The sequence below is a fragment of the Nyctereutes procyonoides genome, unplaced genomic scaffold, assembly GCF_905146905.1.
Source record: "Nyctereutes procyonoides isolate TBG_1078 unplaced genomic scaffold, NYPRO_anot_genome, whole genome shotgun sequence".
Lineage (NCBI taxonomy): Eukaryota > Metazoa > Chordata > Mammalia > Carnivora > Canidae > Nyctereutes > Nyctereutes procyonoides.
Window position 1 is genome coordinate 32,044,882 of NW_026575024.1, and position 72,089 is coordinate 32,116,970.

A 72,089-nucleotide genomic window follows, 5' to 3' on the forward strand; every position below is an offset into this window, starting at 1 on the left:
ATGCACTCTTTATACTCAAGAGAAATGAGCATATATATCCACCAAAAGAAAGTTTATAACAACTTCATTCATAAAAGCCTCAAACTGAAAATAACCTGAAAGGCTAAAATAGCAAAATGAGTATATAAATTATGGTATATCATAGTATAGTCACACAATTGGCTACTACACAGTCACAAAGCAACAACAACAACCCAGATGAATCTCATGGACACTGTGTTGAATAACAGAAGCCAGGCACGAGAGTACATATTATATGGCTCAATGTATGTAAAGTTCAAGAACAGGCAAAACCAATCAATGGTCAGAATAGTGGCTATTTTTGGAGAGCTTACCAAGTAAGTATATGGCCCAGTAAATGTGAGAGCTGGAGGTATGACAAGACATGGTGTGCTGAGGAGATGGACAGTTCAATATGGCGGGAGGCTAGTAGGTGTGTGGTGGAGGAGTGTAGGGAGACATTGGAAACATTATTTGGGATCATTTTGTAAAAGGTCCTGTGGTGGTCATTAGAGCCGTTTGCCACATATTCAGCTTTTCTCCCTCTGGTCACTCAGTAAGATTGTATTTTCTGGCCCCTTATGATCGAATGTTCCACATTTTGTTCTGACCAATGAGTTGTAACAGGAAGCCATGTGCATCACTTCCAGACAATGCATTTAATTGCTGATGTCAGATCCTCCAGGGCTCTCTCTTCCCCCTCTGGCATTGGCAGTATTTTGGAAGGTGGGTGCTATCAGCCTGGGTCCCTGGGAGTGCCAGAACTCCCCTGATGTTGCTGTGCCTATATTGGCGAATAGAAATAAGTAAGTAAGTGAATAAGATAATTGCAGATTGCAGTTAAGAATTAGAAAGGAAATAACAGGCTGATGTGATATATAAAGGAATTGGGGAAGAGAGCAGGGCTGGTCTTGGGGAAGGATTGCTTCATTTGCATGGAGGCCTAGGGATGAGATGGAGTTGGCATGCAAAGGGCCATGGAAATAATGTTCCAGGGAATAGCATGGGCAAAGATTTGAACCCAGGAAAGAGCCGGCTGTATATGAATCACAGAAAGCACATCTTTGTGGTTGGAGGATAGTGGGAGAGGGGAGAGGTGGGCAGGGACGTGATTATGCAACGAGGTTGTGTTAAAGGTCCCTCTATTTGCTTTGTAGGCAAGAGCAAAGCTAGAGAGCTACTACATTAGGGGGGTGTTGAAAGTGTTCACGGGGGAGGAAATGATGCTAATTCAAGAGTGATGACAGTGAAAATGGAGATAATTGTTCACATTTGAAATATGTTGTCAAAGTGGAATCCACAAGATTTGTTAATGGATTGGAAATGAGGTGTGGTTGGCTGAATAAGGGGCCCCCAGTGATACACATATCTCAATTCCTGGAACCTGTATATGTTACTATATTTGGCGAAAGGAATTTGCATATGAGATTAAGTAAGGATCTTGTGATGGGGAGATTATCCTGGATAATCTGGGTAAACCCCGAGTGGAATCACAGGTATCTTTATAAGATGGAGGCAGAAGGAGAGTTACTACAGAGAAGAAGGTCATGTGGAGACTGAAGATGCTATTCTACTGGCTTTGAAGATGGAGGAAGAGGTCTAGAATGCAAGGAATGCAGCCGCGGAAGCTGGAAAGGCAAGGAAATGGATGGTCCCCAATCCTTCCTGAGGGAGTATGGCCTTCCTGGCACTTTGTATTTGACTCAAGGAAACTGATTTCAGAATTCTCACCTCCAGAACTCAGAATAAATGCGTATGTCATCAATATTTTTATTGTGGTACAATATACATAACAACATGTATTATTTTAAGCACTCCCTAGGTGTACCATTCAGTGGCATTAAATACATTTGTAATGTTGTACAACCATCACTGTTATCTATGCTTGAAACATTTTCTTCAGCACAACAAAAACTCTACCCATTAAATAATAACTTCCCTCCCCCTCCCCAACTCCTGGTAACCTTGTTTCTATTTTCTGTCTCTATATTTGTCTATTCTAGATTCTTCCTATCAGTGGAATTGCATGATATTTATCCTATGTTGGGCTTATTTCACTAGGCATGATGTTTAATGCCAATGTCCATCATACATCAAAATTTCATTCCTCTTTATGGCTGAATAATATTGTATGTTGTTTTAAGCCGCCAAATTTGTGGTGATTTGTTATAGCAGCCATAGGAAACTAATACATGAGGGAATAGAGAAAAGGTATCAAGGACAATCCCTAGGCTCTTGGATCTGAAGGCTATTTACTGGGAAAAGAGAAGTCTAAAAGAGCAACAGATTTAGGGGAGGAAAATTACAGACTCTGTCTTGGTCATATTAAGTTTGAGATGTCTGTTAGACCTACAAAGAGATGCTGAGGGAGATAACTGGACATCCAACTGTGTCATTGTGGGAAGAGGTCAGAGCCAGAGAGTGACATTTGGGAGGCATTATCATACAGATGGTACTTAAAGCCAGCAGACTGACTGAGGCTACCTAGGACAACGGTGTAGAGAGGGAAGACAAGAGGAACAAGCCAACATTTGAAGGTAGAGCAGAGCGAAGAGGAATCAGCCTCGTAGGCTGGGAAGGAGCAGCTAGGGAGGTGGGAATAAAATTTGGAATCATGGAAGTTGAGAGAGAACAATGTTTCATTAAGGAGGGCAAGGGCACGGCCAGCCAAGTTTTAACAGACTGAGTAATGGTGGACATTTATGACCTGGGCAAGAGTAGAGTTTAGGGAGGGGAGGGACAGAAGCCAAAGAGGAATGAGTTAAGGGCATGAGAAAATATGTATTAGCCTTCTTAACTATTTGGAGAGCTTTTGCTGTGAGCAGGAGCAGAAAAATGGGGCAAGTAGAGTTCAAACCTTTTATAAGGTGGGAAATATTGTTGTAGTTGTCTATGGCTACCCAATAAGTATCCCCAAAACTTAGTGCCTTAAAGCAATGGTTATTCCATGATTTTTGAGGGTCAGGAATGTGTCATAGAGTGGCTGGATGATTCTTTTGTTCCATATAGCACTGACTGGAGTCACTGGTAGTATTTAGCTGTTAAATGGGCTGGTTTTGAGGCTTCAAGATGGTTTGACTCATGGGTCTGGCACCTGGGTAGGGCTGACTAGAGGGCTGGGCTCTGCTGAGACCGTCAACTGGAGTGCCTAATTGTGGCCTCCCTAATATGGTGGTCTCAGGGCTCCAAAAGGGAGTATCCTGTGAACAAAACAGAAGCTACATGGCCTTTGTGACCTACAGTTAGAAGTCACATAGCATTATTTTTGCTGTCCTCTATTGGTCAATCCAGCCACAAGCCTACTCAGGTTTAAGGGATGGGGACATAAATCCCATCTCTTGATGGTAAGACATCCAGAGAATTTGTAGCTATGTTTAAAAACCCGCATAGACAGAGAACATGTTTACAGTCTGGACAGGAATGTACCAGGAGATGGGGAGAGGTGAATGATGCCAAAGAGAGGAGAAAAACTGCAGGAATCAAATCCTTTGGAGGTCATGAAGGGATACTACTCAGAAGGCTAGGGATTGGGCATTTTTCCACCTAGGGCAGAAGGGAAGAATGACATCATGAGAAGATGAAGTTCTTCCCATCTGGTGACATCACTGTGCTCAGTAACGTACAGGTCATTATGCTACAAATCATCAGCTGATGGTAGGTGTTGAGGCAGGTTGAGAAGAAAAGAAGGTATAAAAATAGTAATTTCAGAGACTTGGAATATTGAGTATTTTTTTGAAAGGCAAATTTTAACAGTGATTGGCTTTTTGTCATCACCAAAAACAGTATAGATTTTAAGTACATGATTATAAATCCTTAATATTAGTAACAAAATTGCCTTTTTGATTATTATTAATTATGCCAAGTGTTTATGGAATCTATTTGAGATCATCTAAATTCTAGGAAGTTGCTGACCAATTCTGTTAGATGGGAGCCACATAATATTATATTTCCATTTTGTTGCTGGAGGAACTAGCATTAATTTCATAAAGTAAGTCTGGGAAAGAACCCAAGATTATAACTCTGAGATCATTTCCTTTTTTAGGAGAGCTGAGAACATGGAAAATACTTGTTTATTTTACTTGAAGGGATATTTGAATCATCAACTCCTGAGAATGACTTAAAAAAAATTATCTGGCAAGGGTTGGTCTTGAGCAAAGTTAGGTAGTAGATCATGTCCTTTTGCAAATGATGCTTTCAGGTGTTGAAATCTTTGTAATTCTTGTTCTGGAATTGCTTTCAGAATAAGTTTTTTCACACACACAAAACAATCACCAGGGCTACTTTTGTTTGTTAAGTTGTTCATCAAAATATTTTATTAGTCACAATCTCATAGCTCACTTTATTTAGTCTTGGGTAGTTCCAAAAATTGAACCCCTTATGAAAGTACTGAAGATCTGTCAACAGTAAGGACATCCCAAATAAGGCAAACTAGGCTTTGCTGAGAATTTCCAAAGGGGAGTTCTGAGGATGTTTAGAACAGCACCATTGCAAAGGTCCACACACATACTTCATAGAATTACACTGTGTCAGGAGAGATGGAGATCTTAGGGTCACTTAAACCAAACTTACTTTCTATGCCCACTGATATCCCCTCTCTCCAGTATCCTTTATATTTATTTACTGGTTGGATTTCCATCCACTGTAGGTCAGGCTTGACTCTCTTCTCTGTTACTCTACAAATTCACTTCTTTACTCTTCACCACAATCCGGAATATATTCAGCGGCAGGTTACAGAAAACTCTAATAGTGGCTTAAATGCATCTGTTTATTCTTCTATAACAAAGAATCCAGAATTAGGCAGCTATTGGTAAACAAACTTCTTCTGTTTTTAGGCTCTCCCATCTTTAGTGTATTTCCTTTATGCTCAAGCTTGTTGCCTTCTGGTTGCAAGATGACTGCTGTACCTCCAGACTTCGTATCCAGACATTCAAGGCAGGTAGAATGGGGAAGGTGAAGGTGAAGCCAGCTGCATCTCCCTTCTCTCAGGGTAGAAAAAGCTTCCCCAGAAATCTCTACAACATTCTCTCCCTTAGACCTCATTGGTTAGAACTGGTCACATAGCCATCTCTATCTGCACAGGAAACTGAGAAGTTTGGGATTTGTCATATTTGGTGTAGACCATTAAGATCTGTCACTGGGAAAAACAAAACAAAACAAAACAAAAACCCAAAAAAATCCATCACTGGGGCTGGACATATTGGCTCAGCCCAAATCAGGTATGTTAGTAGGAAAGAAGAAATTGTTTTGGTAGGTAAATAATAGCATTGGCCACAACTGCAGTGTGCTGATTTTACTTCTGAAATGGCTCTCAGTTCTTCCTACCTCACTTTCTACTGGCTTAGCTCTGGTCCTCAGAGTCTTTTAATTTGGCTCTTGGAGGCAAGCTCTGAACTGACCCATCAACTTCCAGCCCATTCTCCATCAGCTGCCAGACTAACACTTCTAAAATTCAAGTCTGATCATGGCACCCCCAGGATAAGAACTTTCACTGGCTCTCTCTCTCTACTAATGGCCCTTCTTTCAAGCTTGACTTTATTCCTGTCCTTCTCCCCACTCTTACGCATCCTTCAAGACCAAGTCTAAATGTCTCTTTTTCTGGGAAATCCTTCCTTCATTGCTCTTGACTAACAAAAACTACTACTCTCTCCTTTTTGTTCTCATAAATCTTTTTAACATATCAAGAATAATGCCTGTTATATAATATTACAGAATTATTTGCTCAGATGTCTGTCTCTTGCTGGATTATATTACCCTTAGCAGCTAGTGTAATACCTAGCACATAGTAAGTATGTGCTAGGCAGAAGGAGCTACTTGTTTCCTAATATCTCCTTATGGCAGAAGGAGCTACCTGTTTCCTAATATCTCTTCTCACCCTCTTTATCAGTAAAGGAACTCTAATTTTTAGTTGAGCCAATGGTAACTTTGAATAAGGACCGAATATTTCAATCTCCCTTATAGTTATTTGAAGCCATGTGACATAATGCCTAGAGCCAAAGCAGCCATATTGGATCATGAGATGACTTTGTGAATAGAAGCTGTGCTTAGTGGATAGAAAAGATAAAAGAGTGTGGGTCTTGACGTGGTATATAATGCTTTATTGGCCTAGGCCTGCTTCTGGAGTTTCAGGTGGAAGAGAGAAAAACCTCTGTTGTTTGAGCCACTATTATTTTCAATTTTCCATCATTAGTAGCTAAGCTATTTTAACTGGTAGAAATATATGTACATGTATAAGTTACATAATATAATATGTAAATAGTACATAAATATACAATAAATGTAATAAATTATATCAACTATATGGCTTATATAATACAAAAAATATATATGTGTGTGATTGTGTGTATATGTGTGTTTAACTGAATTGGTTGAAACACTGTTGGCTGGAACCTAGCATGGCTTGACAACTGTAGGTCCATAGGCTACATTAGGTTCTCGGATATATTAGATATGCATTCATATATTTTAAGATCTGTGAATATAGGAAGGGCGTACCTTCCAAACCCCTGTGGCCTCATATCTGACTGAACGTGCCTGTGCACACTACCTATCCCAAGTGCATTAGCATTTTGCAGCCCCTTGTCCTAAAATGAACTTTGCTTAGCTTATAAGGAATGGATTATTCAACAGCTTCTTGCCGAGTATTTGGCTGCCCATTTGCTCTTCTGATGTCTACCTGATTCAAAGAACCATTTATAAAGGGAGGAAAAGGTCAGAATAAAAACATTTCACTCAGCCTCTAAAAACAGAGTTCAGTCCCTGAGGGAAAGTTGCCTCTCTCTGATGGAATTGGCACTAATCACTTACATGCAATGGCAGGACCAAGGCCAATCATTTGTGGGGTTGGGGGTGGATGGGGTTGTCTCCGGTCATGGGTTGGTGTTTCCTCTGCTGGGAAGAAGGCAGAACTCTCCCACCCTCCTGAATGCCACCTCTGACCCAGATGTGCAGTCAGATGTCATATTGGGCAAGTGGGCCATCCCACATCTTGGGATCCGAAGGTTATTTAGTAGAAATTTTCACTATTTTGACATTCGAAATCTGGTATAATGTAAATGAAGGAAAAAAAATGTCTATGGAGTTTTGTAGGCCTTACCCAAATACGTTGGGGGTGGGGGTGGAAATCACCTCGGGGGAGTTATCAGAAATAAAGACAATCTAGGGCTCTTTTTTTTAAACAATTTTATTTATTTATTCATGAGAGACACAGAGAGAGAGGCAGAGACATGTGCAGAGGGAGAAGCAGGCTCCCTGTGGGGAACCTGATGCGGGACTCCATCCCAGGACCCTGGGATCATGACCTGAGCCGAATGCAGATGCTCAATCTCTGAGGCACCCAGGTGTCTCAATCTAGGGCTCTCGACCCAAGGGGCCTTGCCACTCACATGGGATTATCAAGAGCAGTGGTAAAGAGCATAGCTTAGGTCAGAAGTTCTGGGTTCAAATCCTTGCTTCCCACACTCTACCTCGGTGACCTTGACAAGTTGCTTGACCTCTCTGTGCACAATAGATCTGCTGTGTGCTAGAGCTGGCTCATCCCTGTCAGAGGGCTGGGTGTTTGGATATCTTCCCAATTGTGTTCACTGATGCCATGCTGGCTATGGTGGGAGTTTTTAGACCAGGGAAACTGGCTAATCCAGTCTCCGCCTGCTAACCCTTATACCCACAGAGTATGAAACATTTGCCAGCAACCACATCACATTTCCTAATTTGTACGGTGAGGCTGATAACACCTATCTCTCCCAGAGGCTGAATTGAAAGGACTTATGGGAAGCACAAGTGATAGCCCTAATACATGTTGGCATTCTAAGCTCTATTATTTTTGAGGATATTCTTTGGTCAGGGGCAGAAGCAAGATTTGACTTAATCTGGGACACCTGAGTGGCTCAGCAGTTGAACGTCTGTCTGCCTTTGGCTCAGGGCATAATCCAGGGGTTCCAGGATTGGGCCTCGCATCAGGCTCCCTGCATGGGGCCTGCTTCTCCCTCTCTGTGTGTGTCTCTCTCATGAATGAATAAATCAAATCTTAAAAAAAAAATTTAACTTGCTCTAACATTGGTTGGCACTACCATTTAACCTCCTGGTATCTGTTTTGCCCCTGGGGCTTATTTGACTGTCATGACAGACTGTCAACCTGCTCTGAAATTTGAGTTACAGAACTATGTGTTCGGACTTAGAAAATGGGCCAGTTTGACAGAGTGATGCCAGAGTTTTGGAAGAAAAGCATGGCATGATGCACAGGAGTGGGGGATGCACCTCAACCTGACTGTGGGGGAAAATGGATCACAACCAAAGAATGCTGGAGTGCAATGGGCTCTAGGAAACCATGCAATCCAAACCCTTGTTTTACATACAGGAGACCTACAACTCTCAGATGGAGGCTTGGGTTTTCCTCTGCTATTGTTCCAGTCCCCCCTCCTTTTTTAAAGATTTTATTTATTTGAGAGAGAGAGCATGAGCACAAGTAGGGGGTGCAGAGGGAGAGGGAGAAGTAGACTCCATGATGAGCAGGGAGCCTGATGCAGGGCTCGATCCCAGGACCCTGAGATCATGACCTGAGCTGAAGGCAGATGCTTAACCAACTGAGCCACCCAGGCACACCTGCAGTTTCCTTTTTGACCAGGCTGATGCAATCACTGTCTTCAAGAGGTATCTGCATCCCCCTGTTCACTGCAGCGTTATTCACAATAGCCAAGATATGGAAACAACCTATTGATGGGTACATGGATAGAGATAAAATATATGGGCAGCCCCGATGGCACAGCGGTTTAGCGCTGCCTGCAGCCCGGGGTTTGATCCTGGAGACCCGGGATCGAGTCCCACGTCGGGTTCCCTGCATGGAGCCTGCTTCTCCCTCTGCCTGTGTCTCTGCCTCTCTCTCTCTCTCTCTCTCTCTGTCTCAATAAATAAAATCTTAAAAAAAGGATAAAAATATATATGTGTATGTATATAGTGGAATATTATTCAGCCATAAAGACGGGAATCCTGCCATTTGCAACAACATGGATGGACCTTGAGGGCATTATGCTAAGTGAAATAAGTCAGGCAGAAAAAGACAAATACTGTATATTTTCACTTATATGTGGAATCTAAAAGAAACAAACTGGGGCACCTGGGTGGCTCAGTGGTTGAGGATCTGTCTTTGGCTCAAGGTGTGATCCTGGGGTTCTGGGTTTGAGTCCCACATTGGGCTCCCCATGGAGAACCTGCTTCTCCCTCTGCCTATGTCGCTGCCTCTCTCTCTGTGTCTCTCATGAATAAATAAAATCTTAAAAAAAGAAAAGAAACAAACCCCTAGAAATAGATTGATGGTTGCCAGATATTGGGGATGGAGGATGAAGGAAATAGGTGAAAGTGGGGGGAAAAAAGAGAAAGAAAATGTTTTAAAAGAGGAGGCATGATATTCCACATCAGAAGTTTTAAGCGGCCTTTGGGCAGAATAATCATGCTTTGCATTCAGCCAGCACTTAAATAGCTCCTTTTTTTTTCTCAGTAAATATCTCATGAATTAATTTCCATGAATATAGAATGACTTAATTGATGTCATATTAAGATACAAAAACAAAAGCCAGTATACGAGATGGTATAAAGGCTGGAAAGACAAAGCCCGAAATGCCAAAAATGTGTGTCTTTCGATAGTGTTAGTCAGACAAAGCTGGCTTTGAATTCTGGTTTTGCTTACTGGTGGTGTGACCTAGAGCAAGTGCTTCACCAGCTATCTGATTCTGTTTCCTGCTTTGTGAAATGAGAAGGCAAGCCATTCCTGTCCTCCAATGGGTTGATATGAGACTTGTATGAAGGCACATCTATAAACTGCACATCACTGCCTGTTATGGACCATCTACCACTAAATCAAAGAACTGTCCTGGACATTCATCCATCAGATCAGAGGCCCTCTGATGCTCCTCCACCTCTGGATATTTCTTTGTTCTCTGGTGCTTTTTCCAAAAGGTACTGGGAAAAAAGAGCTCATGATGTCAGGAATCTAGGGATACCTTCAATGGGAAAGGAATTAGAGTGAATGGTTAAGTGAGGTTTCTAGGTCAATCTCACTGGAAAGAATGAGCTCAAATCTTGGAATTGTGAGGAAAAGTATGCATTAAGCCTGAAAGTTACATTCCTTTTTCATGGGGGAGAAAATATTCACCTTTTTTCAGAGACAGCAGAATGGAGAGGACACCACCAGACCATACTCAAATCTATATAAAGCATTTAATTAAAAAAGTCCTATAAAATAATAATAAATGCAGATTTCCCCATCTAGTGTAGTTAAGAAAGCATAGGAGGCTGAAAGACACACATTAATTTAAAATTTCATCATAGGAAGTCACATGACCTTTTGCACACAATATAAAAAAAGTCCTCAAGTTGCTCGTTGGAATAGCAGCGTTTAAGGTTTTTCTTGACACACTTGTTTATTCCTTTGGGATGTGGCAGTGTAGTCATGGGAGAAATGTTCCCCGGAAAGTTTGGTTTAAAACTCCTTTGAATGTTTTCATGGCAACGTCAGACAACCATGAAAAGCTAAGAGGGTCACACTGGAGGTCTAACTTTGGTAAATGATACAGAGCTGTACTTGGTAGGAGATAGGTAAAATGTGACATCAAGGAGCATTATTTTGTTGTAGGGTCTGACATACTCGTAAAGACCTGACTTAGGTTCTAAAAATCATGGAGCCCAAGACTACACAGAAATGACCAACACCAAGTTGAACAGTATGCTCAGCACTAGTTTCCATACAAAACATTTCAAACTAAGTTCTTTATGATGTGGACCAGATTTTCCAAGGGATTGAGTTGCCTCCAAGCTTTAAACGAGGCCTTGGAAGCTCACCTTGGTGCCTGGGGAGTTTTCACGAACATTTAACTCAAAGGAGAGTCTGAAAGAGGAATAACAGCTTCCAGCTCAGGGCCTGGAGTTCCCTAGACAAGGCTGTCCTAATGTGGCTCCTGGAGCTGTGAAGATCTCTCTTCTCAAATGTCTTTGTTGGAAAATATAGCAACAGATGATGAATAGGGGCATCTGAGCTCTGGCCAGGCCCCCCAGAGCTTTTGTACCCTAAAGGATTTCAAAATGGAGATGGAGCCTCTGCTTTACCCTGGCAACCCAAGTCCTTTCTGTGACAGCAGAACGTTTATAAAAACATAATTAAATGCCATCTGATATTTCCCTCTACCCCCCATATCGCTTCTTTCCTTCTCAAATCCCACTCCTCCCAAAGCTGACAAACTAAAGCAGAAAATGACAGGTGAGATGGCAATTAACTGGCTCATGCTCATGTCTTGAGGTAGAGATGACAGAGCAAAAAAAAGCAGAGAAAACAGAAGTCTATTACTGGCTCCTGATTTGCAAAATGTAGACAGAAGTCAGTAGGGGAAACTGTTAGCCCTTGCACTTGGTGGTCTTTGAGAATGAGCTTGTTCTTCTCTTCCTGACCAGCTGGGATAGAGACCCCATGGTAAGCCTGGAGGTGTGGGGAGGATGGTTTTTATATACAGAGAGAACTGGACCCATCTTCTGGAGCCCCAGCTCAGAAGACAAGCAGCTGAGATATGCAGCTGGGTGAGGAATGGATTTCCCTGTACCTCTGTCACCTGTGTCATCAAGAAAGACTTTAAAGGTGGGTGACAGATCCCCAGGAATGGACTAGGACTTACAGTGGCAGAAGTGACCCAAGGGGACAAATGTCCAAGACCAGATGGGTCAGTAGTCACTTCTGCAGAAGTCACTGTGAGCTGATGACATTGAAAGCCACTGCTCTGACCCTTTGTCACCAGCTAGTACCAGTAACTCCATCTTTCCCCTCCCTACCCCCAGGGAAAGAGTATATGTGTATGTGGAGACTCCCTCTGCATGTTCACAAGATGGGAGCTAAAAGTGGTTCTGTTAGGAAAGACAAATTACTTTTTATACCTGAGTTGTAGAATAAGATATATCCTTGGTTACATGTGCTTTTGACCTTTCTGTCTTTTGCTGATTTAGCAACGAAGCAGAAAAACACACTGGTAACTTCTAGCCATATCCTTGTGGGTTCTGAAGTCATAGAACTATAGCCACATGCTGGGCCATGGTGTAATCTTTGAGTACTAGCCTGTCTCCTACCCACATGTTTTACAGAAAACGCAACTGAGGCCCCTTCCATCACTGGTAGGACAGGGTAAAGAGAGGAAGAGGATATGCTAGGCAGTCTGTTTTGAAATGAGATGAGGATCTTCATCTGAGTGACCAGTGGTGAGCATATGTTGTCCATCAGTCTGCAGCCTACACACTGTGTGAGCCAAGGATGCCATCTGTCCAGGGAGGACCACATTTGGCTCACCCTCTGCGTGTGGGCAGGTCTGCTTTGCTTCATTCCTGTCCACCAGTTAGCTTGTGGAACAGGTCCTCGTCGAGTGTCTCATTCTGGTCCTTAGACCGAGTGGACAAGAAAATGTAGCCACCGATGTATTCGTGCACGATTTTGCAATCTGCACTCAGGCAGGTGAACGCAATGGAGACATTCTGGTCAAATTCAATTGCCACCTGCAAGAGGAAGGCACAGGTAAACTCACACTCTGGCAAGGAAAATGGGGAAAAAACTGCCCTGTTATGGCCCCAGAGCTGAGGACTGCGTAGGTAGCTTACAGATGATCTCCCTCTGCTGCCCCCTGCCCAACAAAATCCACAAGAAACCCAACCCAATCACCATTTCCATTAAACGCTTACAGAAAACAAGTCTTTGCTCCCTGCGCCCTCTTGTGGTGTAAACTTTGCTGCACACCTAGCAAAACATTCTAACTCCCAACACAGAGATACTTTTGGCTGCTCTTGTTTAGATGTAGGAACTTCCTAAGCATTTCCTCTCTCAAGGGGCAGGGTGCTTCACAGACTTTTTCATGGAGAATAAAAGGTTTAGTCATAAACTCTAAACACTAGAAGAAACAGATTCCAGGGGTTCTCAACCTTGGTTGCCCATTGGAATCACCTGTGGTCCTTTAAAAATTGCTGCCAAGGCTCCCACCTCCCGAGATTGGGATTTTACTAGTCTAGTGTGTGGCCAGTGCAGTGGTGTGTGACAGCTCCCCAAGTGGTCCTAATACGCAACAAGGTTTTAAGGCCACTGCCATAGAGGTCACCTGATCTCAAGCTTCTATTCTATAGATGAGTGCCCACATGGTTAACAGCCCTGCCGAGAGGAATCCATGGTTCTTTAAAAAAAAGGTAAGTCTCTTACCATCCCTCTAGGGTAGATGGCTTTCTACTGGAAAAATGAGAAAAAAAAGGAGGCAAGGTTCTATACCAGCAACATTGGAATGTTTTAAATCAGCTGGATGCTAAGGTGCCCCTGACTTGATCTAGAATTTCCCATGCTATAGCCTTGGCTTGAACTTAGCTCCTAGGGTTCAACTGATGGGAGGCAGAGGTTTTGGGGGTTCCTTAACTAAGGAGGCAAGGCTTTTCTCAGTCATCCCTGCTCATATCACTTGCTTCTCTTACCAGTTTTTCCCTTTGGGGACTGGAATGTTCTCCAGGTGGGCAGTTGAGCTGTTGAGTCCTCAACTAGTTAGACCTCTTGGCAGCCAGTCAGATGAAGCTTTTTTTGATTCATTTTGGATGACAGTCCCATCTCACGTAATTTCTGCTAAGTAATTACTAGCCTATGTCTTACATAATCCCATGGTGAGTTGAAGGAAACTAATCAAACTGCTCAGCAATTTTAGAGTATGTAGAGTCTATATGGAGACTAAGCCAACTTGTGGTGTTAATTCAAAACCATTTGGCCTATACCTGTTAGTAAATTGTCCAGAACTGCATGTGATTATTTTAGCAGACAATTACCACATGCTTGTGGTTTCTGAGTTCTAAGTACACGAACAGAGTAATCTACAATTCTGATGGAACACACATTTATAGCCTCAACACTGAAGATGCCAAAAACTTTCACTGTACCTGCCGGATTTCCCAGTTTACGTTCCACTGTTTCATATTTGTGAATCTCCAAGTTGTAATTGGAATCCCAGTGGTTGCATCAATTCTAATCAACCTATTATATGAAACTCCCAGAATATCATCTTTCTTACTTCCTTTAAATCTACAAAAAAATTAATATGAATTAAAAGAAGCAACTGCTTCCTATAATATGATTTTCATTCATACACTATTTTTAAAAAAGATTCATTCATTCATTCATTCATTCATTCATTCATGAGAGATAGAAAGAGAGAGAGGCAGAGATATAGGCGGATGGAGAAGGAGGCTCCAGCAGGGAGTCAGATGCAGGACTGGATCCCGGATCCTGGGATCATGCACCGAACCTAAGGTGGACTTTCAACTACTGAGCCACCCAGGTGTCTCCATACACTAATTCTTAAAGATAATATGAAAATTTCTAAATGATATCCAAAGAATGGACAGTGAGGGATTAACTTTCTACAGAAGGGCATTTTTATTGTGATATGAAGATAATATGAAGAATGGAGGGAATTAAGTCTGTCCCACAGACATCCTTTACCTGAAATTGACATCAGAGTAAAGCAAAGTAAGACAGGGTCAGGTCAATTTATTTAAAATCAACTGTAGGGATTCCTGGGTGGCTCAGTCGGTTAAGTGTCTGCCTTGGGCTCAGGTCATGATCCCAGGGTCCTGGGATACAGCTACACATTGGCCTCCTTACTTGGCAGGGAGCCTGCTTCTCCTTCTCCCTCTGTATGCTGCTTCCCCTGCTTGTGGTCTCTCTCTCTCTCTGTGTCAAATAAATACATAAAATCTTAAAAGAAATAAAATCAACTGTGTATGCCAGCCACTCTTTTAGGCACAGGGAATATACACTATTGACTTAATTGGAGAGCAACTATCTAATTCATGGAGCTTATATTTGGGGGGGGGTGGACAGGGTCATGAATAAGTGAAATATATATGGCAGATAAGATCATGAAGGAAAATCAAACATAGAAGGGAGCAGGGAATACTGCCAATGAGGTGGTGACAGTTTTAAAAAGGGAGTCAGGGAAGATTACAGTGAGAGAGGACATTTGATTAGAGTTGTTTGTGAGGGAATGAGCCACATGGGAATTAGGGGAAAGAGCATTGTAGGCAGAGGGCACAACCAGTGCAAGGCTGTAGCTTTTTTTTTTTTTTTTTTGTGGCATACTCAAGGACCTGCCAGGAAGCCAGTGTGCCTGGGCACAGTGAAGAAGGGTCAGAGAATGTGAAATCCCCAAGCTAAGGTCTTATAGGGCCATTGTAAGGATTTGGCTTATACACTGAGTGAATCAGAGGGCTTTCAGATTGTTCTGGGAAGACGCCCACTCTGGTTTGATTCAAATCTTAAAAGGATCACTCTAGCAGCCAATTTGAAAATTTGGGGGAAGAAGGGGAGAAGCAGGGAGCCCAGATAAGTACTGAAGAGAAGGTGTGGAAGATTATTACGAGCAGCCAATGTGTTTGGGCCATTTGTGAGAGACCAGTTTTTTTTTTTTTAAGATTTTATTTATTTATTTAAGATAGTGAGAGAGAGCACAAGCTGCAGGGAGAAGTAGAGGGAGAGGGAGAAGACTCCCTGCTGAGCAGGGAGCCCGATGTGGGGCTTGATCCCAGGACCTGTGATTGTGGCCTGAGTCAAAGGCAGATGCTTAACCGACTGAGCCACCCAGGTGCCCCAGAGGACAGTATTCTAAAATTAAAAAGAGTTCTACATTCTAGACTGAGAATAAACTGGGGTCCAAGAAAGGCACTTAGAAACACACAAAGTGAGAGAGGCAAGTGAACATTGTAATCACCTGACAAGGTAGTAGGTGAGGCCAAATTCAGGTAGCGATTGCCACGCCTGGATGAACCTCAGTTTGGCTTCGACCAGTGGCATCTGGGCCACATTCTGGTGGGCTTCTAGAATCCGGGCTGCCAGCTAAGAAGAAGCGGTAGACACTGAACCATCCTTAGCATACACGTACTATACTATAATCATCCCTTTAACTCAGATCCCCAGTGAGAAAAATAAATGCAAGGCCCAACTGTAACTCTATGAAGACAATTCATTTCCATTCATTCATCCTCTGTTCCTCTCTGTCCTACTATAAAAGATGTAAATCACTGGGGAGAAGAAGGAGCAACACCAGCCAACACCTAAACTTCTAAGGTTCATGGAGATGGAAAGTTCTAGGTCCTGTTTCTGGGATCCGTATAGGGTCTGTGGACAATGGTTCTACTTATACCAGTTCATCTGCATAACTCTTAGCCCCCTTGAATGGAAGTATAATTAAAATTTTTAATTTGTGGGGACTAAGTAATTGTAATGAAGCCTGGGAATACTGCCATGTTCAGTTAGCTCTAACAAAATGTAGTCTGCTCTAACAAAACGAATGATGATTTAACATCGTCTAATACTGAGCCCAGAGTCAAAAATCCCCATCAGCTGATTTTGCATGATGGTGGCCTTGATCATTTTAATTCATTTTACTTCAGAAAATACAGAATTTACTGCAAACCATTGCTCCAACAAGATTAGCAGTACCTGCTTAGACTTCTGTTTTTTTGCACATCTAGGTGACACGAAACATTCAGGGTTCATGTCCATGCTTTCGAGATTGGAAGCCACCTGAGATGACACGTTTCGGTTTTTCATCCTCAGAAATGAAAGGATGTTGAGGACCTCTGGCTGATAGGAGCTGTCTGCCATGGTTTTGCCCTTCGATGCCAGAATGCAGGCAGCCATCCACTGGGCATACTGATTCTCCTGCAGCAAACATCAGGGGGCTGAGACACAAATTCAAATGCAAAGCCACCCGGCTGTGAACAGAACAGGACGTGGGCTTTCATCTCTACAATATACAAAACTGTCACCTACCAAGAAAGGAAAGATGTGAAGGGGCACATGTTTTAAGTGGCTGTCAATCACCTAATTTAACACCCAACAAAAGCTTTTGAGTCCTGTGTTGAGTTTCTCTACGCTAAGGGGCTAGAGAATAGGAATGTCAGTTGTCATAAATTCCATGTTGGGAACTTGGCATTGAAAGATGAACTGAGGACACAGGAGTGCATGGCACACAGAAAGGTGGAAACCCAAACTACATGACAGCCCTCCTTGATACATATTTCCATTTTCACATCATGTCTGATCTCTATTACAGAAGGAAAAGAGGCAAAAAATCATTAACTGATTTCTCGTATTTTGTCTACCCTGACCTATCCTTAGTAAAGATTCTAATTCCAAAGCAGAAATGAGGTCCACTGATGGGCTCTGAACCAGTCAGTGGTGGCCTCTATTGCTCTGTAATGTTTGTGTTCATTCTTTGCCTAGGGGAGCCAAGAGAAGTAGTCCTAGAAGCAGAGGGGATGCATTTAAAGAGTGAAATTCTAAAGAGCAACAGCAGGTATGGTACACTGAATTACTGGCCTCAGTCTTCATCTTCCTGGTATTCACACTTTTTGCCATGTAGTTTTACAATCTGTCATTGGAGCCAGAGTGTAATTTCCTACCTCTTGACTTTGAACCCCACCATGGACTTCAGCCAAAAGAATGTGGGTAGAAATAACAGTGTACTACTTGCAAGCCCAAGCTTTAGGAGGTCTTCCATATTTGTAGTTTCTCTCTCGCATTTCTGCCATCACTATGAGCAGAGTGTCCCCAGGCAGTCTGGCACCCAGAATAAGTGCAGTGAGCTAGTGAGCTTTACTTCCAGAAGGCCTAGTCAGACCTACAGCTAGAAGCAGGTCTGTCCAGGTGACACTAGGCTGGATCATCCAAGCCCCAGCCTACTCACCTGTGTTTCAGAGACAAATGTTTATTGATATATGTCATTTGATTTTGTGGTTGTTTGTTACAAAGCAATAACTGACTGACGAGTGCTCTGATTTGAGACAACATCTCAGCTGGTTTGTCCTTAGGCTCAATAAAGGGGAAAGGACGTAGCATTTTTGTGATTTTACTTACATGGTCACATCTCAGATACACTTCATTCATACCATCAGCAACCGGGATTAGTAACTTGATTCCAAATTTTCTCCCTGCTACATTGACATCTGGCACAACTTCACAGCCTGGATGATAAAAGGCAGGGACAAAACCAAGTTCTGAGAAATCTGTTATGTAAATCAGATGTGCATTTAAAAGAAACACTTTGAACATAAGCCCTTCAGATTTGGTTCTCCTCTGAAAAATTGAGAAGCAAGCAGACAACATTAATTAAAGGATAACTAAATAAGACTCATGAACAATTTGCATGGATAACAAAAAAATATTTTCTGTTGTGGTTTTCTTAAATATGTCATCAACTGAATTCATTTCTCAGATCAATTTGGCTATGCTAACTCATAGTAACATGGAGTGATGAATATGAACTTTTAAATAAACCAAAGGAGAGGGAATTCTCTTACTGTCACAATGATAAGGGAATTGAGTGCACTGGTTAGCTAAATATTTCAGTTGATGGTGTTATCAGTACACTCATAGCCACTTTCAGAAATTAGAATGGAAACTAAAGTGACATTGAATTAAATATAACCATTCTGGAATTTAGACCAGACCCTACAATGCCTCATGTACTACATGGATGACACCAATTACCACCACTTTGTAGACTTGGACATACTGGGGAAGAAGGGACAGCAGAAGGCAAATAATCACAGTTATTGCACCACATTTCAGGTCCATGCTCCGGGGGAAGAGGATCTGCAGGCAGGCTGCCATGGGGAAACCAATGAAATAGAGAGGTTCCTCTGGAAGTAAGCCCTGCTTCATTGGGTCTTGGTTGGGTCATGACAAGCCATACCCATACATAGGACTCTCTTACCTCTAAGATTTAGTTTTTCTATTGGTTCTCCTTGCTCAAGTTCCTTATTTTTAAAGTAGGCTATAGATGTGTCTTTAAAGATGAACCAATATTGTTTGAAAGCCTTTAGCATTAGCTTCTTGGGCCTGCAAATTAAAGTACAGTAAGCATTTTAACATCCAGAAGGCATCCTGAAATGTAGGGGGGACACACTGCAAATTTCAAGGGGATCAAGATGCTCTAGAAAGCTATTCAAACAACATACTCTTTATTTTGAAATAAACATACTCTTTATTTTGAAATAATTTTCAAATTGTGAACTCATTTCTAAAAACTAAAAGTGAGGTTTTTAATAGGAGATGTAGAAGTTAATGCAGAATCTCAGCATTCAAATCACTTTGGCTTTGCTACTGCCTAATATGTGACCTTGGGGAAGACACGTCATCTGCTTGGGCCATGTGTAATGCCTCTGTGTGATGGGGATAGTATCAGCCTCCAACTCATAGGGTTTCTGTGAGGATGAGAAGAGGTAATCTCTGAAAGTGCTTATCACAGGATCTGGCATAACGGAAGTGCTCAATAAATTATTATTATTATGATTATGATTATTGAAACATCCATGAATCTGAGGATCTCTGTAATTTCAGTATTCCTTTGGGATCTGAAAAAGCTGTCCATATGGACAGCACAGCTTTCAAAGTACCAGGCATAAAAACTAGATCTAAAAGTAAGCAACCTTTTCTATAGTTTCCTCTTGATCCTTAAGAGAAATAACCAGAGCATTCCCAGTGAATCATGGAAATCACAAAAACCAACAGCTAATAATCTATGTAGATTCTACTGTTACTAAAAAGTGTTTTGGGGGAAGATCTCCAAAAGTGAGATCTGTGGGGCCAGAACACTTTGTACTCTGGGTTGGTGGTGCCAATGACAAGTGTTGGGTCATTCGAAATAGAAAACATGAGAGAGCTGGGGAGTAGGAAAGGGAATACAGCTGGGCAGAGAAAAGATAATATACGCTGTCCATGGTTCCATGGAGCAGTCCTGGCTGTGGGGATGAATCAAGGTATCTTATGCTAGAGCAGTGGATTTCTGCACTTGAGAATGAGAGAGCGGAAGCCTAGTTTTAACCCCACTCATACATAATTTGGGGCAAGTTTTTTAACATGTCAGTCCTAGACTTTCCTTAGCTAAAAATGCATTGTCCTTAACACATGTATAAGGGAGAAGATGTTCATTTAAAAACCAGTGTGTTACATAAAAATTATAGAATAAAATTGTAAAACATCATATGCAGTTAACATTACCAGGATTTAGAAAACCCCTGCATTTAAATAATATTTGTCATGTTGAAAGCTGTAGTTATGATCATTCTAAGGAACATATTTAGAAGGTTATTTGTCTAAGAATCAGATTCAGATTCTCCAAAATTAATAGTATCTTTTTTTTTTTTTAGTATTTTCAAAATAAAATCTAAACACAAGCCTAGAATCAAAAGATAGTAAGATCTCCATTTAGTCCTAGGTATTTAAATATTTCTATCTGGAATTAAGAATGAAACTCTCCATCTCCATTTCAACTAGACTTCAAGAATATTGAAAGATTCCCCCTGCTATCGTCTCCCAGTTTAGTTCATCTTTCAGGCTGCTTCCATTCATTCCCAAAGCTAATGATGATTGCTCCTATTCCATGTTGCAGAGGCTGGGGCAGGACAGGGTTGGGGAAGAAGTGGAGAAGGTGGCTGGATGGAGCATGATATATCCAGAATGAGGCAGTCATTTGAATCCTAATGGAGCCCATAAGGTCAAGAGGGAAATGCACACATTAATTAAAAAAAAAACAAAACAACAACACCAAGTCACATGACAAGGATGTGTAGCATGGTGAGTTACAGAGGATATAGCATTTAAACAGAGAATGAAGGATGGATAAGAATTTGACTGCAGGGAAAGGGAAGAGAAATTTCAGAAGGTGGTAACTGAATATACAAAATGTAAGGTAAGTCAGAGCTGGGCACTCTGTGAATAAGAATTGTGTCAAACACTTCTTGAACACCTATCTTATACTGGGCACTGTGCTGAGCAATGGAAATGGGGGGGGGTGCTTTTCTGTGACTGATGATGGGGATCAGGGATGATGGAGACAGGAATGGCACAATAAGGGTAGGGCCAGGGTGGGAATCTGAATGTTCTGCTAAGGCGTCAGACCTTATTTTCTAGAATGAAGGTTCTCAAACTCTGGTGGTTCATCAGAGCTTGTTAGACATACCCAAGCATGGCCCTAGTCCCAGAGACTCATAATTAGCAGGTCCAGGTTATGGCCTAGGGTCCTGCATTTTAAGTAAGCTTTCCTAAGGTGATTCCCGAGGCCAGTAATCTCCAAAATAAAACTGGGTACACCTCATCTTTAAAATATTTTGAATATTTTAATATATAATGTTACTCATATGTATTATGTGACAATAATAAATACCCATCCCCTAACATAATTATTTCTGTGTAACATTTGCAATATATATAAAACCTATATAAATATAGAAATTAAAAATATGAAAAGTTCAATTTGTTTCAAAAAGGGAGGTTGTTACTCAGTGACATAAACCCCAGATGAGGAAGTATGCTGTTGGCTATGCTCATGAAATCACAATGTCCATTGTATGATGCCCTTTACCTAGTTCTGGGGTTTTTTGTTAGAACAAAGCTACTGAGTTCCATTTTCCCCAGTGTCAATCACTCACTTATGCAAATCAATCAGAATAGGTTGCATTTTTATATTTTTAATAAGTGGGTTTCAAATACAGGATTGCTTCATTTAGATGATGTTTAACACAGAAAAACTGTTTCTAAGTTTCAAAGGTATGCTGACAACCTTGTTTTATTTTATTATTTTTTAAACTTTGAAGATCTAATTGGCTTTATTAAGTGATTCATAAATTGGGCAGTATCCCATCTGGCAAGTAGAGGGGAGCTCTGAGGAGTGAGTGGTACAAATTGGAAGGTTGTCATAGGAAGGAAGGTGGGGTGAGAAAGTTATTTGCAAAAGAAAGGACAGGTTCAGGCAAGGTCACCTTCCTTGTGGGGAAGGGCAGGAGGTCTTATTAGGGGATTACCTCATCTTTTGGGAGATGGAGGGCCCATGAGACAAATGACCTCATTGGTGCTGATCAGAAAATTTCCTTCTGACAGGTTAAGACTAATTTCTGGGGGAAGCTGAAATTGCAATTAGTTAGGTGTTAAGCCCCAGCTTGGTGACTTGGTCTAAGTGATGCCTTTGGGGCCTATGGTTTTCAACAATTCTACTTCCCCCACCTTCTGAGCAGATTCACAGCTTAAAGGACAGATGTAATCAAAATTTAAGGCAAGAGAATATTGTTTTAGTAGGCAGTATCATTATTGGCAACACTGTGACAATGGAAACATTTCCAAATAAGTGCTTTTAAAATGCTCTCTTCACACCATTAATCTCTTTCAAATACCAATTAGATTCTCACGCATTTCACAATTTCTTAAAGGAGAGGTTATGTGTATTTATTCTTTTGAAAGCACCCAGAGGCTTACCACTGACGGCCACTTGCCATCACAGACAGGTCATAAATTTGGAACACATTCTTTTGAAAAAACAAGAAGTGCATATTCCAGGTATTTTTCCATGTGATAACCAGGGTGTCTTACGGAGATCAAAGATTTTCATGGTCATTCTCTTTTTCTGAAGTATCATAAGATTCCACTGTATTTTAGGTGTCTTGTATTTATAACATGAATCTCAATGATAATCTCCCATACAGCACATTGTGTAAATCGGCCTGGGACTCCTTTGCTACAGTAACTTGCCTCCTTGCCTATACTAACTTACCTGTGAATGAAGCAATGAATGAATTTTATGTGTGGCTTGTCTCCCTGTAATCCTCTAGTGGAGCCGTTTTATTTACTCCAAAGTAATCTCTCCAACAGTGGTCACACCTTACTTTTTATTTTTTTTTAATTTATTTATGATAGTCACAGAGAGAGAGAGAGAGAGAGAGAGGCAGAGACACAGGCAGAGGGAGAAGCAGGCTCCATGCACTGGGAGCCCGACGTGGGATTCGATCCCGGGTCTCCAGGATCGGTGGTCACACCTTACAGTTTGGACATAAATCATTCTTTTCATGAAGTATGTAATTTGGTAGTAGGATTGTATCTTGTCTGGTTTATATTTATGGGTTTGCATAATGTAGACTCTTGAAAGGCTGGTTGGGCAGAAAGTTCTAGATTGTGATTTTCTCTTCATACTTTCAAGAGATTTCCTAGCCAACAAGAACTCTGCTCCCACTTAACTGCTTTTCCTTGCTAGGAAATCTGTCTTTTTTCTCTGATCTAAAGGCTTTCTCTGATCAATGGTTGGCCTTAGTAAGATGTTCATTTATGGTGGTTTATTTTGCTTGGGATTTACATTTCCTGAGTTTAAGGATTTTTGTCTCCAACAATTATGGAATATTCTTAAGTTTTCTTTTTTGATTACTTGCCTGTCTTCCATGTTTCTCTCTAGAACTCCTAGTAGATGTACATTGAAACTTTTCATCCTACCTATAGCATTTTCCATTTCTACCTTTTTGTGTTCTTTATTCAACTGAGTTTTTATTTTTATTACTTATTTTAATTTTTTTTTAAGAGAGAGTGCATACTTGTGTGAGTGAGAGGAGGGGTAGAAGGAGAGGGAGAGAGAATCTTAAGCAGGCTCCATGCTCAATGTTGAGCCTGAGGTGGGGCTCGCTCTCACAAACCTGAGATTATGACCTGAGCTGAAATCAGGAGTTGGATGCTTAACCCACTGAGGCACTCAGGTGCCCCTTAACTGTGTTTTTCAACTTGACAATCAGTGCACTTATTTAATTTTGAATTTCTACAACTAAGTTTTTAATTTCCAGAGTTTCTATTTGGTTCCTTTTTAATATTGCCTCTTTTCTTTCATGATGATTTTTATCTTTTAATTTCCTTAAGGATTCTTTTTTAAAAAATATTTATTTAAATTCAATTTGCCAACATATAGTCTAACACCAGTGCTCATCTTAGTGCCCATCACCCTCCTTAAGGATTCTAAACACTGGGCAGCCCTGGTGGCTTAGCGGTTTAGTGCCGCCTTTGGCCCAGGGCATGATCCTGGAGACCCGGGATCAAGTCCCGCGTTGGGCTCCCTGCATGGAGCCTGTTCCTCTCTCTGCCTGTGTCTCTATGCCTCTCTCTGTCTCTCTCTCTCATGAATAAATAAATAAAATCTTAAAAAAAAAGGGTTCTAAACACTCATGGCTTTTTCAGATTGTTCTATTACCTAGAATTACTGAAACTACTAATCTTCTTGTTTGTTGGGTCTTCTGTCTTTCTTTTATGGTGGTTCATGAACTCCCATGGTTGGTAGTTTTTACTGTGAGCTCATTTTTTAGGGGGTTATTGTTTTCTCTGGAAGACCCATAGATGCTAGATTGTGAGTACTTCCCTCCAAGTATTTTTGTAATTACATTTGGTAGGGCTTCACAGGTTTTGTGGTCCTGGGCCAGTTTCTATTTTATTTTTTTCAGAATTCACTTATCATACAAGACATTTAAATTTAGATCTACATTCACATGTGGCACAGGACTTGGCTCCAATTTCTCCAGAGAGACTTTTCATTTCCCCACATAGAATCCCATGCAAGGATGAACTTCCTTACGGCTTCCTGTGGCAGTTGGACAGTTTTTCTACTCCCTGTTAAACAGAGAAGGCGTCCCTTGCAAGTTCCTGCCTTGAGGCATGGGCCTCAGTCCTGTGTCACAACCTTACAATAGGCCTGAAGCTTCATCTCCTAGCTCTCACAGGGATTAAAATCCCAGTCCCAAACCATGAGAATCTACATTGTGGCCCAAATCCTTCTGTGGGTTGGAGGCTTCATTTGTAGATTTAGATTCCCTCTGTATTTCCTGCAAGCTGGACTTTCCCAGTCTCACTTTAACACTGGTCTCTATTTTTACTTTATCTAGCTCTCAGACATATTTATAGCAAGACCGAAGTTTGCCTTAGATCAGATGCATTTAGATCAGATGCTGGAAACCAGAGTCCATTGTTTATATTGTGAGTTCAATAGATTTTGTTTAGAAAAAAAGAGCTTCACTGTTAAAAACAGAAAAATCCATTTAAAACCACAGGACTAGCTCAATGCTTTTCTACTGGTAAGAAAAGGAAGCCCAAGGAAATGGAAATGAAGAGTTTTTAAGGGTCACAAATGCTGAGGAGAAGGAGTAGAGCTCTAGTCTCCTTTCTCCTTCCCCCCCTTCCTGTCTCCTTTCTTCTTTAGTTCTTCCCTCCTTCTCTTCCTCCTTCATTTCTTTCTTCCATGAACTATATTATCTATTAAAGTCAACATCTTCAGACCTTTGGCAGATATAGCGACCACTGTGAAACATGAGGACAATTCTGTGGGTTTCAGCAAAGCAATCGCACCAGAGCAAAGGGGATGTAGGGCTTAACCCCAGAATGTCATCTCCTTCACTGAAAACATCTATATAAAGGGAACAGTCATTATTTGGTTTGTGAAGAGCCAGATTTCCTCTAGGCAGAGAATATGGCAACTTATTCTCTTCATCGAATGATTACTAGGGCACCTGAGTGGCTTAGTGGTTGAGTGTCTGCCTTTGGCTCAGGGTATGATCCTGGGGGATGGGGATTGAGTCCCACATCGGGCTCCCCACGGGGAGCCTGATTCTCCCCCTGCCTGTGTCTCTGCTCCTCTCTCTGTGTTTCTCATGAATAATAAATAAAATGTTTTAAAAAAGACTGATTACTAAAAAATTATAAGGACATATTTGTGCATTCAAATTATTACCTTTTTTCTGTAGCTCTGATGATAACAGTATGTATGGTTGCAGCCATTTATGCCACAAAAGCTAAATTAAGGATCCTATTGTATGAGACCACATTAAAAAAAAAAAAAAAAGCAATCTGTAGTAACCCAGGGACAAAAATTGTTACTTTTGGATGCTTGTTTCTCATTTATACTTTATTTACTGTTCACTCTTTCTAAGTCTTTCTTTGCATCATGTGTTATCAACAACAACTTGTGTTTCTTTTCAAGCCAACTGGCCTACTGAAGTGTCTGTTTGTTAAGAAAAGTCAACGAACCATAAAGTGACCTGAGTAGCTGATAGAACTTCAAACGAGCCTTATTCTTTCATCTTAACACACCCTGGCACCATCACAAATGTGGCAGTCTTTTCTTTCCAAGAAATAAAAAACTCTTCAGCCTTTTTAGTAGTTTCAGTTTGATCTGATGTGACTGGGGTATTTATCAGAAACATTTTAACAGGCAAAGGTAGATAAACCGAGTTGACTGCTCTGTATAAGCCCAGCACCAAAGTTCTAGAGACAACTGATTTTTAAACCATGGAAGAACCTTCACAAGGTGTCAAATCTTAAGCCTCACGGATGACTAGTCTGGTCTAGCCTATATGTTCACTAAATGCTGACACCAGCCATGTTTACACCACTATTTATTGAGCACCACTGTTTACTATGAACCAGGTACCATGCTCAGTGCTTCATATATGTTATTTTATTCAATCCCCCAATAAACCAAAGAGCAGGTATATCCCCCATTTTATAGTTCAAGAAACTGAGACTCAGGCACATGACAATGCCCAAGGTAACTTAGCTAGTTAGCATGTGTTGTCAAGCTAGGATTCAGCCCATTGTCTGTCTGATGCGAAAGACATCATGCTTGTTTACCTTACCTTTGAACCAGGAAGCTGTCTAGTGCAGGTTCAATTTAAATTCCTGGACTCTACCTGCAAGGCTTTGTTAAGAATAATTCCCTTCCCCTTTAAGGGTGACTTACCTAAATAACTTGAGATTATCTGCAAGTTTAGGGATATCAGTAATGTCCTCCTAAGGAGAAATAGATAACATTTCATAAGCAGTTAATTAGGTGGTGTTGAGACGCTATACCTGCACTGTCCAATACTGCAGCCAGTCGCGACATGGAGTTATTAAAATCTGAATTAATTAAAATGAAATTAAATGAAAAACTCAGTTCCTCAGTTACACTAGCCAGATTTCCAGTAGTTGCCCCAGCAGGTGGTGAGTGGGCAGGAGTGAGATGGGGCACACACAGGGCTTTCTGGGGGACTCGCAGAGTTCTCATTCTTGATTCGGGTGGTGATTTGGGTGATAATACACATTTGTTAACCTGTACATTTTTGTTTTATTTTTTTTCCTGCTTTTCTGTATGTGTCATGTGTCATACCAATGAAAAAAGAGATGAAAAAAAGTGACCAGGCACTACCATTCAAGTTAAAAAGTTGAGTTAGAAAAACTACTTTTATGTACAAAGTATTTTACAAATTTTGCCTCAGAGCCAGTAAATCTAGCTACATCTAGTTCACTGATTAACTTCTCAAAAGGAACTTGGCTCAAAGTTCATTCTGCAGTGTAGGTTGGCGCCTACTTTCTAAATGAAAAGCCTATTGTTTAGCATCACATGAAAAATTTGAAGGAGGGGGGAGATAATTTTTTTCATTTATTCTGAGAATATGTATATTCTCAGAGTATATAAATAGTATATCTAGTTAGTGGAGGAAGTCAACAAAAGAAACTCCAATTTCATGGGGCCTGTGTCTCCTATAAATGTGAGACAGGCTCTGAATTGCTATAGAATCTTGGCATTTAGTTTGTATGAAGTATTTGCTTTTGCATAACACCAACTTCCCATTTTAAGGAAATGAATCATAAGGAAGCAGACATTAAATACATAGAATATAGTGATTCATTTTTTTCTCTTATTTATATCTAATTATAATAGATCCACCTATCTAATTCAATGTGGATTAAACTAACAATGACTCCCACGAATCCCAAACAAAAGTATGGCACTCAACAGATGACTCAAACAAGAGAGGCATTCCGATTATAAAGCCACCCTTTGGCCACATTTCATGGATAAGGAGATGATAAAATAGTTGTATTATTTTTGTATAACTGGAAAGTTTTTGTCTATTTCCTGAAGTCAAAAAGGTGTCCCAGAATAAAGGCCCCCACTGTGTCAACCTTGCCCAGTTGTGGGGCATGACTAGGTCAATAGAGAATAGGCTTTATATCTGTGAAGCATCTTCTCCAATTCTCATAGCCAGCCATACAATAGACTGGGTGGTTCTCTTGATCTGAGTGAAGGGACAACTTCCAGAATCCCTATGAGTGAAAAAAAAGCCTTTGGTGGTGGTAGTCTTTCCCTCATATGCCACAGCTTATCCCTAAGAAATACATACAAAGATACTGTCATTAATAGCACTGAACATATCTCACAATCCCTTCCAGAACTGACCTGAGAAAAGCCAGTCAGTTCTTGTTAGCTTTAAGCTTGTGACAAGTATGTTTTCTTTTTTCAAAATCAGGTCAAATATTCTCTTATTTATGATAAAAAAGAGCTCATTTACATTTGTCAGAGTCCATCAGAACACAGTCACAGTTCTGAGTTACCAGAGAAGTTCATACCAAAGTGTTGTCCGTTTTTCCACCTTCTAGGGTCACTTCCAAATTAGAGAGTGCTGCTTCTACTTCATCCACCTCAGACTCATTTGTAAAATCCTGTGTTTCAGCTGACAAGGACAGTTTGCTAATGTGATACTACAATGTAAACAGAGGTTGTGGAAATGTTATAAACACAAACGCATCCATTAGCCCTTTCCTCTTTTTGCAGACAACTCCCCTGTAGTTCCAAACACCTCCTGGAAAGAGATTTCCCTCCTATGAAGGGGAAATGACATTTTAATCTGAATTATTTTGAGATCTATGGTTAGCCAATGTTCCAACTTGATTCTTCTCCATCACTGGTTGAACTGGTAGGGGGGGATGACATAAGAATCACAAGACCAATGCCTTATATAAGAAGGGCACCTGTGTAGGTTATGAAGAATATTTTAAATTTAAATTGGCGTCCTTCACAGTTCTTTCCTTGGAGAAAACAAAAACAGTATGAAGAAAATGAAACTTTCAGAAAACAAATTTGCTTTGTTTTCTTCCAGAGAAAGGGTACTGAAATTTCTATACCTGCAGTGCTGCAAAGATCAACATTTCTTCTTCCGTACAGTCAATTTCTTCTAAGAGAATGGCCCACCTGGCTTGTTCATAGAGTTGGTTTATTCGGACAGCGTCGTACTAAAGAAAGAAACAGGTAGATAGATGTGTTTTGGTTGGGGGGGGCACATATTTATATTTCTCAGTACAAAAACTCTGCAATAACTGAAGCCATTCCTTGTTAATCAGATGCAAGAAACTTTGCTCAGGTAAGTGAAAGAAACACCTATCTTTCCACTGCCCCAGCTCATTTTGCTTCTGAACTTGGAACTTCTGTTGTCAAAATATTTTCCAGAGCCTCGTCAAGAGGCCAAACAGATTCCATTGTTTCTTCCTCTCTTTTATCAAACTTCCATTGGTAGGAAAAAACCATTGTCCCCACCTATCTACAGGACTCTCTTCAGTTCAGTTTCTTGTGAAACTGTAACTCTGTACCCATTAAACCATAACTCCTATTTTTTTCCTCCCATGGGTACACAATTTACTATATCCTTAGGAAAAAAAGAAAATGACTGTGAGGGAAATATGGAGGAGGAATAGAAAAATAGATTGTCTAAACAGATTTATCACGGGTTGGTTAGCATTAGTTTATTTTTCCTTTTGCACTAACCTTATACACACTAGAAAAAAGGTGAGATAAGGGGTATAAAGATCCACAGCAAGCCCAACCCAGCAAATAACACTGCTACAAGGTGCAGGGGGAAATGGAACCTTTCATGGAGGCATGTTCCCTCTCAGCAGTGCTCAGGACACGGTCAAGGCAAGACAAATGCAAACTGAAATGTGCGGCAGGCTGGGAGCTGTAAGGCTAAGGGCCTTAAGAAAGTCTGTCTTTGCTTTGGGAACTTTGCCAGGTGGCATGGCACCCCTCAGGAGCTAGCCCCACTAGCCTCCCCAGACAAACCCAAGCAGAACACGCGTGCGAATATTCACAACAGCATTGTTCATGACAACTCCAAACTGCAAACATTCCGGTGTCCCTTGACTGGTGACCGGATAAATGGGGCTCATGCACAAGAGGATGTGGTGCAGCAGTAAGAAGGAGCGAGCTCCTGGGGCACTTGAGAGCACAGGGGGGCCTCAGATACCTGCCCAGTGAAAGATCCAGATGTGCAAGCTTACACACTGTATGATTTCACCTATGTGAAACTTCCAGAAAAGGTAGGGCTGGAGACAGAAAGCAGAGACCAGTGGTGGGCTAAGGCTGGGGGCAAGGATTGACCACGGATGGGGTACGAGGAAACTTTTGGGATGCAAGTGTTTCACAGTTGGACTGTTGCACAACCATATGAATGTACTACAACCATTACATTAGAATTTTATAGCATGTAAATGACATGGCAATCAAGATGCAACAACTAAAAAAATTTACACCATACACACCAAAACCCACAATGCCTGCCCCCCACAAAAGACCTCTGCTTCACAAACAGTTTAAACACAACACCTAGGGGCACCTGGGTGGCTCAGTCAGTTAAGTGTCTGTCTTCGGCTCAGGTCGCAGTCCTAGGGTCCTGGGATCAAGTTCTGCATCAGGCTCCCTGCTTAGTGGGGAGCCTGCTTCTCCCTCTGCTCCTCACCCTGCTCATGCTCTCTTTCTCTAAAATAAATAAATAAACTCTTAAAAAAAGGACAAAATCTAAATAGTGTGTGTGCTGCCAGTAAAATCTGAATTGGCCTATAATGTCTGTCTGTCTGTCCACCAGTGAGTCTATAATCCTCATTCTGTAGGAGTTTTAGTGAGAGTAAGTTAAATCACTCGATAAGGCTCTTCTCTCAAAGGTACTCAGTAAAGATCTACAAAAAGTAATCGCTTCCACACCTGAACAAACCTAACTCCCCTGCCACCCCCCCCCAAAGCCAAATAAAACAATTCCTTGAGAGAATACTGGTTAAACAAAAGTTACTTACATTTACAAATTGACACTGGGAGAACAGGATCTAGTACAAGGTGTTATAAAGGACAGGATAAACCCGGGCTCTCATGGAGGAACACTGGCTTTCTCTGGGGCAGCCAGCGGAGCTCTGCAATTTCTTCTTTGGGGCCTTCTTCACGTTCCCCCTGAGACTCTAGAACATCACGAGGTCCTAGGTTTTCAGGGGTCACTTATTAACAGGCATTCTGATAGGTTTTTTTTCTTTCTGAAGACTCTGTCAATGGTTTCCCCAACTTAGAAACAAATTTTTCCCTTGGTGGGGATTGGCTCCTCTTCCCCTTCCTTAGCCCTAGATTTCTTTTGTCATCTGGTTTACTGAAAATAGAAATCCCAGACTGGAAGCACATGGTTTTTGCCACCTCTACTGCCTGAATCCCTGTTTCTCCTCATCCAGCCAATTCAGTAAACCCCTCTCTCCTTCCATCAACCACCAATACGAACAAATAACAAGACCTGCTTCCTATAACTCTCAGTAAAGAGTTATTTAGATCTAATCATGGAGGATTCCCTATTAGCTGGGAGGAAGCTAATTCAGTATTATATATAAATACATATAAATATAAATATATATGTAAATATATATAAATCCAGTATTCTCTAGGACTCTTATTAAAACCAATGTGCCTGGGGCACCTTGGTGGCTCAGTGGTTGAACATTTTGTTTTTTTACTCTTATAATTTTTAAAATTATGTAGTCCCCCCAAATACAGGAGGTAAGTGTTAGTATCCCCTTTTTACAGTTTTGTAAAGGTGTGTTAGGCAAATTCAGAGAGGTTAAGGAGCTATGGATGATCTCTTAGGGAATAAGAGATGGGTTTGAAATTAAAGTGACATTGAATCAAACCCAAGACTTTGCTCTTTGGCTTCAGTTGTGATCCCAATGTCCCTGGAATTGAGTCCCTCTGCCTGTGTCTCTGCTTCTCTGTGTCTCTCATGAATACATTTTTTAAACATCTTAAAAAAAAACCCAACAAACTGATGTACCTTTTCTCTATTGAACTTTTAAAAAATACTATGAATTATTGGAGTTATAAAATTTTTTATTCACATATTTAAATAACAGATAATAGATACTGAAGGAATTAATTTTTTTTGAAGGAATTAATTTTGAATGAATTCTAAAGAGTCAGAAGAACGTATAATAAAAAGTCTCCTTCTCTTCCTTGTTCCTTACAAATGCTGGTTTCTCTATGGACTGTTTTGTACCTTGTTCTTTTTTCATTTGATAAAACACCTTGAATTTGTTCTACATCAAAAGAAAGTTGATTCATTCTTCTTAGCAACAACACTATATATATATCATAATGTATATAATCACTTCCCTATTGATGGATGTTTAGGGAAGGGAGTTTCCAATTTTCTTCTTCAAATAATGTAGCAATAACTGTTCCTGGGTACAGACATATTGATCCACATATATGAATGTAACTGTGGTATAAGTACCAAGGATTTGCTATGTCAAAGCTATGTAGAATTATAATTCTGATAGATATTGCCAAATTGCCTCCCATAAGGATCAGATTAATTTGCACTGTGATCAATAAGCAGGGTATGAGAGCCATTTTCTCCACACTCTTGCTAAGATAGTGTGTGAAGCTTTTTGATCTTTACCAATATAAGGCTAAAAGCCATCCTAGTTCCTTTTCTCTTAACTATGTGTTCATATTCTTTGCTCATTAGGCTACTGGGTTGTTGGTCTTATTATTGATTTCTGGGAGCTCTTTATTAGGAATATTAGCCTTTTGTTTATAGTATGTGTTGCAAAGACTTTTTCACTTTGTATATAGTTTTTGGGTGTGGATAAAATTTTGATTTATGAAAAAGTACCAATCTTTTATGGATTCTGGGTTTTGTATTTTTAAAATATATTATTTTTGAAATTTTGTATATTCTAGTATTTTGTATATCTGAGATTTTAATCAGTACCTGCAACCCTGGTGCTACAGCCTCCCTGCATCTCTCTTCTGAAAGCTGGAGAAGCTCCCTGATTCTACTATCCACTTTGGTTCCCATTTGTAGCATGTCTTGTCTGTTTTACAGTGGCATTATGGGTGCTATCTTTGCTCTTCTTGATTTGATTGTAGATTCTATGAAAACATGAATTGCATCTTAAGTTTCTGTATTCCTCTATCTACTCAGCACCTCGTAGAAACTTGGAACTAAACTTGGTTATATTTATAGCATTCCATACTCTAGAAGAGAGGGGATGGGAACTCTAAAGTGGTTGGGGATCACTGTTCCTGTGCCCCAAAGCCATATCCCCAAAGCCTGAGTCTTCCTGTTACTTTTGGGTTGACAGCTTCTATTTGGCTATTAGATTCAAATAGGTTTTGTTTGTGAGCCATGGGGAGAGAACTCCTTACCAATTGAGAAAACATGATCATTCATGGCACCCTTGAAAAAAATTAAAACAAAACCCCCCTCCATTTTAAGAGAAGCTGTAGTTTCTCCTGAAGGTTTTATCGAGGAGCCAAAATTTGCTCTTTTGCCATGATTTGGTGAAAGTTACATGCTCCAGACACAAGCTAGGTCCATGGGTATTAAGGTAGATCTAAACCAAAGACTGGGAAGGAGCTGCACAGAAGTGACAAGGAATAAGGCTTATTTTGAAGAAGAAGCCAGTTGAGGAAGCAGTGCAACTTGAGATGTACCTTTGAAGACCAGATTTAAAAATCAGGGTCAAGGAGAAGACAGTGCCATGAGAGACAGAATCACTGTTGTGGATGAAAAAGGAGTCTACACAGAAGAGGTGGCCTGAGGCAGGCTCCTCAAACAAGTGCCTGGCAATGAATGGAAAAGAGCAACAAGCATATGGAACTGGGATAAAATCACCCTGTGCACTCGGAGGGCCTGTGGCTCAGTTTATATTCTCTGTTATTTGGCCAGCTGAGTGCTGACTCACAACTCCACAAACTGGGCCAAACCCAAACAGGGGCAAGGAAGGGGCAGAAATTCAGAGGATTTATTTCACCACTCAGTTGTCCCAGTACACTTCAGGTGGCAGATGTGTACTTAATGAGAATTGATAATCAGCTGGGGTCCTTATATATTATTTATTTATTTATTTATTCATTCATTCATTCATTCATTCATTCATTCATTCAGATGGTGCCTCTTTCTCATCTCCAAATCAGCCCTGTGATGGGGAGTGTGGTATGCACCATCATGGGGTCCTGGCTTATTCACAGAAACCTGCTCTTAACCCTGGCTCTGATGCTCCTTCCTCCCTAAGCATTAAGGATTCCAGCTCTCTGAGCCACTCTCCTCTTGTGACTTCATTCACGTGGGCGGCACAAACCATGCTGGGCAGCTGACCATGCTTGTTAGAAACTAAAAGATGAAAATCTAAAGACAGTTTACATTCATTGGTCTAACCTTGCAGAGTTACACAAAAGATTACACAGATTAACCCTAATTCTGATAACTAAATGACTCAATTTTACACTTCCAGGCCTTGACATTGAAAAAAGGAGAGAGAGAAGAGAGCAAGGATCTTACTTTGGGATTCAAGTCAAAGAAAGTGTAGTATTTAAATCGTAACAGCAGCTGCTCATCCTCCTGGATGCCTTGTTCCATAAGTGAACGTGAAGAGTCCAGCCAACTAGAAAATAATAGGATGACTTTTAAAAGTCAATCGATTTTACACACGTTATAGTATTACCTAATATGTTTATATACATACTTATATACATATATACATTTATACACACACATATGTAAATGTAAGTGTGTGTATATTTCTTTAAACAAAGCCCGAGTAATATACCCAAAAACCTGTAAGGGGGAGGACTTGATAATAGCTTATATTTGCATTTTATATTATAATTTTTATAACGTTCCAAGTGCTTTTTCTATATATATTTTGTTTACATTGATTCTTTAACCCAGTTAAGACGCCAATGCAGTTGGCATTTTCTCAGTTTATGGGTGAGAACATGGAGTCTTAGTGACATTAAGTGCTGTGTGCAAGGTCATGGGCCTTGTCACGGAACCAGAATGAAAATCTGTACTTGTTGACTTCCTGCACTGCCTCTTGTCTACACCAGCTGGTCTGACTCAATGCTGTGTCTATCTTACTGGCTAGAACTTTCTGCAACAATGGAAATATTCTATATTGCCTAGTCCGACAGAGTACTCACAGTCACACATGGCTACCGAAGATTTAAATGCGGCTGGTGCCACACTTTAATTTTAATTAAATTCAAATGTATATGTAAATATCCACCTGTGGCTAGTGGCTCCTGTACTGGATAGTACAGTTCTAGAGTTGAGAAATAAATACTGCATAGCGGGGAGGGAGTGGGAGAGGTGGGGAATAAGAGTGAACAACAGAATGAGGTGGGGATGAATGCCATCCAGTCCCATGGAGAAGATGGCCTGAATGTCTCTTCTGTCAGGCCTTGGGGGGAAATAAGGATGACTGAGATACAATCTCTGTCCTAAAGGAATGGACAGTCCTGTGAGGGGATGGTGAGCCTCATAGTAAAGGAACATGGTGTGGGAGCAAGTAGAGTGTCACAACAACTACAGGGAAGTGAGTCCTCTAGAATCCTGTTATCTGAGAAGGAGACGGTATGCAACTGGGTCCTACAGGACAAGCAGGGGCCACCTTGAGCAGGATGAAAGGAGGAGAGGCCTGGAGTAGAGCAAAGGTAGTGACAGAAGAGTGTGTGTGCACCAAGGGGGGATGGGGTATGTGAGCACACAGGACGGGGACATCTGCTGGGCCAGCTCTCACAGGGAGTGGAATGCTATGAACAAACGACTTTATTTGATGAAGAGGGGAGTGAAAGAAATGGTGGTTTGAGAAGTGGTCTGGGTATATTTTCTAAGATGACTTCAGAGCTGAAGGACTCATTAAAACACTTAAAGGGACATGTGATGTCCCCTTGGGGGATGTTGGCCCGGTGAGCCACCGTGGATCTCCCCGCTGCCACTTATAACTGATCTCCATCCCACCAAATGCACTTTGCACATAGATAGGGACAAAGAATTTGTATTCACATACGACAATCCATTGAGTTACCTGAACACAAATGTTGTCACACCTTAAATGTATGGCAATGACCAAAGGTGGCAGTTTCCCCTTCTATGGCTAAAAGCGGCATTGACTTTTGCTAATCGTGTACAATCCCCAGGCATGCTAACTTAAAAATTAAATAACCCCCTCGCCCCCACTTCTGTGGCATCTTCTTACTGTATCAACATCACTTCACAGATGCTGTGAACACAGAGAAGCAAAGCGGAGCCCCGTCCTTACCCTGCGTTAAGCTTGGCTTTGTCAACCAGTGACCGAGGCTGGTACATATCAGCCAGCGCTTCTGGTGACTGCGGGGGTTGGCTGAATGCCAGGATGCTGCAGTTCTGTTCTGTCAAAGGGCTGTCACTGAACCAAGTCATGGTGGATGATGCTGGCGTTCCACTGATGGGGTCATATGTGGGAGTCATGGTTTTACTGTATAAGCCAGGACTTACTGCAAAGGCGAAGGGAAGCATACACAATGAGATGAGGTTCAGGGGGAGGAATCTTTGGAAAAATAAGGACTAACATTGCTTATACTACAATGGATTTTGAATTTGAATTTGTGTACCATTTAAACTAAGGAGATGAGTTATGGCTGATGGGAGAGGACTCATGGAAGGGCAGAGAACTTACAGGCTGTAAAAGCTTATAAAAACCAACCCAGACAAATGTTGGGGACCATCTCCTTGTCAATAATTCAAAAATTTGGGATGCCTGGGTGGCTCAGCAGTTGAGTGTCTGCCTTTGGCTCAGGTCGTGATCCCTCAGTTCCGGGATCAAGTCCCACGTCGGGCTCCCTGTGAGGAGCCTGCTCCTCCCTCTGCCTCTGTCTCTGCCTCTCTCATGAATAAATAAATAAAACCTTTAAAAAATAATTCCAAAATCTGTTTCAGCTGTGAGTTTTGGCACCATCAGAGAACAGAGGATCTCCCAAGAGTGTATGTACAGACTATATCTTTGGGCAAATCCTTTCAACAAATAACAGTACTTGCCAATTTTAAGAACCCAGATAGTTGGGAGTTTATACACCATGCAGTCTGTGTAAGGAAAATGGGAAAAGTGCCCTTTATTCTTTGCATTGGAATATACTATGCAAGAAGACTCTTGCTGCAAGCAAGCTAGAGATTGATTTGCTTTGGTATAAAAAGACAAGGATTATGTCTTTCCAGAATTTTTACCTGCCCTCTCATTACATCCCCAATGCAAAATAAAACTGAATTCAGGAAAGAGTCACCTGAAGATAGAATCAAGAAGAGAAAAGTATACTTGAGTGATCCAACTAATTTCTTTTCCTCCCAAATTCATAGCAAATTTCCCTAAAGTTTTGCATTCATCAGAATATAATATACAAGGTTAAAACAATGAGGTATACAGTCAGTAGAGTCTGTGACTCTTGATCTCAGGGTCATGAGTTCAAGCCCCACGCTGGGCATGGAGCCTACTTAAAAAAAATAATGAGCTACAAAACAAACCTAATTTAAAAAATTCTGTGAGTTCTAAAATTAATTGCATATCCTTTCTTCATCACAGAAATCCTGCAATTTTAGTCTTTCTTTGTTTGGGGGCATGGGGAGGGGAAGAAAAGGGAGATGAGGGAAAGAGGAATAGAGGGGAGGGAGATTTCTTGGGATTTAAAAAATCCTTGGATTCAAGAATGAAACACAACAATAAAACATCTGTCATGAATCATACCTGGTGGACCTGCAGTCGTTGGAGAACCCTCCAGGTTTAAAATATCTTCAATTATGGGCTCCTTGTTACTTTTGTCTTTTTTTTTCTTCTTTTTAAAATAGTCACCAGAAGGCTTTAACAAGGAAAGTTCTTCTGATCTTCTAATATCTAACAAACAAATAAATATAAAGAAGAATGAAAACCTATCAAAAAGTAAAAAGAGGGAGTGCCTGGCTAGCTCAGTTGGAGGGGCATGTGACTCTTGACCTCAGGGTTGTGAGTTTAAGTCCCACGTTGGGCAAAGAGATTACTAAAAATAAATAAAACTTAAAAAAAAAAAGTAAAAAGTAAATCACATCTAAGACTCAAGAGTCATGCTAGGCATCTGAAATGATTGCTCAGGGAATTCCTGAGAAGTAAATGTTACTAGATTACATCCCTTTGGTAGAAATAGAAGGGGAGGGATGCCTGGGTGGCTCAGTGGTTGAGTGTCTGCCTTCGCCTCAGGTCATGATCCTGGGGTCCTGGGATCAAGTCCTGCATCAGACTCCCTGCAAGGAGTCTGCTTCTCTCTCTGCCCTATATCTCCGCCTCTGTCTCTGTTTCTCTCATGAATAAATAAAATTTAAAAATCTTAAAAAAAAAAAGAAATAGAAGAAAAATAAACATACCAGAGACTCCTAAAACAGTTGTGTGTGTGTGTGTGGGGGGGGGGCAGTGGGGGTGTCAAAGAGTGGAGAAAGCTTTAGTCCAATAAAATTTCTAGTTGTTTTTTTAATTTATCATGAAAATATTTCAAAGATACCCAAAGCAAAGAGAATGGCCCCCTCATGTTTTCATCACCCAGCTTCAACAACCACCAGTACTTGCTGTTCCTAGTCATCTACTTACTACCAATTTTTCTCTCTTTTTCTTTTTTAGTTTTTTTAAATAACAATGAAGAACCCCACCTTTTTCTTTATAGATCATAGTTCCTGAGACCTGTCTCTTATACTGTGCCCAATTGCTAATTTCATCCCTGTGGCAGACAGCACTGGTGCCCTGCCCATCTCTTCTTGGCCGTGTCACTTCAGTGTACCCTGATCTGACTTCTAGTGGCAGCTAGGACAAGTGTCTTTCTGCCCGAGGGCTTGCTCTGGATGCCACAGTCTGCACTACCCAAATGTTCATGTAACAGGCCAAATAAGTTCAGAGAATTAACATTTCCCAAGAGCAGCCCTCCATGACTGACAAGACTCCTGCTCCCTCACCCCCTGGCAGGGAGAGCTCTGAAGCATGTTTACATCATCTCCCAGAAGCCCCCGATGCCCCAAATGCAACTGGATTGGTGATACTCTCTTATTGGTGGCCTTGTCTTTCCAGTCTTACTTCCTCATCCCCAACCAGTGTTTTCTGGAATCACCTCCACACCCCAAAATAAATGTTTGTACTTGAATTCTTTTTTTTTAAGATTTTATTTATTCATGAGAGACACACAGAAAGGGGCAGAGACACAGGCAGAGGGAGAAGCAGGCTCCCTGCGGGGACCCTGATGCGGGACTCAATCCCAGGACCCTGGGATCATGCCCTGAGCCAAACCAAAGGCAGACACTCAACCACTGAGCCACTGGGTGTCCCTGTGCTTGAATTCTTGTCTCAGGGCCTGCCTCTGGAGCAATCAAACCCAAGATAATTCCCATTTTTCCCATTCTTCAGTATATGTTTATAACTGCCATTGCCAATCAGAATTCCTGGTAACCATTAACCACACTGGGCTGCTTTATGATTCCAAGTAAAAGCCAAGGAAATGTGGATGTTAGTCTGAAAGCAGCTTCCCTGGAGGCAAATGTATTGATTCCATAGGTGCTGCCATTTTTCAGTTTAAACACTGCTTAGTGCTGAGGCTGAGGCTAGCAGTTTAGCTCCATCCTCTTCCCTTGTAACCAAGGATGCTCAATTGTCAGGCTGCAGTACACACCTGTGCCCATTCCAAATGCATAATTTATGTATGAGACCATGACATGAATCAGAATTTCCAGCAGGAGCATTAGAAACAAAACAACAAAACCACACTAAACCTGCATCTCCAAGCCCAAGATTTGTGTCTTGTCTTCTCTTTGTAAGAAAATCCATCATATTGCTAAATTTGATTTAGCTTCCGTTGAATTGATATATATAAAAAAAACAATGACTAGCAATGCCAGGTTGAGGGGCACTGGGGTGGTGAGCTCTGTAACGGCAGATTCCATTAGTTTGTTCATTTAACAACTAATGAGCAGTGAATGTGTGCCAGGCATTGTGTTAGGAACACGGGCATGCTCAATTAATGGTTTCTGCCTTCACCCTATTTCATGCCATCACAGTCTCCATTGCCCAACACTGGAACTCCTAATCCTGCGTATACTATTAGAGCTTTACTTTTTTTTTCTCTGTCAAATATCTCCTTTTAATATCTTATTTTTCTTACTTTTAAATTATTTTTACATTCATTCTTTATTTTCTGTCTCTGCATCCTAGAATGTAAGCTCAAGAAGGGAAGGGGTTTAGGACTATTTTTATTGCTAACCAATCCCTAGCACTTGCCACAATGCCTACCTAATCAATATATATTTGTTGAAAGAATGAATGAAGAGTTGTTTAGTGGGGAAGACAGATTACTCATTCGTATGTTGTAAATACTGTATTCAAATGCCAAATCTTTGTCTTAGAGCCAGAGAATGTGCCTACACACTCTCAAAGAATATAAAACAAGAAAACCTTCATGACACAGCGTTCACTTCCGTTATAGAGGTTCCCCAGATAAATGGTTTGGGCAGTGTTGTCCTTAATGATTGTTAAAACCGTAAGAATTAGTTTTCAATCCATAATTAAGTGTTCCTTCCTGCTTAAAATAAACTCCTCAAATAATTTTTGTGGATACAGTATTTACTGTAGTGAAGTGCTTGTAAAGCAATTAAGACATTGCAACACCATTATCTCAAAAACAATAAAGATACATCAGCTCTATGGTGATGACGATTTAATGGAACTTCTTATTTGTCTTAAATATAATGATATTAGTATGGCTTAGAGGAATGATTTTTTTGGGGGGAAGTCTTAATGGGTTTGTTTTTTCTGTCTACAGATCTGTTTTGAAATAGTGTTAAGCTGGGGCACCTGGGTGGCTCAGTGGTTGAGCACCTGCCTTTGGCTCAGGTCGTGATCCCGGGGTCCTGGGATGGAGCCCCGCATCCAGCTCTCCACAGGGAGCCTGCTTCTCCCTCTGCCTATGTCTCTGCCTCTCTGTGTGTCTCTCATGAATAAATAAATAAATAAGCTTAAAAAATAGTGTTAAGCTCTGGGGAAATAAATCTGATTTACTCCAATGATGTTCCATTTGTTTTAACTCTACTTACATGGCTGAAGTCCCCAGAACTGGGCTTGAAAAGTATGCTTCCTAGTAAGAGAAGTGTTCTGTAAAACCAACCGCTTGTAGGCAGAAAGCACATATAATTTTCCTGTCCTCCCTTACCAACAGTCCAAAGGGCATGGGGCCTCTCCAGGGTACTCACTCAGGATTTTGCAGATATCACTGACAGCTTTAAAAACCACAGCGGAGAAGCTGACTCGCAATCTCACTGTCTTCACATTCGGCAGGCGGAGGCGAAGTATTTTGTGCTGAGGGGTGAAGAGAAGCTTTGCATCTGCCTGGACTCCATATTTGTCCAGAGTCCAGTGCGTTTTCAGAAGCCAGCAATGTTTCTGTTCCCACCAAAGGGCAAAGTCTGACCAGTCTTGGGATATTTCTGCAAAAGTGGAAAATACGATGAAGTGAAACAAGAGAGAACCCTAGGGTCCATTCCATTGTGTGTGAGAGCTGAAACATACAAATGGTCTTCGGCTCCCTGTCTCCTTTGACAGTGGGCTCTCTAAGGTGGGGCAGGTAGAAAACAGAGACTGAACCTTCCTTATCATGACTGTATTTAAATACAGTGAAAGAAACAGACACAAACACATTTTGTTCTTGATAAAGTAGCCCGAGTTCTTTTCCCTAAGGCCCTTTAGCGCCATGGTCCTTTCTAGGAAAGCCAGGGGCATTTGACCTTAATCAAGATTATTTCTTCACTAGAAACAAATCTTTCCACGTTGGATCACAAAGGACTATCAGTAACTCCCAAGGTGTGCACAGAAGGACTTTAAAGTTGACACTTCCCCCTCTCTATAATGTCCAGCTCTTTTATCCCAGTACCACCAGACTCCCAGTTTCCAAAGTGTCTACACTGAGATAAGCTGAATATTTTCTCTCTCTCTTGATGTCAGCATCAACTCTTTTCTCTCCTTCAATGCTGACACTGAAGTTGAATCTTTTCCTTTTGTCAATGTTGGAACCAATATTCAATCTTTTATTTGTTTTGTAAAAAAAAAAAAAAAGTTTCTCTTTTTCTCACTTTATGTTAGAAAACCTTTCTTTCAATGCTGTTAGTAGAAGTATAAATGCTGTAACTATTTTAGAAAGTCCTATTATGCAGTCATTCCTCTCTGAGCTATACCCCAACAGCAATGCCTCTATATACTCACCAAAGACATGCAGTATAGCAGCCCTATCTGTAGGAGCCTGAAAATGGAAACAACCCAAATGCCCATCAATAGGTAAATGGGTAAATTGTGGCATAATCATATGATAGAATATCACACAGCAAATGAGAGTAAATGAGCCAAAACTATATGCAACAATATGGGTAAATCTCACAGACATAATGTTAAGTGAAAGAAAGCAGATGCATAAGAGTATATCCTACACGAGTCCACCTCTATCAGTTTAAAAACAAGTAAAATTATTCCTATGGTGTTAGAATTTAGGATAATGGTTTCCCTTGGTGGGACAGTGACTGGGAAGGGTCAGACATGATACTTGGGTGGGGGAGTCAGTAATATTCTATTTCTTTTCTTTCTTTTTTTTTGTTAAGATTTTGTTTATTCATTCACTGAGAGACCACAGAGAGAGACAGAGACATAGGCAGAGGGAGAAGCAGGCTCCCTGCGAGGAGTCTGATGTGGGACTCGATCCCAGGACCCCAGGATCATGCCCTGAGCCAAAGGCAGACGCTCTGAGCCACCCAGGCACCCCAGTAATATTCTATTTCTTGATCTGAGTGGAAGTTACATGACTTTGGAAATCTGTTGATTGGGACACTTATGATAAGTACACTTTTCTGCGTACATATTATACTTCAGTGAAGACTTACTTAAAAAATCTCTATCTCATTAGTGTAAATGAAAAGTCAACATCTGGACAACCTGAGATAGAAGATAAAACAAATCAGAGAAAATAGAACACTCCTAAGTTCCAGGTTAATCACGTTGATTCCTGATGTAAAGACTCTGACCCTTAAGACTTCTCTTTCTTTATTTATACAGAGAGAGTAGCGCATAGTGGATATATGGTAAAAGACCCATTAGCACTGAACTGACTTTATCACTGAAAAATTAAACATTAACAAGAGAATCGACACAGCAATCTAATGCCGTGCCACCTGAAGTCACCTTAGATGTCACCAGGGGGATAGGGCTGTCGAAACATGGTTTTATACCCACTGGGGAGCTTTAGTTTGCCACCAAAGACTCAAGTTTTTACAAGAGTGGTTGGGAGGCGGGGTTCAGTTTATGGCTTCTGCAGGATCCTCTATTTTTCTTTCTCCTGTGGGAGGGGGCTTACTCTCCGAGCTATTACAAGAGTCATAAGCAGAACAACTTAGATGGTCAGACAATCTGGATCAGCCATTTACTGTTAGCAATAGAGAGGTTTTTAAATATAGGGAAACCATAAATAATCAGTAACTTACTGATCTGTTCTACTAACTTGAGCATCACTCCCCCAACATGCAGGTCTCCGGACACTCTTAGCGTGACATCTTTCTGCTCCTCCTCATTTGGACCGTCAACTCTGACGATGAGCTCCCAAGAAGCAGATACAAAGTCGCTGGATGAGAGCATCGTGGCAAAGGCGGGTATCTGCCACACAAAAAAAGCAGACACAGATTAGAATGTGAGAAGGAAACTGGAGCTTGTCAGTAGATATTAAATTTAACACCCTAACTTTAAAGACAAAAAGTCCTATAGAAATGGTCCCAGGCCTTCCAAATTTTCGTGACTTTATCTTTCCATTCCCCCCAGGAGCACTGGCCTATTGATTTTCTGTGGCTGCCCAATCAATGCCTCAATCTTTGCTTTGTGTCTGTCCACTTCTCTTGACTTTCTCTGAACTACTATTGTGACAGCAGGCAACAAATCATGGCAATCCTTGGTATCTTAAAAAACATCAACTTCACTGAAGTGTAATTTGTATATAACAAAATGCATAGGTTTTTTAAGAAGTAGGCTCCATGTTGGGGGCTTGAACTCATAACCCTGAGATCAAGACCTGAAATGAAATCAAGAGTCAGGCACTCAACCGACTGAGCCATCCGGGTACCCCTGCAGAGATTCTTCTTTGAGTGTAGTTGACACACAATGTGACATTAGCTTCAGGTGTACAATATATTGATGCAACAACTCTATATGTTATGCTGTGCTCACCACAAAAATGCACAGATTTTAAAGGTACAGTTTGATGCCTTTGTTATATGCAAATTATGCCTTGATAAAGTTTACTTTGGAAAAGGATGCCATTAATATCTTCCTCTATTTTATTATATTCCTTCCATAAATATTGATGACATCTGATATGAAAATTCAAACAATGGAAGTATAGCAAAATAGTTCTCTATTTCAGTCATATAATATGTAGGTTTACATATGAAGATATAGGGCATTAATAATTATTGTCATGTATTTGACTTACTTGAGCTATCATTTTATATCATATAAAAGTCGATAAATTAAGTGCATCATTTAAGGTTTCAGACATACCTCTGGCAAAAGATTTAAAATAAGGAGTGACAGACATACAAAGCCCACTCTTGAAGATACAGATGGGGTGAGAACTTCAAAACCAGAATTTTCTTCTTATCACAGGAACAAAAATAAAGCAAGCTAAGCAGTATGAAAACTGAAATGTTTCAAGGATTAACAGGAACCCTGGAATCCAAAATTGGCAGAACTTTAAGTGATGGCTCTGTGTTACTTTTAAAAGAAAGCAAATGGGGATCCCTGGGTGGCGCAGTGGTTTGGCACCTGCCTTTGGCCCAGGGCGCGATCCTGGAGACCCGGGATCGAATCCCACATCGGGCTCCGGTGCATGGAGCCTGCTTCTCCCTCTGCCTATGTCTCTGCCTCTCTCTCTTTCTCTCTCTGTGACTATCACAAATAAATAAAAATTGAAAAAAAATTAAAAGAAAGCAAATGATACTACCTCTCCTATTTTAATATTTAAAATAAAAATCGGCCATTTAAATGATAATAACACATCTGTTTCACTTTACTATGTAAAGACAGCTTATGAGAAATCCATGTTTTCATAAGGCCTATTTTTGAGAAACATCAGTGCACTCAAACTCCTAAGAAGGGCCTTCTCTGATGGAAAGTGCATGAGTCCCTTGGGGATCTTCTTAACCTCAGATTCTGCTCAGCAGGTCTGGGGTGGAGGTGGAGACCCTGCATTTATAATAAGCTCCAGGTAACACTGATCTATGGCTCACATTTTTGAGTCCAAACAGCCATGTGAAGAATTGGCTTCAGAACTCAGTTCCTGCCTTCCATCTACCCAAATCAATATTAAGCCAGAGACTGTGGTGACACCTGAGGATCATTATTTTTAATAATCAATAATTACACCACCAATGTCATACTAGTTTTGTGCGCATTTGAAACTGCTCACATTTGAAAGCATAAGAGAATCTCAAAATATACAGAAAGATACACTGCAAATCTGAATGGGCTCAGGACAGACTTTATTTGTTCAAATCAAATTCAAGGTTCAGAAGTAGCTCCTTGTGTTTGTGTGAACAGTGTAATGCTTGCACCTCCCCAAGCACAGAGGCACACTTGGAGACCTGCATGAGCAGTGAATGCTACGTAAGGACTATATGGGGCCTAACCACTCGCTTTACTGTCATCATCAGGCTCAAGTATCTTGTGTGTTATACACTTAGCTGGTGCTGTGGATATGAACCACTAATTTGTGTTATCTCCTTCCTCGGCTCAGCAATCCCATTAGAAACGAGGAAACTCAGGCTGAGAGGTTAGGCAACTTGTTGGAAGTCGTGCAGCAGTTTACATGGTGGAGCCCAGACAGAAATCCAGGTCCTTCTGACTCCAAACTCTCCACCATTACATTGGGACATGGCCTTGATAAAACTGCAACACCAATCTGAAACAAGCCTCTTCAAACCACATGAGCTAAACTCTCAGGAGCCTTCTCTTAGCATTTCTACTAATATCTTTCCCAGTGAGGAAGCAATAAAGATAACCCCATAATGTGGCACTGAACTGATGTGACTTTAAGATCCTCACAATTTCTAAAATGCTATGCTGTGAGGTGTAGCTATTTAAAAAGTTTGTACTTTAAAGTGACTCCTTCCTGGGTCAGACACCGGCCTTTTCCTAACTTGGGCAATCAGAACACTTCTCTGAAACCAAAAAAACCCCCACTTCCCATGTAGGCCATATATAGTGACTCCCTTACAGCGAAATTCAAGCTAAAATTAGACAACCTGGTTTCCCCACATTCCTCTCCTATCTTTCTGCACCTTCATTTCTGAGTGAACTTCTCCTTCGCAGCAAGCTGTTACTTGTTGAGGGGGGCAGCGAACTGCAACCCGGAAAGCACGTCGAAGGAGACCAGAACAGAAAGCAAAGCGCACCGGCCGACCTGCCTTCCCTGGGGGAAGCCCAGCGGCCCACCTCCTCCTGTCCTCCTGGCCTACAGAAAATGCAACAAAGGACAGACAGAGACACAGGCAGCCAGACAGCCAGACAGGAGGAGGAGGGACACGGCCCCTGCCGCCTCCCCTCAAGTTCAGAGAGTGCGTCTGTCAAAGGCCGCCCCGCCCGTCCCCGGCCAGTTCTGCAGGGTCCTGGGGCCAGAGGGAGCGAGGTGGGCTGGGTAGAAACCTGTCCTTGACCCCTAAGGGCAGCCCGGAGGCTGACTGGAGGCTATTCTGCAAGGCCAGACAGGTAGGGCCGGAGAAAGCGGCCACGCCGGGGACGTTATCTGCATTTCAGCAGCTGCTGACGTGCAAGGCGCTGCGGAAAGGAAGCCGCAGGGATCTCCAGCCCCCCGCCCCCAGCCCCGGCACCCACCTGCGTTCCCCGCGCCGGCGGCCTGCAGCCTCGCCGACGCACCCGTGGACGCCTGCGCCCCCGGAGCCCGCGCCGAGAGGCGCCCCAGGCCGGGCGCGCGCGAAGCGGGGTGCGGGGGCCCGAGCTCGCGGCGGCGACGGCGCTCGGCTGGGCCCGCGGGGCTGCGCGCGGCGGGGCATGGAAGCCGCCGGCTCTCCCCCCGCCCCCGCCCCCGCCCCCGCCCGCCGCGGTCTCCGCCCCGCGGGGTGTGAGGGCTCGCCCAGCCCGGGCCTGCCGGGTCTCGCTCCCGGGGAGGAGAGCGCCCCGCAGCGCTGTGAGCGCCGGCGCGGCCCGAGGGCTGCGGGCCGGGAGGGCGCAGGCGACCTCTGCACCCCCCGCAGGACGCCTCCGGAGCCCGGGGACCCGGGGCACCGCGGCGACTGGCTCGCGTGGCTGAAGCGCGAGTGCGCGCCCCCCCGCAGGTGTGCCCGTCACCGCCACGCGAGGGGCCTCCGCCCGGAGACCCCCTCCCCCCGTCAAGGAGCCTGGGGGCGGGACACGCCCGGGGGGCTCCGCGCTCCAGCAGCTGCCTTGGCCCGGGGCGTGATCCCGCGGTCGGGGATCCAGCCTCGCGTCGGGCTCCTTCTGGGGAGCCCGCTTCTCCCTCTGCCCGTGTCTCTGCCTCTCTGTGTGTGTCTCACGGATAAATAAGATCCTAAGAGATAAAAAACAAAGAGCCTGGGGGACCTGGGAGGGCCAGGGGGAAGAAACAAGAGCGGCTCCTCCCGCAGTAAGGGGGTGACGCAAACGCCGCCGCCCCACACTGCCCACGTTGAAGACCCGGGCCGCGCGGGGCCCCGCCGCAGGCCGGCGTCCCCTGGCTCGCCTCGGGCGCGCAGCTGGCGTCCCAGGCGGCCTTCGGTTGGATTTACTCCCAAAGGACGCTGGGGCACCCTGGAAGGATGGGTGGTGGCTTTGGGCGACGTACACAACCTGCCCAAGCTTCCTTGGTTCGTGTTACACGTGCCTGTTGAGTGTTCAGTACGTGCCAGGCAGGGGGCTGAGGTCGAAGGATGCAGTAGTTTAATGAAACAGTCAAGGCAATGATAGTTCCCTCCTCTGCAAAACGGGTGGAGAGATGGAACGTCCATCACCATTCCGGGTGGGATTTCATTCAGCCCACGACAGAATTTCATGCAGTGTAATATAGGCTTTAGCCCTTTACACCAAGTACGTAAAGCTTGTGATGACTTAATTTAAAATGGAATCAAATTTAGAAGTGGAATCCTTGTTTTTGCTTGAACATTAACCTATTCAGCCGTTATAACGGTTTTGAAAGTATTTTACATTCATTTTTTAAAAGGTCAGTTGACTGGGACGCCTGGGTGGTTCAGTGGTCGAGCGTCTGTCTGCCTTTGGCTCAGGGGGTGATCCTGGGTTCCGGGGATGGAGTTCTACATCCGGCTCCCTGCAGGGAGCCTGCTCCTCCCTCTGCCTATGTCTCTGCCTCTCTCTGTGCGTCTCTCGAGAATAAGTAAAGAAAATCTTAAAAAAAAAAAAAAAAGGTTAGTTGACTCTGATTTCAAGGTTGTTAAGTTCAAGCCCCACATTGGGTATAGAGATTATGTTAAAAGACCTTTAAAAAGATCAGTTGAATAATTGTTAGCAAATGTGGGATTTTTTTCTTTTTTTTAGTTTGAATTCCAACTTGCCAACATATGGTGTAACACCTAGTGCTCATCACATCAGTGCCCTCTTTGATGCCGGTCCCCCAGTTACCCTGTCCTCCCCCTTACCTCCCCTTCAGCAATCCTTTGTTTCCCAGAGTTAGGAGTGTCTCATGATTTGTCTTCTTCTCTGATTTTTCCCCACTTAGTTTCCCCCCCTTCCCTTACGATCCCTTGCACTATTTCTTATATTCTACGTACGAGTGAAACCATATAATTGTCTTTCTCTGATTGACATATTTCACTCAGCATAATACCCTCTAGTTCCATCCACATCAAAGCAAATGGTGGATATTCATCCTTTCTGATGGCTGAGTAATATTCCATTTTTTTGATGTGTGCATATGTGTGTATGTATGTGTATATATGTGTGTGTGTGTGTATATATATATATATATATATATATATATATATATATATATCATGTCTATATATTTACCACCTCTTCTTTATCCATGCATCTGTTGAAGGACATCTTGGCTGCTTCCACGGTTTGGCTGTGGAAATTGCTGCTATGGACATTGGGGTGCACGTGCCCCTTCATTTCACTACATCTGTGTCCTTGGGGTAAAGACCCAGTAGTACAATTGCTGGGTCATGGGTAGCTCTATTTTTAACTTCTTGAGGAACCTCCACACTGTTTTCCAAAGTGGCTGCACCAGCTTGCATTACCACCAACAGTGTAAGAGCGTTCCCCTTTCTCCACATCCTAACATTTGTTGTTTCCTGTCTTGTTAATTTTCACCATTCTCACTGGTATAAAATGGTTTTGATTTGTATTTTCCTGATGGTAAGAGATGTGGAGCATTTTTTCATGTGCCAGTTGGCCATGTGTGTCTTCTTTGGAGAAATGTCTGTTCATGTCTTCTCCACATTTCTTGAGTGGATTGTTTGTTTTTTGGGCACTGAGTTTGACAAGTTCATTATAGATCTTGGAAACTAGCCCTTTATCTGATATGTCATTTGCAAATATCTTCTCCCATTCTGTATGTTGCCTTTTAGTTTTGTTGGCTGTTTCCTTTGCTGTGCAGAAGCTTTTTTTTTTTTTCCTTGAAGTCCCAATAGTTCATTTTTGCTTTTGTTTCCCTTGCCTTTAGAGACGTGTCTTGCAAGAAGTTGCTGCAGCTGAAGTCACAAAGGTTGCTGCCTGGGTTCTCCTCTAGGACTGGAACAGAATAGAGAACCCAGAAATAGACCCTCAACTCTATGGTCAACTAATCTTCAACAAAGCAGGAAAGAATATCCAATGGAATAAAGACAGTCTCTTCAATAAATGACTTTGGGAAAGTTGGACAGCCACATGCAGAAGAATGAAACTAGACCATTCTCTTGCACCAGACACAAAGATAAACTCAAATGTGGGATTTTATAATTAAAACAAAATAATTAAAACTTGAAACTGAATTTCCTAATTTGATAAAGTTTGTCAACTATGGGACTGGTGTCAACTGTCATCTGGTCCCACTTCCGTATGTGCACAATACCAACTATGGAATTATGTTATCTTGGGCAGAAGGTGTCTAAAGGCTTGCTTTGTGGAGACTGCTTATGGCTGCTTAGAACACAGACATTCTTTAAGATCTCCTGTGTGATCCTAAAGTAGTAATGGCTTTATTTATACCAAATTGGTATCTCATATTGGTTGAAAGTATCTGGATTTTGCTGAAGAATGTAACTGGCTTTAAGCTTTCTGCTTGATCTGTGTTATTTTTTAAACTTTTAATGGAAATATTATATACTTTATATTTATATTCAAGAGTACAACTCATGAATATATAGATGATGAATTTTTATGTACTGAACACACCAGTGTAATGAGCATCCAGATCAAGAAATAGAACCTTATCAGTCCCCAGCAGTTCCCTAGTCCCCTCTTTTTATTACTACCACCTCCCCACCAGCAGCAGCCACTGTCCTGACTTTCAACTCCTTACATGGGTTTTGTTAATCTTTGTACTGTATATAAGCAGTACCAGACAGTACGTGCTATTTAATGTCTAGCTTCTTTTGTTCAACATTATGTTCATTCTATTTTTGAATTTCATCCATATTGTGTGTCCTAGGCCTTTTTTTTTCTTACTACTTGGTTATTATCATTTTTTTTGAGAGAGAGAGAGAGAGAGAGAGAGAGAGAGAGAGAGAGAGAAAGTGACCAGAGGGAGGGGCAGAGGGAGGGGGCTCAATCCCACGACCCTGAAATCATGACCTAAGCCAAAATCAAGAATCTGACGCTTAGCCAACTGAGCCACCCAGGCACCCCTGGGTTATTATCATTCTTCTAACACAGGTCTAACACATCACTTAAGGACCTGGGTTAGAAATGAATTAAAAAGTGTATTCTGGGGATCCCTGGGTGGCGCAGTGGTTTAGTGCCTGCCTTTGGCCTAGGGCGCGATCCTGGAGACTCGGGATCGAATCCCACATTGGGCTCCCAGTGCATGGAGCCTGCTTCTCCCTCTGCCTGTGTCTCTGCCTCTCTCTCTCTCTCTCTCTCTCTCTCTCTGACTATCATAAGTTAAAAAAAATTTAAAAAGTGTATTCTGGACTTTAAAATTTCAGATATATATAAACAAGCAATATTCTCCCTTTCTCTCTCTTAAAAAACAAGCAGAATCAACCCTTTGAATCAGTTGTTTAATTAATTTACACATATTAATTAGGTAGTGAATTAGTTTTTTAATTCATTCAGCCATTGTATTACTGTGGGCTAGACACTGTGACATGTGTGGAAGATACTCAGATTATCTAGGCACAGACTTTATCTTCAGATCATAATTATGATGCTGGGGAATACAGAAGAGGGGTATCTACTTCACCCAAGTTTGCAGAATTGGGGGAAGTGTGATAAAAGATTTTGGAAAGGAGGTGATTTTTGAGATGGACTTTGAAGCATCAGATAAGAAAGTGATTGTTGCCTATAATAACCTGTAGTCTCTAGAAAACTGCTTTAAGATATTTTTAAGTTAGCAGATTGTTATTGGTAGCTTCAGTTGTCAGAAGGTGGAGAATAAAGAGGAGCTGTATTTCCTGACCTCAAAGTATTATGTGTTCATGGTACACATAAATACTGAAACAATAACTGTTATCAGACTCCCATATGCTGAAAATCTGACGTGAGGATTAGTATCTTCCAGTTATACGTTAGTCATGTCCGCATTATCATATGGAATATGAGTGGGTTGGACCGGGTGAGAGCTGTGACCACATTCTTATTCACTGAGCAGGAAAGGGAAGTAAAGAAGTAAAGGATCAAAAAAAAAAAAAAAAAAGAAGTAAAGGATCTCTGATAGTCCTAGTTAGCTTGTTAAACACTAGCAACTTTCTTCCTCTAGCGCCTTTCCACTTCCATTACATGAGCTCTCAGAGCTTAAAAAAATTTCTACATAATTAATTGAGAGAGAATGAGAAAATGCTGCTGGGAATAGAAAGAGGGTGGGATTTTCCCTTGATTGGTGGTTTTATTTGACCAGACAGAGTGTTGTACAATGTAAACTTCTTTATTAAGTATTAGAAACATGCTAAATGTCTAGCAACTAAGTTATGACAACAGATACCTAAAATGTATTTTTATTTTCACCCAGTCCTCAGGACTCAGGGGCTGTGTTCATGTTTGCTGGCGAACATGTTCTGTTCAGTGCAAAGAAGCCGAATGTGCCTATTAAAGCTACACCCTCCTCTCCAGCTGGATGGATAATGAGCACTTTCTATGCCCAGGCAAGTTCTATAATTTTCTCCTTGCGAGGGTGGAGAGGGTGTGTCCTGATGTATCTAGAGGCCCTATATGGAGAAAGAAAAGTTAAGAAGGTCTTGCTGGAGACCACACTAGGGCCCACCATTGAGGATGAGAGGAGCAAGAAAGATGGTCATCCCTCGTACCCTCCTTCCTCCCCTTTCCCTCCTTTCCTTTACATCCCTCTCAATCAAAGGGTACAAACGAATATACACTAATAATCAAGTCTTCCTCCTCTTTGATAATAAAGTTCCCTTCCCCAGAGAAAAAGGTTACTTATTTCCCCTAGAACCTTCTGGAGATAGTCTCTGCATGTGGCTATTTTTGCTTTTTATACAAATAGTTGTATTCTATACATATTCTGTGTTTTTCTTCTTCTCACTATAAAATAGTTGTGGTTGTAGTGGACGTCATGATTACCTACCATCCCTGAAAAGCGCTCTTTATGTTTGTAGAAATCCTTATGCTAGTATCCCAGTCTAGAAATCAGAACTCAAATTCCTCACCTCCTCTGCAGCTGGGGCACAGGCCTGCAACCTGCCCTTTGTCACTTGGATACACACAGAGAGACTTATTTGGAAGTGAGTGAGATGTGGAAACAGGATGCCCTTGGGGTTTCCATTGAATCATCATAGCCAAGAATCACTGATACATAAAAAATTAGTGAGTAAAAAGATGATGAGAAACAGGATATTTGCAGTTTCAAGGTATTTTCCTGCAAAGTATTTGTCAATGACCTAGAGAAAGATGGTAGGAGCACCTGGGTGGCTCAGTGGTTGAACGTCTGCCTTTGGCTCAGGTTGTGATCCTGGAGTCCTGAGATCCGGTCTCGCATTAGGCTCCTTGTGAGGAGCCTGCTTCTCCCTCTTTCTATGTCTCTGCCTCTCTCTGTGTGTCTCTCATGAATAAATAAGTAAAACCTTAAAAAAATGATGGTAACATTAGAATGGAAAAAACTGGCAGCCATCCCCTTAACCAAGTGATCAAAATGAACATCATTGGTGATGATAATGCATGTTGACCTCACACACCTCCTGATGTGATACAATGAGAAGGGCACAGCGTCACTTCCATAGTATTCTTGCTCAAAACATATAACTTCTATTTAATCTTTAGAAAATATCAGACCAACCCAAATGGGAGGGCAGTTTACAAAATAATTTGCTAGTATTCTTCCAAAGTATCCTGGTCATGAGAGAAGACAACCTGAGGAGCTGTCTCAGGTCAGAGGAGACTGAAGAGACTTGGCCACTAAATGCCATGTGATTTCCTGGATGGAATCCTGGAGCAGAGAGGACAGCAGAGGGAAAATCCTTGAAGTTTGACTAGGGCAGGAGATTAGTTAATAGTATCATTTCAACACTCATATCTTGGTTTCTGTAATTGGACTGTAGTTATGTATGATGTTAACAAGAGGAAGCTGGGTGAAGAGTATAAATTTCTCTTTGTGTGCTATTTTTGTGACATTTCTCTAAGTCTAAAATTATTTAAAACCAGGAGGAAGAGGAAGAGGAGAAAGGAGAGGAGGGGAAGGATAGGCATATGCCCTGACCCTGAAGCAACTCACTAAGAGGGTAAGGCAGCTTGGGGGTATCGGAGCCAGCCATGACCTTCCAATGAGTAGGGGGAGGGGAGACTATGCACAAAATGATTGTTCTTGAAACCCATAGTTTTCAAACTCAATAGTGGTTTGGAGACCATGTCTAGTATTCTTACACCTGACAGTGACTTTTTAACATGGTGGTTTAGGTTTTGGAATCTAACTTAATCTGACTGATTTTTGGTTAAAGATGGTTGATTGGCGGGAGGCCTGTGTTGTGCCCAAGATTGCGAATCTGAGAAAAGGAGCCGACACCGATGCAAGTACATGAGGGTTTATTAATAAGCTTGAGCTTGGGTCCAAGTATACCTGACACAGCAGAGCAGGGACTTGGACCCCGAGGTGGATTACAGCTGGGTTTTTATTTTATGGGCTGGTCTAGGGGTAAGGTGGCGTTTTTCAGTAAGGGTGGGGGTGTGAGAATCTCCAGTAAAGAGGTCTCACAAGCTCTTGCTTCCTTATTCTGATAAGGGCAGGCTTTATGCTTTTTCTGTAGCCGGGGTAAGGTAGAGTTCAGTACCTGGTCACAGTGGCATGGTCACAGTGGCCTGAGATGGCTACTGAAGCTACAGTGGCTATACTTGTGCCAATGTTAAACTTGAATGACCCTAATTTTCTCGGCCCTCACAGCCTGGGTGGCTCAGCAGTTGAGCACCTGATCCTGGGGTCCTGGGGCCAAGTCTGCATCAGTCTCTCTCCAGGGAGTCTGCTTCTCTCTCTGCCTATGTCTCTGCCTCTCTCTCTCTCTCTCTCTCTCTCTCTCTCTGTCTCTGTGTCTCTCATGAATAAATAAATAAAATCTTAAATAAAAAAAGATGGTTGATTGGTTACTCCTATTTATTGTTTCTCCCTATTGAGTTCCCTGCCAAAATAATAGTATAGTAATAAAAAGATATAAACCTACCATGACAAAGGTTAACAAGACAAAGGCCATAAGTCAATGAGAGATTTAAAGGATTGGAAAGATACGAAAGAAAATTGAAGGAGAGGTTGGTGATGAGAAGAGTAGTGTAATCCATAGTCTAGATGTATGATGTCCTCAGAGACATCCTGAGGCCTTCCAGAATATTTTTGGAGAAACATAGGACTTGGAAATGCCAAGCATGACAGACAGGGGAAGAGAGATATGCTGCCAAAAACAAGGGAATAAATAGAATGTCTCTCCACAGGACAGTCAATCTCCCATTATCATATTTAGGCTCAGGGTGTGGATGCCACATCTCCACCCTGCTCATCCAAATCCAGAGGGGTCTACTCTTAGAAGTTAAATGTCGCTTTTGAAAGGTTACCTGGTTTAAAGGCTAAATGTCCACTCACTTACCCTAAAGCAAACATTATTGGTAGAACCTTGGACACTGAGCTTCCAAACAGCTCTAAAAAAAGATCTCCCGGGTAGCCTGGGTGGCTCAGCTGTTTAGCGCTGCCTTCAGCCCAGGGCCTGATCCTGGAGTCCCGGGATCGAGTCCCATGTCGGGCTCCCTGCATGGAGCCTGCTTCTCCCTCTGCCTGTGTCTCTGCCTCTCTCTCTGTCTGTGTCTCTCATAAATAAATAAATACAATCTTATAAAAACTCCTGATTCCCAAACATTATCAAACATTTAAGGAAATCCTCCAATATGCAAGAGAGACAAAATTTTTTTTTGAGTCTTTGTTTTACTTTTTTTCCAGTTTTATTGACTTATAACTAATACGACAAAATATAGCATACAACAAAATGAGTAAAAGGATGAGAAACCTGGAAGATTAATATAAGAGAAAAGCAAAAATAGAGTAGAATAAATTATTACAGAAATAATATGAGAAACTACCCAGAGATAAGAAACATTAATCTCCAGTTTAAAGTGTCTTCTGGATAATCAGCAAATGAATAAGAACAGTACTGTGAAATGTAAGATCACTATGGAAAAAAAAATTCAAAAGCTTTTAGGAAGTAAAACCAGGTTACTTACAAAGGAACACAGATCAACATCCTATACCCAGATAGTCTGTTAATCAGGATATTTTTCAGCATATGAGGACTCAGAAAATTCAATCTCACATTACCTGCCTTTGAAATGTTTTCAAGGATGAACTCTAGAAACCAAGCAAGTAAATCAAGAAATGGGAATACCCAGGAAACAGTAAATCCAAATCCAAAAAGAGTAGAGTGGGAGAACTGAGGACCCTCCAAAGAGGTCTCCAGGGCAAATAAGACTCATAGAAAATCTGGTATTATTAGAAGTTTGGAAAAAAAAAACCTAGTGAAAGGAAAATTCAGCAAAAATAAAATAAAATAAAATAAAATAAAATAAAATAAAACAAAAAAGTCAGAAAATTCAGCAAAGCAAATGGCTGTAGAAAAGGAAATAAAATGATAACCCTTTCAATTTAAAAATTAATCTATAAACAAAGTAAATATGAATTATAGTTATGAAACAGTGTAAGCATTGTCATTGTGGTATAATAAGGAAGATTCTTGGTCTTTGGCTGGTTCCTGACACAGAGCTCCTAAAACCCTTGGAATTTCCTATATGATAAAAGTGGCAGGAGTGTCTCTTGCTCTAAGGTGGTGACTCTCGGCAGGGCTCTGGATAGCTTCAGGATGGGGGCTGGATGCCAGAAAGACTAGACCTTGATTAAAATCTTAGAACTTTCAGCACCGCCCTCTCATCTCTGGGGAGGGGAGAGAGACTTCACATTGAGTTAATCACTAACTGCCATAATCATGCCTCTGTTAAGAAACCTCCTAAAAACCCTTAAACTGTGGGTTTTGGAGAACTTCTGAATTGGTGAACACATCCACATGCCAGAAGTGGGGTCCACCCTAACCCCAAAGGGACAGAGGTCCCTGCCTTTGGGACCCTTCTGGACCTCACTCTAAAACTACCTTTTTCATCTGCCTGTTCATTTGTACCCTTTATAATGAACTGAAAGAGTAAATACAGCATTATTCTGAGTTCTATTAGTTGTTCTAGCAAATTATCAAGTCTTGAGGCTTGGGGAACCCCTGACTTTGTAGCCAAATCACAGTATAGGTGGTTTAGGGACACAATTCTTGCAAGTGGCCTCTGAATGAATACCCTTCCTCCCATGTCAACAGGCAGAATGGGAAACAAAATACATTTTTAAAATTACACTGCATAAATCTTGCTTAGTTAATGTAGTGAGGATACATGTGTTTCTATAATACTGAACATGATTGCAAGCTTTCTATTATTTGTATATACATAATTTATTTTAACCCATTAAATCTACTGTTTTGAATTGTCTCTATTTTTCCCTAACTTAAGGCTGTCCTTGGACATCTTGGTAAATTGTTGTGCATGTGCACAAAAATTTAAAGAGTATTTTTCCAGAAAGAAAGATTGTACCCATCAATATACTTTCCAATATTTCAGAGTTCCTCTAAGATTATTATTTATTGTTATCAGGCACTGTCTTGTGTTAGTTAAACTGTGCTAAGTGCTTTGCCAGGCCCTTAGGATACCTGCCTTTGACACAGAAGTGAAACAGTGACGGTGCTTATGGCAACTAACTGTGCAATAATGAGAATGTATGTGTTTATTGCTGTAGAGTTCATAAAACATTTTCATATACCTTTGTCCAAGGCTTCTCAAAGTATAATGTGCATACATGTCACTTGGGTTTCTTGTTAAAATGCAGATTCTGGTTCAGTGGGTCTGGGTTGGAGACTGAGAATCTGCATTCTAGCAAGCTCCCAGGTGATGCTGATGTTATTGTCTCCAGACTACATTTTGTTTCTTTTCAAATTTTTATTTGAATTCTAGTTAGTTAACATACAGTGTAATATTGGTGTCAGGAGTAGAATTCAGTGATTCATCACTTACATACAACACCCAGCGCTCATCACAACAAGTGCTCTCCTTATGGACCATCACTCATCTAGCCCACCCCCCACCCTCCTCTCTCCATCACCCCTCAGTTTGTTCTCTGTCTTTAAAAGTCTCTTATGATTTGTTTCCCTCTCTCTTTTGTCTGTTTTTCCTCCTCTCATATGTTCATCTGTTTTGTTTCTTAAATTCCACATATGAGTGAAATCATATGGTTTTTGTCTTTCTCTGACTTATTTCACTTAGCATAACACACTCTAATTCCATCCACATTATTGCAAATGTCAAAATCTCATTCTTTTTGATGGCTAAGTAATATTCCACCATATATATATATATATATATATATATATACACATATCTTCTTTATCCATTCATCAGTGGATGGACATTTGGGCTCTCCCCAGTTTGGTTATTATTATAATGCTACTATAAACATTGTACCCCTTTGAATCTGTATTTTTGTATTCTTTGGGTAAATACCTAGTAGTGCATTTGCTTGATCATAGGGTAGTTCTATTTTTAACTTAAAAAAAAGATTATTTATTTGAGAGAGTGTGTGAGAGTGAGGGGAGGTGCAGAGGGAGAGAATCTTTCAAGCAGACTCCCTGGTGAGCACAGAGCCAGATGTGGGACCTGAACTGAAACCAAGTGTTGGAGGCTAAACTGACTCAGCCACCAAGGCACCCCTATTTTTAACTTTTTGAGGAACATCCATACTGTTCTCCAGAGTGGCTGCACCAGTTTGCATTCCCACCAACAGTGCAAGAGGGATCCTCTTTCTCCATATCCTCGCCAACACCTGTTGTTTCTCGTGTTGTTGATTTTAGCCATTCTGAAAGGTATGAGGTGATATCTCATTGTGGTTTAGATTTGTATTTCACTGATGATAAGCGATGTTGAGCATCTTTTCATGTGTCTGTTGGCCATCTGGATGTCTTCTTTGGAAAAGTGTCTATTCATGTCTTCTGCCCATTTCTTAACTGGATTATTTGTTATTTAGGTGTTGAGTTTGTTAAGTTCTTTATAGATTTTGGGTACTAACCTTCTATCAGATATGTCATTTGTAAATATCTTCTCCCATTCTGTAGACTGCCTTTTAGTTTTGTTAATTGTCTCTTCCACTGTGCAGAAGCTTTTATCTTGATGAAGTCCCAATAGCTGATTTTTGCTTTTGTTTTCTTTGCCTCTGGCGATGTGCCTAGTAAGAAGTTACTACAGCCAAGTTCAAAGAAGGTGCTGCCTGGTTCTCCTCTAGGATTTTGATGGTCTGTGTCTCACATTTAGGTCTTTCATCCATTTTGAATTTATTTTTGTGTATAGTCTAAGAAGGATGTCCAGTTTCATTTTTCTGCATGTGGCTGTCCAGTTGTCCCAACACTATTTGTTGGGGAGATTTTTTCCTTTGGCTATTCTTCCCTGCTTTGTTGTAGATGAGTTGACCACATAGTTGTGGGTCTATTTCTTGGTTTTGTCTTCTGTTCCATTGATCTATGTGTGTGTTTTTGTGCCAGTACCATTCCATCCAGAATACATTTTGAATAGTTAGCTTTACTGCATCTTAACTCCTGTAATTACCTAGCAAAGTAAGTTTTAGCATTCCCATTTTAGTGATGAGGAAATTAAAACTCAGGTTAAGTGATTTGCAGCACTAACAAAAAAAACTGGTTTGGAGCTTGTTGCTTTCATTCATTTGTTCATTCTCTTATTTATCCCCTCTGGCACTGGGTTCAGCAGTGAGTGAAACCAACCCCTTACCTTTGTGGAACTGGTCTTCCAGTGGAGAGGACTGACAGTGGGTAAGTAAATGAATACAAATAAGGCATAATTTCAGGTTACAGAGGAAAATAAAGCAGGATAAGGGACTGGTTTTAAACTGAAGGAGTCTTTTCAATGGAAAGTTTACTGCTTGATAATCCTCATTTGGAAATATGGGCCTTCATTAATGTGTAACACTTTGTAGCTCATGTTTTCTTTTAAAATCTTTTCCCTCTATTTGTCACAATAGCCCTGTGATAAGCTTAGGTAAGAATTCAACACCGTCTAGCTGGTGAACTATCCAAACTTCTTGAACTAAAATAGAGATGCCCTTATAAAAAAAGTAACTTGGAAAAGCCTTTTGTTTTCTTTTTTTTTCAAAGGTTTTATTTTTTTAACTTTTAATTTTTAAAAAAGATTTTAATTATTTATTTGAGAGAGAAAGAGTGAGACAGAGAGCATGAACAAAGGGCAGAGAGAGAGAGAGAAAGAGAGAAGCAGACTCCCCACTGAGCAGGGAGCCCAAGGCAGGGGCTCGATCCCAGGACTCTGGGATCATGACCTGAACTGAAGGCAGATACTTAACCAACTGAGACACCCAGGCACCCCTTTTTTAAGTTTTTAAATTTATTTAAGTAATCTCTACACCAAATGTGAGACTTGAATTCATGACCCGGAGATTAAGAGTCACATGTTCCTCGACTGAGCCAGCCAGGTGCCTCATCCTTTGGTTTCATTTAAGTTGACAAAGAAACCCCTTGGCCTCTTCTTGCTAAGCTCACTCTTCAAGGTCCAAAGGGAAAGGAGGTGGGAGAAATGACGCTGTGTGTGTGTGTGTGTGTGTGTGTGTGTGTGTGTATATGTCTGCCCCACACTCAGCCTTTTTGTCTTTAAGGATTGGGTTCAGCTGTTAGCATACTTTGGTTGTAGGCAACATTAACCATTTCTGTCTTAAAAGGGTAAAAGGACAAAATTAAAAGGAGTTTATGGTAAGGATATGAAGGTATAGTTCATTGAATCAAGGAAGGAAAATCTCCCCATTAGACTTTGGAAAACATAAGGACCAAGTCACATCAGGGACGGGGGGGGGGGGGGGCGGGGCTTCAGTTCCTCTCTTTGGATGAGTGAGTTCCATATGGTTTTAGACTTCATGTCTATTATGGATTGGATTGTGTCCTTCCCCAAAATATATGTTGAAGTTTTAGCACTCCATACCTGTGAATGAGATCTTATTGGGAAGAAGGATCTTGGCAGATATACTCAAGATGAGGTCCTGCTGGAGGAGGATGGTGATCCAGCATAACTAGTATCCATATAGGGGGAGAGACAGAGGCATGCAAGGGGAAGATGATGTGATGATGGGGGCAGAGACTGAGTTGATGCATCTGAAACCTAAGGTATGTCAAAGATTGCCAGAAAACACCAGAAGCCAAAAGAGGCAAGGAAGGGTTCTCATGTATAGATTTCAGAGGGAGCATGTGGGCCCTGCCTAGCTCCTTGATTTTGGAATTGTGGCTTCCAGGATTGTGAGACAAAAAGTTTCTGTTGTTTTAAGCCACCCCGTTTGTAGTACTTTATTATGGCAGCTCTAGGAAATGATTAGTGTTCTTCTGCTCCAGGTTCAAATTCCAAGGGGCAAACATCTGGGTAATCCAGCTTATGTCATGTGCCCACCCATGAGATCATATTTGGAGGAGGAAGTAGTTCTTCAAAGGGTGAAGAGATGCTATTGCCAGGAGTAGGGAAAATGGTGAGGATAGCAAAAACAGGAGGTGTTCCTGGCACCGACCCATGTGTGCTGCTGGAGCCTCATGACCTGGGATGACAGTTTAGCAAAGTGCAGGCCACTTCCTGGCCGTGGGCTGCTCCAAACCCTGCTGGTGTTTCTGTGATATCTTCCTGACTGGAGCAAATTCAAGCCTCTACAAACTAAACTTTATTATAAGTATCCTGGTCACTGTACTGAAACTTATCATTTTATTCTTATTTTTTAAAAAGATTTTATTTATTTATTCAGGAGAGATACAGAGAGAGGCAGAGACACAGGCAGAGGGAGAAGCAGGCTCCCTGCATGGAGCCTGATGTGGAACTTGATCCTGGAACTCAGGGATCATGCCCTGAGCCAAAGGCAGATGCTCAACCACTGAGCTACCCAGGTATCTCTGAAACTTAACATTTTAAAAATCACCCACATAAGCTCTAACCCAACCATGTATCTATTCATCCACTCATTCATGTCCCATTAGCCTATCCCACCTTCTACCTGTCCATCCACCATTAACTCACCTATACAGTTATCCACTCATTTATTCTACCACCTGTTTATCCATCTAACTATTCACAAATGTGGACCTACTATCTGCCAGGCAACATTTCTAGTTTCATTCATTTATTCATTCATTCAATAAATTAATATTTGTTGAGTGCCTCCTAAGTGCCTGTGCCTAAGTGCCACTGTTCTAGGTGCTGGAGATAAAGCAGTGAATAAAAAGATATGGCCCCTGTTCTTATGGAGTTTGAAATATACTGGTAAAGGCAGATTTTAGACTGATAATTAGGAAGATAAAATCTGAAGCAATTTCTTTTCTGCTAATGCCTTTCCCCTTGGTGCCTTTCTTTCTTCAGTGTGTGCTGGAAGTTTTGATTTTGGAAAATTTGCAGAGCATTTAGCATAGAAAGATGACAAAAGGAAATCATGTCTAGAGGTGGGTGGGATTTAAGTCCACTAGACTCTCAGCTCCTGTATGGCAGGAAGAGTGTGTGTTTTAATTCATCACTTTCCCCCAGGGTCTGTCATATAGAAAGCACCAAACAAATATTCACTAAATGATAAAGAGGGGTCAGACTTGAGTTTTTATCTATTGAAATGTTTAAAGAGAAAACTTTTAGGGCAGCTCAGGTGGCTCAGTGGCTCAGTGGTTTAGTGCCGCCTTCAGCCCAGGGCGTGATCCTAGAGTCCCCAGATCAAGTCCCACATCAGGCTCCCTGCATGGAGCCTGCTTCTCCCTCTGCCTGTGTCTCTGCCTCTCTCTCTCTCTCTCTCTCTCTCTCTGTGTCTCTCATGGATAAATAAAAATAAAATTCTTTTTAAAAAAGAGAAAACTTTAAAAAAATTTATTTAGAAATTAGGAAGACCTTAAGTAATATCTTTATAGATTTCACAGCTGTCCTGTGCCAGCTGTTGTGGAGGGAGGAATTCAGCCAGGAAACTGAGAGGATGTGTAGACTAAAGAATCCGGAACAGATGATTCAAAGTTGATTGAATTTTAAGGACTCCCAAAGAGCAAAAACAAATGCTAGGGAAAAAATATTCTTAGCACCATGAAGTTTGGCAGGATGCAAACCACTTCTTCCAGTATATTTTCAACATATGTTTTAATGCTTTTATTGAACAAATATTTGCTTTTAAAAAGCATTTTTCTCTATTATAAGATACATGCTGGTGGTAGAAGATGTTGGAAGGAGAGCCCCTGCGTGGCACCTCACCCTTTTCACCCCAAAGGACCACGAGAGTTCTTCCACATGGAAGAGCTCCCTAGTGAGTGCCAAGCTGTGAGTGCCCCTCGGACAATACCACAAAGACACCAAATGGAAGTACGATGGAATTTTATGGCACCACTGGGAGCCTTCAGTCTAGCAACTTAGGACCTATTGGGAGACACTGGGACGGGTGGCCACACCAAGGGATATTAATAAATCTATCTATCGGGGATCCCTGAGTGGCTCAGCGGTTTAGCACTTGCCTTCGGCCCAGGGCGTGATCCTGGAGTCCCGGGATTGAGTCCTGCGTCAGTCTCCCTGCGTGGAGCCTGCTTCTCCCTCTGCCTGTTTCTCTGTCTCTCTCTCTTTCTCTCTCTATCATGAATAAATAAATAAATAAATCTTAAAAACCCCAAATCTATCTATCTATCATCTATCTATCTATCTATCTATCTATCTATCTATCATCTATCTATACTGTTTTGTATTGGTATAGCAATAAAATAATTAAATAACACAAGATAGCATTAGAAGAGTTGACATTACAATTTAAGGAAGAATGTTGACATTATCTCAGCAGCGTTGTTCATTAAATGATTCTGTCTCACAATCATCATCTGTCTCCACATCTACAAGATGAGAATGAAGATTAAAAATAATACCTTCTCTGAGAGGTTGTTTTGGGAATAAATAATAATAATAAAATAATAATAAAAAATAATGATAGTCATGGTAATAGTAGACACTTCTATGGATCTTACCATGTGCTGGGTACTGTTCTAAGAATTTAACATACATTAACCAACCAAACATTATGGCTGCCTCATGAATAAGGAACTATGATTATCCCCATTTTACAGATGAAGAAATTGGAAGCACAGGGAAACTAAGTAACTGGCCTAACATCATACAGCTAAAAAGTGGTGAAAGTGGGATTTGAACTCAGGCAGTTTAGCTCTTTTCTTGACTATGCATCTGAAGGAGGCTTTGCAATTGAGAAGTCCAGAGGTGGGATGCCTGGGTGGCTCAGTGGTTGAACTTCTGCCTTTGGCTCAGGACGTGATTCCAGGATCCGGGATCAAGTCCCACATCGGGCTCCGTGTGAGGAGCCTGCTTCTCCCTCTGCCTGTGTCTCTCATGAATAAATAAATTATATATATATATATATATATATATATATATATATATATATATATATATATATTTTAAAGACACGTCTAGAGGCGTGGCTAGGTGCAGGATTTCACCAGAGCTCTGCCTCTTTCTCATCATGTCTTGGCTATATTTTCTTCCGCAGTGGTGTCATTCTCAGGCTGACTCAACATGGTGAAAGGATGACCTTCACCATGTTCATTATAAAAACACGGTTGGCAATGCTGAATAGTTCTAACAATGCCCTGGGAAGGCTTCCCACAAGCCTTGCTAGGGGCATGTGCCTGCTCTCGGGAGGGTAGAACCAGTCTCAAGTGAATCACATGGAATGAGGTGGATTCCTTAGGGAATGGGAGTGGGATGGGTTCTCTAAGAAAATGGAGTGCCAGGCAGGTGGAAATCATGTCTGCTACAGCCTTGCTACTTGAAGCAGCAGCACCTGGGAGTTGTTAGAAATGTATGTTCTTGCTTCCCCTTCAGACCCACTGGATCAGAATCTGCATTCTGACAAGTACCCAGGTGATTCCTGTGCACAGTGAAATACGGGAGGAGCTGTACTCCAGAGGGCTTTTAGAAAGGGAGGTATGGTCGATCTCTCCCACTCCTCTTCCACATTGATGGTATGAATGCTTAAACAGTTGCTGCAGTCATGATAATGGTCCCAACTGGGAAATGTGGGGGAAGGAAGTACAGATAAGAGCCGTAGTACCCTTAAATCTTGGAAAGAGCTCCCTTCCCTCCCCTATGGTTCTCCTTTGGCTTCTCACTGGCTGAGGAGTCCATGGAGGCTAAGAGGAGTGTCCACCTGGAGTCTCCCTCTGCCCTTGTAGACCTTGTTTTGGGTACCTGAGACTCAGGAATTCTTTGTACAAATGATCCCAAGCATGTCTCTGCATGCACCTCTCCTTTAACCATCAGACTGTGGGCACCCAGGTTCCAAAGGATCTTCAGCCCGCCATGGGGTATAGGACCCCAGCACAGAGAGGAATGGCACCTGGGACTGCCCTTCCTCTGCAGAGTGGATCTGCCACAAGTGTCGGCACCTTTAGGTCTGAGGGCAGAAGGCCCTCACTTTCCTCCAAACTCTATTTTACTCCTTCCCCTTCCTTTCTTCTTGCACAGCCCTTGCATTATTTCTAAGGGACTTTGGGTTTGTTGGAGGAAGGAAAAAGTAATGATCACTGGGGACAGAACATGGAAGTAGTCTGGGGAGTATTGAATGACTCCACCCCTAGGGTCAACATCATAACCTACCTGAGTGCTCACGTTTTTCTTTGTCCCTATGAACAAATATCCCTTGCCTAGATTTGGTAGTCTCATACCTGCATGAGTTTTTTTCTTTGGCACTGAATCTCCAGACACTTCATTTTAGAAGGTTAGGAATAGCCAGAATCATTTTCTTTACCTACCCTGTGTCCAGGACTTGGCTAAGGTGTGTACACATGAGGCCGTTATGGAGAGGGAAAAGAACACAAGTGGGCTGCTGGCCTGGGCCTAGAGATATTAATCTATAATAGGTGCTCAATAAATGTTTAATGAGTGTGGCTCTCTGTGCTTGCTTCCATCTGCAGCATTTCTTGGTAGGTACTTGAGGTGCTTTAGCACATAGTGCCCACTAGATGTCCGTGTTGTCATGCTTGCAAATCCTGTGTCGCTTGTATTCCCTCCACCCTCCCCCATCCGGGTTTGATTTCATTAGAGAACGCAAGTATGCCCAATTTTAAGTTAGAAGGCAGATTTTCCTCTATAAATTATTGGAATCGTTGCTTTATTTGCATGTTGTCACTGACTTTCCATTACGTTTGTTGTTTTTCTTGCTCATATTGAATGTATGAAGGTCTCTGTACCGGTAGGTGCTAAACAAAATTTGAATTGAAAGAACTTTGAGGAGAGAGTGTCCTACTTCAACCTACTGAAGTACTATTTCTTTATTTATCAAAAATATTTTTTAATTAATTAATTTTTTTATGGGAAAGGTAGGAGCAGAGGGAGAGGGACAAGCAGACTCTGTGCGGAGCGTGGAGCCCATTTGAGGCTCAATCATGGGACCCGGAGATGGTGACCTGAGCTGAGATCAAGAGTTGGATGCTTAACCAACTGAGCCACCTAGGTGCCCCCTATTCATTTCTTTTAAATTAAGTAATTCCCCCCCCCCAAATAAATAAATAAATAAATAAATAAATAAATAAATAAAGTAAATTCCTTAATTCTACCAGGGTCTTAACCAGATCTTAAGCCAAATTTGGTGTGGCTTTGAGTAGGAAAAAAAAAAAATGACTAACCTCTAACAGAAAAGTAGCATCTCCTTTAAGTATAAATGTAGGCAATGAGCCATAGTGGCTGTACTACCTAGGACTATGTCACCAATAGAAATCATTATTTTTATAATATATGATTGCAGATGATTTTGAAATAGCACATACACATCATCTCCACTTTGAAATTAAGATAGTTACTGGATTCACCATTAGATCTTATAATGTGTTAGGAAAGAAGCACATGTATTACTATATCACACATTTGTTTTTAAAGTATTTTGATAATCGTATTTAGTGGGGTTGGTTTCCTTTGTAGTCATATGTATATTACTAAATGGCTGTAAAAGCATCATCCTGAGAGGGGCTCCATGGATTTCACCAGACTGACTAAGGGTAGGCAGAATAATGTCTCCCCGAAGACTCCACAACCTAATCCCTGGAACCTGTGAAATATCATGCCACAATGCAAAGGGGAATTAAGGTTGCAGATAGATTTAAGGTGGCTAATCATCTGACCTTAAAATAGGAAGATTAGCCTTAGAGAGTCCAGGTGGGCCCATTGTAATTACAAAGGTCTTTATAAGCAAAAGAGGGAGGCTGACTTGGAATCAGAGTCAGGAGGGAATGATTTTGTGATCGTGGAAACAGAGTAAAGGGATTGCTTTGAAGATGGAAGGAGCCGCAGGCTGAAGAATGTGAGCAGCCTCTAGAAAGTGGAAAAATTAAGGAAACAGATCCTTCCCCAGAGCCTCTCTGACACCCATGCTGGAAAAATCAAGGAAACAGATCCACTCAGAAGAGTCAGGCAATGACTCTTATTTTTTTTTTTTTAATGCACAACAATGATCATTTAATATTTAAAAAATATTAAATTCGGCTTATGCTATTTCTGAGCAGTAAAACGTACTAGTGGGATCACTGAAGACCCTGAAATTGCAGTTACCACAGCATGCCACAGGCATTCCAGTAAAGCCAGGGTTTCAGTCCCAGATACTATTAATTTTGGGCCAAACATATTCAGGAGGACAAGGATAAGCAAGACAGGTGTGTAGGACAAAGGGTGGCAAAAAGAAGCGTAGCGAACCTCACGTGCGGCCTGAGAACTCAGGAGGCATGCCTCTCTCGGCAAAGAAGCAGATCTTCCAAGGGTTTCTGCGCTGCCGTTGGCTCAGGCTCCAGCCAACAATGGGAGCAGACCTGGTGTTCCTCAGGACAGAGAAAGCAACAGCCAGAAAGAGCAGAACAGAGCCCTTCCTAACACCATCACTCTTCTGGAACCTCCCTGACACCTAGTGGAAAAATCAAGGAAACAGATCCTTCCCCAGAGCCTCTCTGACACCCAGGCTGGGGAGAAATAGAAGTCGATGTGGAAACCATATTCAGAGAGATTATCACACAATATATAAAAGTTGGAGCTGGGCTTCCACGCTGGCCTGTCTGAATCCAGATATCGAGCTGCTAACCCCCTGTTTCCAGAAAGAAACAGCATTGCCTACACATTGGTTTTAGCCCTGTGAGTTCCATATGAACTTTGGACCTCCAGAACCGTAAGACAATGCATTTGTATTTTTTTTTAAGCAATTAGGTTTGTGATAATTTGTTACAGCAGCAGTAGGAAGCAAATACAGTGACAAAGAGGTCTATAGCACAAAAGAATCTAGGAGGCCCTGTGTCTAGACTAAGGGTCAGTTAAGGACAATTCTATCTGTGGTGGAGGTGGGTGGTGAACCAAGGAGTTGTCTATTGCTGCGTGACAAATTACCCAAACCATAACAACTTAAACAATAAGCATTTATTGTAGTTCCTGTGGGTCAGGAATTTGGGGGTGACTTAGCTGGGTGGTTCTGGCTCTGAGCCTTTCATGAATCTGTGGTCAAGATGTGGGCAGGGGCTGTAGTCAGCTAAAGGCTGAACTGGGAAATCTTCTAAGATGGTGCATTCACATCACAGTGGGTGGGAGGCCTCAGTTCCTAGCTGCATGGACCTGCTGATGGTGCCTCTGGAGTATCCTCCCAACACGGTGGCTGGCTTCCTTGAGAATGGATGATTTGAGAGAGAGAGAGAAGAAGAGAGAAAGGCAGAAGTCACATGCCTTTTACAATTTGGTATCTGCAGGGGTGATCACAGCTGAGTAATTCTAATGCATTTTCGAGTAGAGAGAAATGAAATGCAGAGGCTTTATGTTTAAGCCTAATATATATTTCATCAAAAAAGGAGACTGAAGTACACTGAATCTTCCTTGAAAGAAATTGAAGTATAGAAAGAACCTATTTCCTTATAATAATAAGGATAATAAACTTAAGAAAGATCACTTAAAGAGACAAGCAACAGATTTATCAGACCCAAAGTCACATCTTGAGGCTCAACTTTGCTTCACAAGTGGATAGGTACATATGGTTTCCAGAAAGCTTATTTGATTACTTATTTACAAATCTAAATTTTTAAAAAATATTTTATTTATTTATTTATTTATGTGAGAGAGAGAACACATGCTCTTGCACAAGGAGGGAGGAGTGAGGAGGGGGGGGGCAGAGGGAGAAGCAGACTCCCCATTGACCAAGGAGCTCCATATGAGGCTCCAATCCAGGACCCTGAGATCATGACCTGAGCTGATGTCAGATGCTAAAATGACTGAGCCACCCAGGTGGTCCTCAAATCTTAATTTTTTTTAAGAGTAAGGAGATGTTTTGTTGGTGTTTAGGAATATATTATATTAACTTAATATTTGATGTCCTAATTTTAATATCCTCTCCTTTTTATAAAGAAATGCCCTTTGCCCTAGAGTATAGAAGCAGAGTATAAATATAGTAAATATAGTATAAATATAGTAAACTATAACATTAGTTAAAATATAAAATGTAAGTATATAATATAAAATATAAGAATTATAAATAACATTAATATATAAAAATAATATAAAAATATTTTTAAAATTGAAGTATAATAATAGAATATCTTTTTTTCCTGGTTGTGAAGTTACTTCATTACTCACTGTAGTAATAATTTAATAAATGCTCTCTACATGAACTAAAGGAAAAAAATGCTTTTTACCATTAGGTTTTCTTAATTCTGTGTCCTGTCTGATGAGGAAATTTACTGAAATCTATTACTTCCTGTTTACTGACTTTTCAAAGCAGGAAACAAACTTCCTGACAAAATACATCCACTAAAGCTTGTAAATATATGTTAACTTTTGTATATGATGGATCTTTTTGGGATAACATATGTAAAAATGAATGAATTGTGTGAAGTTTGAACAAAAAATTTTTTAAGGTGGCTATTTAAAAGCTAATCTACTTTATGCAACTCACAATTTTTCCTGTGCAATTCACAGTTTTAGTTTTTGACCTTATTGTGTATTTTTTATTTCCCTTTTGAAAACATCTTGATGAGAAGGTTTTAACTAAACCTTCCCTTGAAAAACACTTGAGCAAAATTTCCTTTTTAGTATCTGAAATTGTAATAACAACAAAAAATAAAATATAACAACAAAATAATATGGTGTAGGAAAAAACCTGGAGAATGAATAAAAGATCCCTCCAGCCTTTATTGGCTGTTAAGATGCCATATAGCCCCATTACCTTTCTAAACTCTCCCATTACCTTCCTGGAGTTCACTCCAGTCTAGCCCATCCCAGCTCCCTTGCTTTTCTCTGAGCATACCAGCCCCACACTTGACTCTGGACTCTGCCTCTGCCTGGAAGTCTTTTTCTCCTAGTCTCCATATGACTGTCCCTATGAACATTTTTGTCTTCATCTGTAAAAGGCCTGTCAGATCTCTAAAGGCTTTAACAATCCCAAACTGCTAGGATTTTGGGACTTCTTTGGTGGCCCATGTAGCTTCCAGGGTACAAGTGATAAGAGAGGGGTCTTGGCTTGTTTTGATTGTATTTCACAAATCTGATTATGAAGAATTCATTGGTCAGTATCTTTTAATGTACTTCTTTAGCTCTTGAGTATTAGCCTCCTCAGTTCCCTTGCTTTTTTAACCAGTTGCTTACTGATATGGAGGGTCTGCCTCTTTATTTAGTCTCCTTGCCCTTGTTGGGGGCCAGTTCTAGATTTCTCCCCAGGACACTCCCAAGTTAGTGAACTAACACCAGATATGGAAGGGACACATCTTTTCTGCAGTAGTCTCAAGATGATACTCAACAATCATTAAAGGCAGATTATGATACATTTAAGTAGCATGGCTAAGACTAATGCTAGAGGCATCTAGTTTGTTTTCTGAAAACTTCTGGTATGCTACATTTTTGTTTCCCAAAATCCTATTTCTTTATCTTTAGAGAGTGATAACTTATTTGCCTGTAGTAGCATTTAGCTTAACCCAGATAATTTAGACACAGCTATAGCATTACAATTTTATTTTGGTCACTGAGGTTGGGGGAAATATAATCCAAAGATTAGTCATTGATGGCTTCAACGTCTTTTTTTTTTTTTAAAGTTCTGCTGTGCTTCCTTTTTTTTTTTTTTTTAAGATTTTATTTATTTGTTCATGAGAGACCCAGAGAGAGAGAGAGAGAGGGGCAGAGACACAGGCAGAGGGAGAAGCAGGCTCCACGCAGGGAGCCCGATGCGGGACTTGATCCCAGAACCCTGGGGTCACGACCTGAGCCAAAGGCAGACGCTCAACTGCTGAGCCACCCAGGCATCCTGGCTTCAACATGTCTTAACCTTCCTCTCTCCCTCAGTCTATAGGGTTTGTATGATTTTCATGAAAGGTAAGGCTGCCTTCCATCTTCTGTGTCAATCAGTCGTTGTTGGTGAGGTTATAAAAAGCTAAAAAGAAAAGCCAAGTAAAGCAAAAGAAAAAACCTGGAAAGACAAGACTCCGAATATGTAATCTATTAAAAAATCTCCCTCTGAACACCTGGGAATTGACCATATTCATATCACTTTTGCATTATGTTATGAGGCAGTACATTCTCTTTGGTCTTCTAAATCAATGCTATTCAAAGTGTGATTTCTGGACTAGCAGCATCGGAGAATGCTGAGAATGTATTAGAGATGCAGAATTTGAGGCCCCATCCTAGATCTTCTGAATCCTAATTTTTATTTAAACAAGATGCATAGAAGCCTTGTCGGCTCATTAAGCTTTCAAGGAATAAGTTAATTTAATTAGTCTAAGTTGTCAAATTTGTGAGCATAGAGTTGTTTATAGTATTTCTTATTATCCTTTTAAAGTCTTTGGGATCTATAAAGATGACCCCCCCTTTATTATTATTTTGTGGGGTTCTTTTGGTTTGGGATAAAAACTTGTTTTTTTTTTTTTTTTTAAAGATTGTATTTATTTATTCATGAGAGACACACACAGAGAGAGAAAGAGGCAGAGGCATAGGCAGAGGGAGAAGCAGGCTCCATTCAGGGAGCCCAACATGGGACTCGATCCCAGGTCTCCAGGATCACACCCTGGGCTGAAGGCAGCGCTAAACCGCTGAGCCACCTGGGCTGCCCTATTTTCTTATTGTTTTTTTTTTTTAATTTAAATTCAATTTGCCAACATAGAGTATAACACCCAGTGCTCATCCCATCAAATGCCCTCCTTAGTGCCCATCATGTAGTTTCCCCATCCCCCCACCCACCTCCACTTCCACAATCCTTTGCTTGTTTCCCAGAGTTAGGAATCTCTCATGGTTTGTCTCTCTCTCTCTCTCTCTGATTTTTCCCCACTCAGTTCCCCTCCTTTCCCTTATAATCTCTTTTCATTATTTCTTATATTCCACATATGAATGAAACCATATGATGATTGTCCTTCTCTGATTGACTTATTTCACTCAACATGATATCCTCCAGTTCATTTCTTGTGTCATTTATTTTGATGCTCTATTGGTAGGTATATACACATAAAGGATTGTTATGTCTTCTTGGAGAATTGATTTATCATCGTGTGATATCCTTTATCCTTCATACTCTTCCTGGTTTCAAATTCTG

At 41.3% G+C, this 72,089-nt stretch overlaps 1 protein-coding gene across 1 annotated transcript; it reads right to left on the bottom strand.

Moving 5' to 3' along the window:
- Positions 1-10,190: 10,190 nt before the first annotated feature.
- On the bottom strand, positions 10,191-46,795 carry FERMT1 (FERM domain containing kindlin 1). The gene is made up of 15 exons (XM_055304521.1): positions 46,646-46,795; positions 43,249-43,417; positions 40,978-41,211; positions 37,469-37,615; positions 36,014-36,227; positions 34,252-34,354; positions 28,790-28,897; positions 28,235-28,366; positions 26,583-26,632; positions 18,765-18,889; positions 17,906-18,012; positions 16,487-16,708; positions 15,756-15,880; positions 13,927-14,068; positions 10,191-12,519 (listed from the first exon to the last, which is right to left on the bottom strand). Exons 2-15 carry the CDS (start codon positions 43,397-43,399, stop codon positions 12,346-12,348), a joined length of 2,034 nt encoding a protein of 677 aa, XP_055160496.1. The 5' UTR covers positions 43,400-43,417; positions 46,646-46,795; the 3' UTR covers positions 10,191-12,345.
- Between the last annotated feature and the right edge of the window lie 25,294 nt (positions 46,796-72,089).

What these genes read in the sequence shown, in the direction of transcription:
- FERMT1 (XM_055304521.1), bottom strand. Translation starts at nt 43,399, where the DNA reads ATGCTCTCATCCAGCGACTTTGTATCTGCTTCTTGGGAGCTCATCGTC. An exon ending in TGATATCTGCAAAATCCTGA is followed by an intron (nt 37,616 to 40,977) that starts GTGAGTACCCTG and finishes TTTGTTTGTTAG; the next exon opens with ATATTAGAAGATCAGAAGAA. An exon ending in TAAACTGGGAAATCCGGCAG is followed by an intron (nt 12,520 to 13,926) that starts GTACAGTGAAAG and finishes TTCCTCTTGCAG; the next exon opens with GTGGCAATTGAATTTGACCA.